A 56,142-nucleotide genomic window follows, 5' to 3' on the forward strand; every position below is an offset into this window, starting at 1 on the left:
TGGGCAGCTCGTTTTCCCCATGGTAGGGCAGGAGGGGTGCGTGGCTCCAGGGGCAGTGGAGGTGGAGGGTGGTGTCCATGTGTGTGTGCAAGGACCCTGGGACAAGGTGACATCTATGGGCATGTAGTGACCTTGGGGACAAGGTGATGTCCATGTGTGCATAGTGACCATGGGGACAAGGTGACATCCGTGTGTATGCAGGGACCCTGGGAGAAGGAGATGTCCATGTGTGTGCAGGGATCATGGGATAAGGTGACATCTGTGTGCATGTAGTGACCTTGGGGACAAGGTGATGTCCATGTGTGTGCAGGGATCATGGGATAAGGTGACACCAGTGGGCATGTAGTGACCTTGGGGACAAAGTGACATCTGTGTGTGCAGGGATCATGGGTCAAGGTGATGTCCATGTGTGTGCAGGGATCATGGGACAAGGTGACACCAGTGGGCACGTAGTGACCTTGGGGACAAAGTGACATCTGTGTGTGCAGGGATCATGGGACAAGGTGATGTCCATGTGTGTGCAGGGATCATGGGACAAGGTGGCATCTGTGGGCATGTAGTGACCTTGGGGACAAGGTGACATCCATGTCTGTGCAGGGATCCTGGGACAAGGTGGTGTCCGTGCGTGTGTGTGGAACGTGGGACAAGGTGACTTCTGTGTGCATAGTGACTTTGGGGACAAGGTGATGTCCACGTGTGCGTAGTGACCATGGGGACAAGGTGACATCTGTGTGTACGCAGGGACACTGGGACAAGGTGACACCGGTGGGCATGTTGTGACCATGGGGACAAAGTGACATCTGTGTGTGCAGGGATCATGGGACAAGGTGATGTCTATGTGCATGTAGTGACCTTGGGGACAGGGTGATGTCCATATGTGTGCAGGGACCTTGGGACAAGGTGATGTCCATGTGTATGATGTGATCACGGGGACAGGGTGATGTCCGTGTGTGTGCAGGGACCCTGGGACAAGGTGACGTGCATGTGCATGCACAGTGATCACGGGGACAGGTTGACATCATTGCACGCATGGTGGCAGTGACACCCATGTGACCATGGGAGGAGACAACGTCCATGTGTGCATGGTAGCCACAGAGACAGGGTCCTGCTGTCCACACACAAGTAGTGACATGGGGACAGGGTGATGTCCACCTGTACGCAGTGACCACGGGGACAGGGTGACATCTACACATACATCATGACTCTGGGGACAGGGTGACATCTACGCATACATTGTGACTCTGGGGACAAGGTGACATCTACACATACATCGTGACTCTGGGGACAGGGTGACACTCATGCATCTGTAGTGCCCGTGGAATAGGGTGATGTCCATGCACTAGTGACACGGGGACAGGGTGACATCTGTGTGTATGCTACGAGCTAGGGGACAAGGTGACAACCATGCGTGTGATGGTGACACCCACACATGGGATGGACGCTGGGATGGCCGATGTCCACACACAGGCAGTGCCACGGGAATGGGGTGACACCCACATGGGTGTAGCAACAGCAGGGATGGCGTGACATCCCTCAGTGGCTGCAGCGACAACAGCCACGTGTCGTGGCGTGACATCCACACGGCCATAGTGCCCACGAGGAGAGGGTGACATTTATGCACATAGCACCATGGGGACGGGGTGACAGCCACGCATCTGTAATGACCACAGGATGGGCGATGCCCATGCACAAGCAGTGCCACGGGGACAGGGTGACATCCACGGATGAGGTGACATCCACAGATGAGGTGACACCCATGTCCATGCAGCGGCCGGTGCTGGAGGGGCCAGTTACCGGGGCTGAAAGGCAGCCCTGTGCACCCCGTCGCGGGACACCCGCGCTGTAATTTTACGGTCCCGCGAAGTCAAGGCTAATATTTACCGAACAAACAGCGGTTCTGTCTCGGGTTTAATAGCCGGGTCCTCCAGACAGGGGCGAAAAGCGCCAGTTCTGATGGAGAAACTAATGAGACCTTCGAAATAGTTTGTACGGGAGTAGCGAAGAGAGCAAAAAAAAAAAAAAAAACACAACCCCAATGCACTCGATGCCAAGGAAAATACACTTACCTAGTAAAGCATGAGTAATAAGTGGCACTTTTTACAGTGTGAAGATATAACTTTTCATGAAAATACCAAATAAGGCTCCGTGCGAATGGTGGACGGCCTTTCTATTGAGGTTTTTTTTTTCTTCTTCGCTTTTTTTCCCCTTTCTTTTCCTTCGCAAAATGCACGTGTGTTTTCCCCAGCGCCCGTTTTGCAGGAGCTTGTTTACGAGGCCAGGCTCCTGCCATCCCCGGCCTGGGTTCCATCGCCGTAAGATGAAATGAGAAGGGAATGGAAAAACAGGAGCTGCTGTTCTACGAGACTTTCTATTTTTAAAAGGTTAAAAATATCTATTTTCAGACACCAGCCCAGGAAGCGCTGGGGTGAAGCGACGTGGCGGGACGTGAGGAGTAAACAAGCGCTGGGACATGCCGGGCGGCGCAGGAGCCGCGGCTCCGAGGATGCTCGTGGGGACGGGGACATCATGGGCCACCACGGGCCATGGATGTGGCTGCTGCCAGTTTAATTTCCAGACTTCTGGATGCTGGATGGGACCCCTCGAGGTCTCCGATCAGAGGCCAGCTTTGATGTGAGGTCCAGCTCCAAAATTAGAGCCAAGGCTCAGGGTCCCCACAGGTGAGTTGCCGGTTTCCAAGCCAGGAGCTTTTGGGGTGCTCCAGGCAGCTTCCAGGCACTGAACCCCCTCCTCCGAGCCCTGCAGAAGATGCAATTTAAGAGGGGAAACCTCTTAAAAAAGAAAAAAAAAAATCAAATCATGAATTAAGACGTGCAATCTGTACACAGTTCCAGGTAGGACATGGGCTGAAAACGTGAAATAATGGCACCAGCAACCCTGGAAGAAGTTCTGCTGAAACTCAGCGTCTCTGAAACTCGGCATCTCTGGTGCCAGGGGACACGAACACAAGCAGAATCACCCAGAAACTTCCTTGAAACAGTCAGAGATGGGGGACGGGTGATGAACTGGACCTCATCAGAGGCCAACACGGCCCATCTTGGTCCAGGGACAGCACTGACAGCTCTTCCCTGCCCTTGTGTGACACTTGGAGCCGAGACAAGGATTGAGAGTGTCCTATGGGGCTGGATTTCCAAAACTCACTTGGACTTCAGCCCCACCGCCCTGCGTTTAACCCCATCCTTCAACCCAGTCCCTGGCCATTGGCCAAGTGGGATCAGCAGAACCATCTCCATCGTCTCAAAAGAAGCCACCGGAATATCTGAGAGAGTGCCTGTACAAGCAAGTTGTAACCCCGAATTTATCTCGGCCACCTGCCTTTACCCTGGCACAGTTGCCGGATTGTGAATTGGCAGCTCCTCAGGTTGGGAAGGATGTTTTAGGTCTTTAAAGCATCATAAGGCCTAAAGAGGCTGGAAATGATGGTTCCTCGAGAGCGCTCTCCGAGCTCCCTGTGTCTCCAGTGCTTTTTTCCAAGGCCCAAAGGAGCTGTCATTGGCCGATTCAGCAGCCATTTCCTCGGGATGGGGATGCTGGCGCAGCAGCCCGTGCCGCCGGCTACGGCCACGAGCGGCTTGGCCGACAGAAGATGGGTGAAATCCTCAGGGTGAGCAGGGAGGGACTGACTTCAGGAGAGCAGAGCAGAAGAGACTTGTCTTTTCTGCGTCTTGTCCACCCAGAGCCACGTGCACAAACCCTTCTCCCCCTTCAGCTTTACATGCGTCAGGAAAAAAACCCAAAGCGAAATAAAGCCAGCAGCGTTGCATGGCTTGGGGCTGGTTTTAACCACTAATTTTAACACTTTTTAACTTTCCCCAGCTGAAGCGGCCACTGCATAGGGCAGCGCTTGGGAGGGATAGATGGGGCGAGATCCGCCGTCGAGCTTCCACGCGGATCTCGGCATCGAGGGCTGCAGACGCCGTGACCCACCGCCACGGGAGCGGACCTCAACGTAACAGGGGGTGCCCCGAATCCAGCCCAGCAGCACCCCACACGCACCCCGGGGTGCTGCAGCCTGCTCCCCCCAGCCGAGGAGAAGCGAGGCGCTGACGCATGGCGTTGGCAAGCACCCGCTCTCCCCTCTGCCGGCGCTCGGCCTCGCCGAGCCGCGTTTTGCTTCCTTATAAGGCCCTGCTGCTCCATGCTCCCCTCTCCGGTATCTGCGGCCGAGCTGGCATCATCTGTTCAGAGAGCAAAACAATTCCCTGCACGCCACCGGGACACCCTCCTGCCCGGCGCGGCCGTGCTGCTCGTCGTTTGTTATCCTACCTTAGCGCAGCCTCGGATCTCTCCTCTGTTATTCTTTAACTAGATAAAGGCCAGGCAGCCCCAGAGCGGGAAACACGGAAGGTTTTTTCCAAGCAGGCTCTGCCCCATGGGAAGGAAGGCTGTAAATCAGCTCAGCTGTCTCCCAAACAAGGGATGGGGATTTTTTTTCTTATCCCTAGGAGCAGCATTTCTATCCCCTTCCCAGGACACACACGGTTGCTGGTTCAGAGGCACCTTGGCCAACAGGAGCCTGTTGAATGAATATTTTTGCCCCAAAGTATCTGATGGTGCAACTTCTTCAGCTTCTCACCCCACCTGGAAAACAAGGATGAAGCTCCCTCCATCTGAAAAAAGGCTTTTGGGAGCCTGAGCAGAGAAACTCTATAGAAAGCGCTATTTAGAAGAGAATATTAAATTGACAAACATCCTCTCCCACTGCCCCTTCTGAGGCATTGCTCTTCCGAGGGTGTAAATGCGGTTGGAAAGGAGATGCAGGGGGAAGAGGAAATCCCCAAAAGATTTCTGTATCTCCAGGACGAGGTTTTGGACCCTGAGCACCATCAATACTGAGTCTTGAGCCAACTGCGAGGCAGGAGACGTGCTCCTTGCTCCGAGAGCCGGTGCCTGGCTCGGAGCCGTACGGAGCTGCCACCGCACCCCAGACATTTCGCCCCCCACCAGCCAGCGGGTGCCAAACGGGTGCCATCTGCCCATGGGAGCGAGAGGGAACCTTCTCTTTAACCAGCAGCTCAGGGACTCAGCCCCATTCCTCGCTCCCATGCAGCGCCTGGGGTTGCTCCAGCCTCGCCAAGGGGGCATCCAGGGACCTGAGGCCCCCCTGGGGCTGGCAGCCCATGAAGCACAGGAGGGGGGGAGTATTAGATCATGATTTTTGGAAGCCTGAAGTTCGCCTATGTCCTGCTTCTTCAGACATTAAGTCATTTTCCTGAGGAAGTCGCATATGACGTTGATCTGGTTATAGAGGGAGTCGGGGTGGAACAGCGAGCTCCAGCTAGACCACGGTAGAGGTGAGGCGCAAGAGCACTGGGACACCGCGTCATGTCAACATTTGCCACAGAAATAAGACTCAAGGGGTCAATTCAATACAGATCCTGATACTTTGAGATGTTCTCACTCACATTTCAGATGCTCTGAAATGCTCAGTTTTATGGTTCCAGCCCTGGTTTTGATGGCAGAACTCTTTACCCACTTCACCAGTGATATTCCTCCACGCAGTCAAATGTCACAGCAACCACTGGAAATCGGGATGTAGCACATTATTAAATGAGTAGCGAGGACAAAAGGAAAAAAAAAAAATCTGTATTTAATGGGTTTTGTTACTTATCATTACTTTTCAAAATACACCCCCAATTCTACCAAGAAAAACAGAAACACTATAGCAGGGTTTTTTTTTTTAAAAAAAAAACCCAGTTAATTTTTCTTCATAAAAGTCAGAACAAGGTTGTCCATTCTTTCCCCATGGACCTCTGCTGCCCGTATCACTCCAACGTACCACGAGGGCATGAAACCTTTCTCAGCTTGTGCAGCAGGCTCTCTGTTTGGCGAGTACCGTGCCAATTCTCCCTTCCCTCACCCATCTTCCCATTGTTTTTCCTATACATCTCCAATTCAGGAAGTTCCAGAGTTTTATAGTTCTTAACACTTACGGGGGAGCTACACGGGGAGGGTGCCGAGCTACGAGGTTAGCCCTGAACAGCCCCAATAGCAGCGATCCATGCAGCGAGCAGCTGAACCCACCCAGCTCGGACACAAGCACGGGCACAAATCCAGAGGCACCGCTGGGTCTAAGCGGATCCTCTCACACCTGCCAAGGGTGCAAGCTGCCTGGAGTGACGTGACTTCAATTGAGTCAACTGTTGGTCACTATTAGGAGTGTGTTCAAATTTCTCGAGTCACCAACCTGATCTCCTGGTCAGAACGACTGCGTAAATACACTCGGTTGGTCCTTTTACTGGCCACAGGTCAGAATACTTTTAGCTGGGTGGCTGAAGACATTTCTTCCTTGGTTCACACTCTTCAGACTTTATCTACCTTTCTGCCAACCACAAACACTTTATAAACGAATACACACATACATATCCATACCCACGTTGGCCTAACGCCACTCAGAAACAACCACTGATGACTGAGTTGCTCATTTGGGAGGCCTTACCAGGCCAAGCTTCAGAAACGCTCAGCACCCATCCTCTGGAAAATCTGGCCTTTTACATGTATCTATCAAATTTAGCATCAGAAAACCAGGAGGCATCCAAACCGATGACTCATTTCTGATTAACAGGACTGCAGCGCTTTATTCATCTCCAATAACTGGTTCCTCGGGACCATATGCTGTGACACACTTCCTTCAGCAGGCAGATGACGAGATGTCCTAGAAAACAGCTCTTCTGTCGTCTGGTTTAGGCTTGTTAAAAAAAAAAAACTTCAGGCAAACCAAAACCGACAAAACCAAGGAGGAGTGCGTAATTCTTCACGGACAACGCCAGCAAGTACCTGACTGGTGTTATCAGAAGTGCCCTCTAATCACCCTTCCCTTTGACTCATTAACTTTCAAGGTTAGAGACAGTTGCTTTCCCAATAATAGGGAAGCCTTCCCCCAATTAGGCTGGAGCCAATTGTGTGGGAAGCCTCAAAGATGTTTTTGCAAAGACAGAGCACCAACAGTGTCCCCAGTCTATAATTAGGCATCTGAGCAATTTACAGAGGATACGGTCAAGGAAGAAAAGAGTAAGAGAATTTTATACGTGCTGCTTTGTCCAAAAAAAGATTATGAAAGGCAGAGCAAAAACTATTTACCAGTCTTAGGGGGAAAATCAAGTTCATTTCATTCAGTTAAAGCTGAAGCAGATGTTCAGTATTTGTGCGTATGCCTGAAGATCTGCTACATTACAACTTCTAACCAACGTGAACGTTTAGCTCGATCTGGAGAGCTGGGGGTGTAAAAAGAGGGGGAAAAAACCTCAACTCCTAATTTAGTTCATCTACCACTTGTGGGACAGGCCTTCAGCACTGAACAGGTGAAAGGCCGTATTAAAAAAATAAAGTTTCATGTGAATAGATTAACAGTCTTTCAAGAGTTCCTCTAGATTTTGCTTCTAGGTGGCGATTCCCATACTGCTTAGTAAAGACAACTGAAATTATTGCAGTAACAAATAAAACTTTTCTCTGATACAAAATCTAGTCCAGAGGGCTTACTTACACAGTAAGCAAGATATCTTACGTAACTGAAGATTGCATGTTGTTCTCCTCCAACGCAGCGGCTTTCAGAAAGCCACACAAAAAGAGCAAAGCTCCCAAGCTGCCAAGTGGACCGGGAGAAAGACCCAGTTCATTTCTTCTGAAAAAACCCCATGATGGAGACCTGTTTGTTGGCTCTGTTGGCAGTAGCTGCCCCTTTCTTCAGGTTCTTCCTTTCTTCCTTTGGTTCCTTCTTCAGAGGCAGCGCAGGCTGTTTGTGTGGGGCTGGTGGCTTGGACTTGGCGAAGTCATCCTCGCTATCTGTACAGGATTCGCTCTCGTAAACCTTCTCAGTCACTGATTAAAAGAAAAGAACAGATGATGATGGTTAAGCCCACGTACCAAAGAGCAGAGACCTCCCCACTGCAGCCTTCCCACTGCATTTCTGGAAATGAGCATTTTGGGTTCAAGGAGTACACGTCAGATACAGGAATTAAGTCCATTGCTCAAGGTTATGCAGTAGATCCAGATGACTGGACTGGCTTTCCGTACACCGAGTCAAACTGCCTCCCCTCTTTCCTAAGTGTAAGATGGCAGGTTAATGACTCGGGAGCTTTAATGTCATCCCGCTCTTTCAAAACAGCTTGGTATCACCACACACCTTCATTCGCAGGCCATAAAAACACCTTAAATAGCAGCAGCCCAAGGCTCCCCAGTGGTAAGGGCCCTCGAGAGGACAGTACCCTTTCCAAACTTATTCAAGCATTGCCCTCTTCTAGAAACAAGGTCCCACTGCACTGAAGACCATCGGTTCATCGTGCAGAGGCTGACAAGGAGCTATCAGAAAGTGCTGAATCTGAACGAGATCGGAATCCGTAGTTTAGCATTAGATGACAGACCATCTATTTTACAGTTAAAAACCACCTTTCTGACTTGGCCTGATTTCCACAGGGACCAAAGCAGATCAGATTGTCCTGAAATCCAGACAAGACAAGGCAGAGAGACACCCAGCCTTCCCTCACCAGCACCACACACACCGGACGGTCAGGGAAGAGTGAAGCAAATGTAGCGCGTCTCAGAGATGAGAGAAGGAGCACAAAACCTTGGGGGCACCTTCTTTCTATACAGGCAGGCAAGCAGGGCAATTGTAAAAAAATCCCTTAAAAAAAAAAACCACCAAACTTGTGACTGAAATCGAGGACTATGACTGAATGGGATTGCCAGCTCATTGCTGTCAGCATCCGGTGATGGAAAGCTAAGGGATATAAAACAACGCTCACGTAAATTAAACTGGAGTCAGCTCCACTGATGAAAGCCATCGTTAGATACTAGTAAATGTCATATCAGCTTTCCCAGCAGTGCTCTGTATTCTTCTAGTAAGCCATTTTTCTTTAGCAACTGTATTCTTTTAAACAGCTGTCCTAACTCCCCTTCTTCTGGGAAATTGGCTTTCACTTGTATTAATACATCAAATTAAATAAGGTTCTCTACGTAACCAGAGACCAGGAAGAGGAATGGTATGAAATCCTGCTCCGCAGCACTAGCGGATGCTCAAACAGGGACTGTAAACCCAAGCTAACCTCCCTTCGGAGGCAACTGGCTTTTCAGTCAGCAGCTTTAAACAGGCCACTGCCCACCTACTGAGCTTTAAAAAGTTATCACGTTGTCACCCCTGTCAGTAATCGTTGGTAACTCCAAAAGGGTGCACTTAATGCCCTCAAATTGCAAGATAGCACCGCTCGTATCAACTTTCTTTTACTGAGATCTCAGCTGAACTTAAAAATTCTGTATTTGTGGCAGCTATGGGCACACAGATGGATAGTTACTAAAGCTCAGCTCACAGCCAGACTTGCTAAATCACTGTACCTGAACTTATGCGAGCTCTAACTTAAACCAGTGCTGGAAGACGAATTTACCTACAACATACACATATATGTTCCAACATACAAGTCCATGTGCATCCTTTCAAGCGTTAGAAAGCGCAAGGTAGAAATGCACTAGCTTAAACCTCAGTAATTCCCCTTTGCTATAGGCTAAGGGCAGGCACTCGACTGAGTCCCAGTTGATGCACGGTAACATGCCTTATGCTTAACTCCACAGATACTTTAATTGCTCAATTTCCCTCAGGGCTAATCCCTAAATTAGTTTTGCTTTTTGACACCAATTCCTTGCTATTGCAGCTATTGTGAAAACGATCACTTAAAATCATGGAGAAATATAAAGTCCAGCCTAATCCTACTGTTAGGATTTAATGTCTCTTCAAACCTAGTCCTTGTTTAAAAAAAAAAAAAAAAAAAAAAAAAAAAGGCAGCAGGGAGAGGGGGGGAAAAAAGCCCCTATATTTCAAAGAATAACAACAATTTACATTAGCCCGGGAGATTTGCAACTTATTTAGCCTTCAAATGATTAGGCCTGTGCATGGAAAGTGTGGGGAAGGGGGGGGGGAGGAGGGAAACTGGACAATAACCAGACAGCAAGTTCTGCACAACAGACTGGTAGGTTATTAGTACAGAAAGCAGCATCTCCTCCCTACCCAGTTCCTCAGTATCCCAGCTCCATTCCTCTCTCCTTCCTAGAGGATCTGTTTCCCAAAGGCACGACAGGGACTCGCATTTCCCTTTTCATAAAATGGTAGTGGATATGAACTGTAAAACCAAAGGTCTGGATTTCACAAGTGACTATTAAACGCCTTGGGGATGAAGAGAAGAGAAAGAAAGGCAATCTTCCCAGTGCTGGCACATTCGGAAAGGGCTGAACAGAAAGAGAAGAGCACTCTTTGCTGGAAGCTGAATCCGGAACAGTCATTACTGCGAGCCCTGGATGCAGACCTTGTTCAACTCAACTCCCCAGCTAATGCTTTTATGTTCCATTTTCCTTCCAAGTGTTTTAATGGTTCTATCTGGGATGAGAGAGCAAAACACCCCGTAACGCAACTAGCCAAAGCAGTCAAGAACTTTGTGCAGGTCCAGTTCTTTGACAAAAATCCAGTACTTGAGCCTTCAGTTATTAGCACAGCCAGTTGCTTTATATTTCTTTAAAGGAGATACACAAAGTTAATAGGAAACATAAGATACAACCATACAGACAGGTGCAAACAGACACAAGCTGACTCACGTCCAGGCAGCTCCAAATCTGGGCCAAGCAAGCCTGTATCTAGCTACGTTTACGCGCAACGACAAACCTGTTCAACGGCAACAGATCTCCTAGAACTGGCTGAGCTCCCTTGACACCTACTCAGATCAGCAAGGCTGGAGAACGTTAAGCACCCCATACAATTGGGGTGACAACAGCGCTACAAAAACCACATTCCACCCTCTTAAATTTTTAAAACCTTTAAAAAAAAAAAAAAAGATTCTGAACTCCTGCAGCTCTACTTCAATGTCAGGACACGGAGGAGGAAACAAGTACAACGGTGTTACACAGCTTTCTCCAGGTCACAAGAGGAAGCAGTGTCCAGCCACGCTGGAATTCAAAGCCTCTGGCTCTCAGTACTTCTGTAGAGACTCTCTTCCCTCCCGAAAGCAGAGCCATCCTTATCAGAAACAGAAACCCTCTCAAGGATTTAAGCCCCAATTTATCCGTTGTTTATCTGGGATACTTAAAGTTTATATTAACATATAATCAAGTTCTGCTGCACAGCTCTGCATTTATCCCCAAAGGAAAAAAAAAAAAAAAGCAAACCAAACTTCTCCCACCCAGAATTTATCCCAAAACCTAGAGCTCTCTCTGCACCATCTTTAAAAGTTTGTATCTTTGGAGAGGAGAGCAAATGAAGGAGGTGCTCATGCTGACAGGAGGGAAGGGAGAAGAACCGAAAGAAAATCTGTGAATAATCAAAAAAGAATAAGGATTCAGCCACAGCTCCATGACTCCCTACCCAGGCGTTCACCAAAAGGGCAGTTACCTCAATCTGGGAGCATGAGGCTGAAGCGGAATAACAAAGTGATTTTTAGAACCTCTTTCTAAGCCTGGCCTGTAAAAATTTTCAAGACATCTTCAGTAAAGTTAGTTCCGCTGAGGTGTAGCGGACAGCTAGTCTTACCCATGCAGCCCTCTTCTTCGTCAATAAACATTTTGGATTTCAGCACACGCTTCCGTTTCCTCTTCCTCCCTCCAGCTGAAACCTGAAGGACATTGCGGTATTGTGAGAAATCAAGAGTGAAGGCCCCGTGCACGTACACAGGTCATAAAAGCATCAGCCCCAGGAGCGACATCTGGTCTCTCTAGTGAAGCTGAGCATGATTTGATAATTAATTCTGTCCCTTCCCAGGATATCCTAATCTCATTTTTGCTAATGCCACAGTTCTCCCCATCCTACCGGGACAAATTTCAGAGAAACAAAATACAATTTAAATGAGACAGCAAGCTTTGCTGTCTGCCAGCACAGGAGGCACATTCCTCTTCTGGGGCACGTGACATTTTGAAATGTGTTTAATTATGTGAGAAGGTGGCACCAGGCTTGTCCCATCATACCTCTGAAGAATGAGGAAATAACAAGGTGTGCAAGACATCAGAACGCCTGCTGCGACAAACAGCTGCACTTTCAGTAAAACAACATGGATTTTCTCAGCTCAGAGGTTGACTTCTTGCCAATCGCAGCCCACCTCCCTTACGCAGCGGCTTTCCTGCGATACAAGGTTGAATACCAAGAGTCTCCGGTTTAATTTCTGGCCCTGCCCTGACTCCTGAGGCCAAGATTCAGAGGGAAGAGCGTTCAAATACGAGCCACAATTCATAGAATCATTAGGAGAGAAAAAAAGAGAAGAAAACAGAAAACTGCGCTGTGTGAGCGGAAAAGCTGGAGTTGAAATAATAATTTAGAAAATGAGTGAACTAGTGAACATGGTGTATTCTTTCAAGCAGGCTGACGGGATGGACTTGACAGGCAAACAGGACCTCCCCCCTAGCATCTGAAAAAGTGGCTGGCCAATCCCCATCAAGTCGGATAAAACCAGAAGTTAATCACCCTGCTATGCTCTTACCTCCGTGGACGCAGGCTCCAGTTCAGTTTTCAGAGCAGGTACGGGAGGTGGAGATGGAGCTTTCTCTTCCTCAGGTGTGGGAGATGGTGCGACATCTGTTAAGAAGATGAACATCTTAATAGCACACAGGTCTAATGCCCCCTCGCAGCTACCCTTTGGTCTCAGATAATTTTATTCAACTCTAAGCAATTGCTTGTAACCTGCATTTAGATCAAGGTTTACACGTTCTCACTCAGATTTGTTTAATTCAAGTCAGGACAAATCGTTCGAAGCGGTCAGCCTCCAGCCAGATGGCTCACCCTGTGCACTGCAGTTCCCAAAGGAAGGAGGGTGGAGGGGTAGGACAGGGTGGGAGAAGTGCATTTGGGATTTTTGGTAAGCCAAAATCAGTTCCACCAAATGAAACTGTAAAAATAGGCACAGAAACTGGCATGTTTTAGCCATATATTTCACTGGCTCATTAAAAAGAGGGACCGTGATTTGTTTAGAAATTGAAAGAGTCAGGGTTTAAGACTACATGTTCCCAAAACACTGGATGACCTTAGTTTCTCTACCTCTTCCCCATTGGTAAAAAGCCATTGCTTCATAGGTGGTGCTACGCATCCCAAACAATCAATGCCATTAGCTTGAAACTACCTTAGTCCAAGAATTAAGTGCAATATACTATTACCCACCCTAAAAGATTGTTAAGGGACACCCCAATCTTTCATCTGGAAAACAAACAAAAAACCAAACCACCCCCAAAAAACCTAAGCCCATTCTCTCATCTGTGCTCATCTACGCTCTCCTCCGGGTGCAAGGACGGAGACAGTGGAATCCTTTCAATGCCAAAACTGACTGAAATGGTCAAGGCCACCTTCACAAATTTGTACAGAGCAAAGCCAGCTCTGGAACCTCTACCAGCAACATCAAACAAGGCCTTAGCGAGACTAGCAGGGCTTATAGACAAATGAGAAAGCCAGGGTGACTCTTCTGTGGGGCTGGCAGAGGGACAGAGGCGTGACAGTGAAGAAAAATCAGTGCAGGGCAAGAGGGGAAGGAACAGCACCTTGCACCACGCAGCAGGCACCGTGACTAATTTAAACGGCTTTAAGGAATCCTCTCCAAGTCCAAGTGAGAAACGCTGCCATGCAAGTCCTCAAATGTGGGGGAGAGCTAGGAACGTGGGGGAAGAAACTCCTCATCTGACCTATTGCCTAATAATAACAATGCCGCTGGACGGGAGGAGAGAGTGCCTGCTTGGCTTCTCCTCCCAGCTCTGCTGGCTGTAGCACTGCATTCATCCTGTCGTCGTAACACAAATTCTGGATCTGTAGCTGTCCCAACAGATTAGGTCAGTGTTAAGAGTTATGGCTGTGCCAGGCAAACGGCCAACTGACCTTCATAGGTTAAGAAGGGCGCAAGTGAAACAGTGGCCGGCTGCCAAGGCTAAATAATAAATTACGTTCTTCAAACAAGGACTCAGCCTCCTAACTACTTCAGTAAGCGAGGCACAGAAATGCAAACAGAGTGGGATAACATGACTCGGTATTTCACCTTGCTCCAAAGAGCTGGGTCTGGCAGCTGTGCAAAGATAAAACCAAACAACGGATCTGCTCTAAGGTGCTAACTGCTGGGGTAGCCGGGACTGCAGCTGAGGAGCTGCGGGGAACTCAAAATTCTCAGTATTTACCATAGTCTCACAGCAACTGCAGGCTGAAGCACCCATATACCGCACAGCACCAAACCTGCTTCACAGACTAGCCGGGCTGGCCACCTCAATTTGAAAATCTTTTGAAGAGAGCATAGGCTAAGAGGGCTGAAAACCAGCCTGGTGAAAAACTGCCACCTCTGCTGTGCTCGAGCAGAGGCTGCTGAAGGTATTTTTAGCATGTCAGCTCCACTGTGTTTGCTTGGGGGAAAATCTGGGCTTTTCTTCAGCCTCCCTCAAATGAGTTCCCCCAGCTTTCGGCAGGCAGAAGGCACCTTCTCCCCACGTCAGAGTGTTTCAGACTACCACCAAGCTGTGTCTCTATTACTTTATTATCCTCTTCTAGCCAACACAGCCCTCTGACATGTGATAACTCCTGACTCAACCTCTAGCTGCTGCCCACAGTTTACTCAACAGCAACAGCTGCATGAAATGGATACAAGTTGGGCAATTGGATGTACCAAAGATGTAAATCCTGGCTTTGTTCGCTTTGCTCTGACCCTGCCTGGAAAAACTGTGAGAAGCTTTAGTGCTTCTGCTGCGGCTCTCCGAAACCGATAGAGTTTGTAGGTTACAGTGCCACTGAAATCACCCTCCAAAGTGGCTGTAAAACACTTGTCAACACTGCGAAACGCTGCCTGTGTTGGTATAGCTGAAGCTGCCAAAACCTCCTGTCCTCTGTGGACGCACTTGTGTAGTTTATTCTGGCACTGGAAGCAAAACAACCTGCAGTGACTAAGGCACCCTCATACCAATATAACTTTTTAATGAAAAATCATTTAAATGGAGAGGATTGTGCCTTATGCCCTCTCTGTATTTTCAACTTGGTACAATGTGCTGACACTCGTGTAAGAAGAGCTTATTTTGGGCTAATTTCAGTGCGTTAAGAGCAGACTAATATAGAACAACGCAAAAGACTCGCCCCGACATAAGAGCGCCCATACAGCGCTTCACATCGGTCGTACGGACCTGGTTTCAAACCCACAAAACGTCGCTAAGTCTGCCTGAAAAAGGGCAGTGGTTTTACTAGCAGTTACACAGGTGGAGCCCTGTCTGAACGCCATTCAGTCGCAGCAATGGCTGCGGACAAGCGTCCCCTTGTATCTGCAGCTGCACCCGCAGGAAAGGTTAGCACCCCTGCCCGAGGCCGTGCCTCCTCGAGCTGCGCGGAGCAGCCTGTGCAAGCACCTCCTCGTTTGCTTCGAGCGGAGGTCAGCCAGGTTAGCGTGGCGCGTTAGCCTAAGCGGCAGCTAAGACTGTTAGCCTTTGATGTCTGTTCTGGTGGTGCAGCTTCCCATATTGCCTTTTTGCATATTTCAAACTGACCCCTCCATCATCTGCCGGGTGAATTACGCAGGTGGCGGATGAACCGTGCCCTGTCTGGCAGCGATTTCCAAACGCTGTGCGGCATATGGTGCCTTCCTCCCTGCTCCCACACGGATGCAGCACGGAACAATGTCAGTCCAGGCCCCATTCTGCTCACTGATGCTGCTGATTAAACTCGCCCCTGCTCTCTGGAGAAACCCGTTTCCAACCTTTCCAAGGATAAATGCTCTCAAAGTCCAGCTGCTGTACTTTTTTTTTTTTTCTTTAAATTATTTGTTTCATGCAACTTACATTCTTACACTTTGAATACTGAATGTAGTATTACCGGTTTGGATTCAGTATGAATATTTCAAAGAATTCAAATCTATCTTTTCATCCGGATTTAGAAGGGCAGGCAGCAGAACCAAATGGCTGAACGCAGACCTCAATCAGGGTGGTTTAGATACCCATCAGTTTAAAAAGGAAGAAGAGAGAAGCTCTCTCAATTCTCATCTTTCCCTTTCGAAAGAGGGCCTAGTACTAAGCTAATCTGAGTAATATACAAATTTGTATACACAAGCTATAATTTGCATAAATTTGCAATTCTAATACACAAAGCCGATTCTCGACATAACGGAAAGAACAAAACGGACTAGGATGCAGGAGGGGCAACAGCAGTGACATGAAAATTCTCCAAAGAGAAATTCAAACTTTCTGCGTACATCTCCAGGAGGTTAAACGGGAGTAAGCTGAACCCCACCCCTCCCTACAGACGAGTGGGTAAGGCAGCCTTACTTGTATTGTTTTTAATGTCTAAAGCTACTGAGAATGAGGTTAATAAGACAGCTGGGCCCCCAACCCACCCAGAGAACCAGAGCCATGGTTTCTAATTGCAAATCCAGTTAACTCACACTTTTAAAAGCACAAATAAAACAAGGGAAAACAACTAAACAGACCTACTGTGTGCGCTGAGGTAGTACACACGCAGTCTCTGGACCACACCTTGGGATAAACGCAAACGCAAGGCACCACATTCAAAGGCGTCAACTATTTAGCACACGCTAACGTAATACAGGTATTCAACAAGAGAGCAGAGAGCTCGAATATTCAAAATCAAAACGGGTATGCAGCAAGCAGGGGTTTGCAGTACTGTCTAGAAAGCGCTGCTCAATTTATGACAGTCTTACGGCACTGCTCTTAGTCTCTGGATGTGAAAAGAGTTCTAACAGAAATAGATAAGGAAAGCAGACCGTGCGGTGGCGTCTCAGCTTGCCGCACGCTCAGAGCGCTGTCATGAACGCAGGCTGGGGGTCCCCAACTCACGGCAACGCAAGGAAGACGGAACCAACAAAGCTTCCGCGCTTCAAAGAGCTGCCTCTCTGCACAGCCCTACCGCGCGCCTGAAACACGGGGCTCATTTCTGCCTGCTCTCGTTAGCAGAGAACGGACGAGCCGAGAGATTCCAGCCCAGCAAGGAGCTGCGCTTTGAGTGGCTGAACGGGCTTATTTCAATCTTCCCTCTTCAGAGCTAAACAACGCAGCTTGTCAGTAGGCTGAGTGATGAGTAAATGGAAAGACCAGATAATAGCTTACAAACATTTAAAGAAATAAATACCAAAGAGTGTGGGCATATATTTTTTTTTTAATGGCCAAACAAGGAACTGCACACAGGAATGTGATGAAATTAAGGCTGATCATGAAGAACAGCTTCCTGAGAGATTTATCATCCTGTGGAATAGTCTGAGTAGAAGTGATGGATGCCTGATGACAGAGATCACTTGAAATTATGCTGGACAGAAAAGACATGAAAATAGGCCTAAGGAGACTGCTCAGATATCCAACAGTATTTGCCTCTCTAACCTGTATTAGAGATTCCCTTCATTTCATGGTTGTTTCTCATGTGTTAGCCACACTAAATAAGCAAACAGCTTCAGTTCTCCTACTGGAGTCCATCTCTTTGCTAATACAACCTATTTGCTGCTTCACCTTTTTTTTACTGGAGCTGTACACCAAACTGGTGGTTTCAATTATTTGTCCATAATGATCCCCAAATTCTTTTCCCGATCAGCTTGTTGGATGACTGTTCCATTTAGCACATAGTCCTTAGCTCGATCCCAACTTATTTTCCAGTTATCTATATTGAACGGCATTTGTCACCTCAATTATCCAAATTCTTTGGAATCTGGCCCTGCTGTTCCTCATTATAAGCCCAAATCTTGCGACGTTCTGGGCACCCTAGTCCTATCAAAGCCACCAGCCACCGAGGAGACGCAGAGTCGCATCGGATATGGCTCAACTGTTTTGCCTCCAGTTTTTCTATTTTTTTTTTTTTTTTTTTTTTTTTTTTTTGGAAGTCTCGCTTCCAATGCTGTCTTCCAAACCATTTCTATAAACAGACAGAATCAAGACACTAAAAATGACCCTGGAAGCAGGGGGAGGTCACTTTGCAAGTGTTTACTCACCAAATAAACTGGTTATGACCAGTCCTACAATTCTGGAAGGCGCGATATCTTCCAGAAAAGATTTGAGAACCTCCTTCCCACACGTCAGTGTGACTGGCGGCACACTCGGTGAGGAGACGGCCAGATCTGAACTAAGCTAAAACAAAGACTGAATGACTGAGGCATCTCAACTGTACGCCCAAGTGCTTGCAGCGCAAGATAAACAGAACACTCCAGCTACAGCCATTTGCACGGTTTTTAGTCTTCTAAACTATTCCCTCAATCGTTGACCAACAGCCCTGGACAGTAATATTGTCGAAATCATGCCCCTGACCTACATGCCTGGTTGTTCACACATCTTTTTACCTTCCTCATCACTGCTGTCAGACTGAAGTTGTTTAATTCGCTTCCTCTTTTTCTTTAGATTTTCGGGATCTCTTTCTTCCTCATTGTCCGACTTGTCCACCCTCTTCATTTTACTGCCACAAAAAGAAAAGAAAAAAGGAATGAACATGGATTAACCCTTCTGCATGCGTGAAAGGGTCAGGCACGTTTAGGCAAGCACGTTCCTGACGGAAGTACTGCTAGCAAGGAAATTAAATATCTCTGTACCTCATAAAAACATGAGCATCACATACGCCGAAGCATACTCACCTACACAATCAGGCATAGGTGCATGCGCATTTTCAAGCCTCTCGTCCTTACCCGTATGCAGTTCTCCAAAACAAGGAGGATTTCTTTAGCCCCTCTGCAGTTCAACAGTTTGCCCAGTACCTCACCTAGCTTGGCCACAGCAACCTGGCAAGAGTGCATTTCTGATCTTGTCTCTATAGCTCAGGCTCCCAAACACTAATGTCCCCAACAGCATCACTCAGAAGCTCTTTTGACAGACTGCTTGCCACTGACTTACTATGAGGTAGTGTCTCAGAATCCTGGAGCCATTTTTAAAGACTACTGGAAAAATAAAATAGCTTCTTTCTTTTTAATGTTGGCGAGACGTGTCAGACTAACAAGCCTGGAGGCTAAAGGCCCACGTATCCTCGTAGAGCTGGTACAGCCCAAGCGGCCTTCCCAACACCACACTGCCAACATGCAGTTTCCAGGCCCTTGGCTTTTTGAATAAGACTATCAATAAGACGACCAGTTAGCACTAACTGCGATGGTGGGCTGGGCGGTGTGCTTAGCTATTTAGTTAGAAACGGATTGAGACCACCAATTAATTACTCATAGGCCACCAGAGAGCCATCAGACTGTAATGATTTTTTGTCTCTGTCAGTTTGGGTTGGATTAAACACAAAGGGCTGAACTTAAAATTTACTTGGAGTCTCAGCCCAAAGTAAACCAGCGGCATTGAAAGCAGCAGTACATTAGCTATGGAAATCAACAAGCAGAACTTTGTGTGCTGGAAGCTGTGTACATATAAGCTTGGGAATATACTACCTTCCCTGCAGTACAGGTGCTCCTGCCAGCCCCCACAGATTGCCTGCGGGGTCTATACTAAGTCTGCTCACAGCGTGAGGTTGTCTCATGGAAAGCCACCCCCTCCCACTAAAGACTACCTGGACTGTGTCCCTCCCCATTCGCAATGGCACAAATGGCCCTGAGGCATCTACAGCAATAAATGGAAAAGAAATATTAGGAAAGAATTCCAAGAGAGATAGTTTTAGCCAGGTTTAATGCAATTTAGTAGCTGGAAACAGGAGGTGAGCCAGCATTGTATGACCAGCCAGCTCCATGCAGGCCATCAGCAAGCGGGTTAACAGATTACAGGCGCCCTGAATGGCGTGGCCCACCTTTTTTTGTCCTTTTGTTGAATTCTAGCAGACTCTGTTTTCTTCCCAGGTTTCTCTACTACAGTGTTAGGGGATGACTCTGGTTCGGCTACAGGAACTGAAGGCTTGACTACTTCTTTCTCCTCCTTTGGCTGCTCAGGCACAGAGTTGACTTTGAGTTTATCTGTGAAGAAACCATTAAAAAAAGAACAAACACCGGGCATTCAGTATGAACGACAACTTACAAAGGAGTCGGCTAAACCAAACACTGTGCACCAAGAATACAGAAAACACTATGGATGATATATCAAGGCATTAAGGGATCTACATTGACCAAGCTGTGTCATACATGAACAAAAGGCATGCTTATTTCTAGCTGATTGACCAGTTTGGTTCTGTTCCTGACAGCACAGCCCAAGCATGCTGCAAGCGGAGCGTGCCGCAGCAGTTAAACTCTGCGGAAGATGGCTAGGAGGTGGCGGCAGGGGCCCTTACAGTCACCAGGACCAAAGGCACTGCAAAAGGGTTGCAAAAAAAAGCCCCTTTCCTAGACAGCCCCCTTGGCATAACACCACATCCATCTTTATAGTCAGTTTATCCCTTCTAAATTAGGGTTTTAGTCAAGCACAAAAGCGTCTAGGAACAGGAGAATGAGGACTGATGAAAAGCAACGAAAAGCGTGTGCAGTCTCCATCCTGCATAACGTTAGAGCCTGTGATTAGCATTTTCAGTAATGTAGTGGCTTCTTGTCCCACCCTAACCCCAATGTGATCAAGAACCAGCCTCTTTTGCCTACACAGCACCACATACAAGGACAATTCTGCTTCAAAAGGCTTCATCCAGTACCAGCGAAGAGATAGCAGGTGGGAGTAGACAGCAAAATAATATATTTATCAACCTGATAGGCAGTGCTGTTAGCACACTAGCACCTAAGTACAGTCTGTGAGCTTCACTCAGCAGCTTTATGCACACACGGTCCCCACCAGAAGAGAGGAGCAGACATGTTAGAAACCTGTATCATCCCAAGCACGAGATGCCCAAGCGAAGAAAAAGTATTCAACAACGAGATCAACTACATTGTCAATAGGAACAGGGGCTGCCGAGAGGGCTAGAAGACTTCATGGCAACACCTTTGTGATGCTGCTTGGAAAACAGGCTGGCTGCTTCATTGAGCAAGGGAAAACATGTCATAGGTAAGAACTTGAATGACAACTCTTGTATTTATGATCAACAGCAGAGAGCCGAAGGACCCGATTATTGTTAACTCAGGACTTTCTGGCAATGGTGAAATCTTTGAAGCCAGGAAGAGATGTACAACACGTAGGGAATAAACCTCACTCCTGGAATCACCCAGTCTCTTCTAGACACGTAATCATTTCCAGTTCAGCTCGGTGTGCTCCTTCCCTGCAGCCACCTCACAAGTTTCCTTGAAGTGCTCCCTGACAGGACTCAGCAGAGAAGCAAACCCCATCGGAAATCGCAGAAATGCATCCACAAAGCTTCCACCATCACTACCGGGTTATCTTTACCATGCAATTTCAACTTCTTGGGTTTTCAGCATATGAACTTTGGTCTCAGGCTCTTTTCAGATCTTAAGAATTTTACTTGAGTTCATTGTAGTACATGTGCGAAGGCTTGCAAAGCTTAGGCTGACTCAGTCTCATCAAAACAGGAACTCAAAGATCCCCAACTGTACTGTGCCTTGCATGTTCAGCGCTGGAACTGTACCCTGCAAACTGACAGATGTCTGCTAGAAAGTGAACTTTGCCGTTTACTTTCTCCCAGCAACTCTTCTTTGAACCCTCTTGTACTTGGTATTATAAGGGCATCTCTGAAGAAAGCCCTACAGTCTTTTTCCAATGTCTATTTAAAAGCTTTAGCACATTTTCTTTAGACTTGGATAATTTAGGTCAGAAGGGACCTCCAGAAGCCACCTACTCCAAACCCCTGCTCAAAGGGGAAGGTCACCCCTCATTTTTACCCTCCAATTATTAGCTCTTCAGTTTTCAGTAAAGAAATTAACCCTGAATCTAACTATAGACTCCTCAGTGATTTGTGATGAAAAGCAAGCATCATTAACACGCCCTGCATAACAGGTTTTGGCAAACACTTTACCAACAGCTAATCTTCCAGCCAGAAGTACTCACTTTAAATCAGATTTCTTCTGCACTAAAAATCCTTCCTGGGTTAGTCTGCACAAATATGTCATTTTAATTGATCTCCATCCAGCAAGCTTTTTGTCTGAAAAATTCCACTTACAACTTTTAATTTTTGCCTTAAGAGCTGCATACAAAAACATTAACCCTTCTAAGTCCAAAAGTGCGGAAGAGGAGCATGGAAAACTATGAGAAAAGAGGGGATACCAAGAAAATCCAACAAGTTTGGCAGGGCAGGAAGGAAGAGTTCTGCTCCTTTCTGTTTATGCATCCCATCACAGCTGTATAACAGGACACCCGATATCACTGAATTTTTTAAATTGCTATTTAGCTTAAAAAAGAGATATTTTTCCAATATCCCTCAGAATTTTTTTTTTTTAAATTACAACAGGCTGGTCCACAATGGTTTCTGAAAAGAGATGCATATTATAAAGCACTTACTCATGGCAGCTTTTCCAAAGAAGTTGTTCATTATGTTGCTCTTTGCAGGTGGTTTGCTGCTTACTGCAGACACCTAGAAACAAACAGAGGAGTAACCAACCACAGGAATTATTCATGCAACACAGCCCTCAATATGCATCGCGCTGCTTCTGGACAAGCAAAATAAATACATCTAATTTGTTGAGTAGTCAGTGTCTTAGATTGTGATATCTGTTTAGGAGAATTTGAAGAGACTAGATATTACATGCATCAAAGGGTCAAGAGCAACTTACTTACGACTCCTTAGCTAGGCCTTCAAACCTAACTTGGGTCACATTCCTATCTGATGGCTGATAGTGTTACTGAAATAAGTGGCTGGGACTTGGGTCGGTTCCCAGTAAAGAACTGTTCTTTTTGCAAACTATCAGTGCCTCAATTCACAGTAACTGACAGAGGAAAGAACACAGATTGGCCAAACCATGAAGAATTTATCCAGCTACTCTGGCACGTACGCTGTTCTGCTGAGCCGTTTGCAAAAAATATCACTGCTCTATTCCATTAGTATAGCCACCACCAAAGTGAAAAATCACACACACACACACACAAAAAACCCACCTAAGGAAGCTTGGCCTCCTAATCCCATTTATTTTCATGCAAAAAAAAAGGCAACCAGTCACTAAAGTTCCCAAAATACATATTTCACCACTTCTAAATTCACTATACAAATCAGAAAAATGAATCAAAATGTACTCAGCTGTTATAAAAAAGCCAAACCATATGCAGGGAACATTACCATTTTAATACCCATTTACCAGCCACATTGCTTTAAAAACAATTATACTAATTAAAATTAAAACGTAATCCTATCCTGGAAAAACCAGCAGTTGAGAAGTTAAACAATTTAGTCTTGCGCAGGTCAAGCTCCAAAACTTCCCTCACAGACCAAGTTTAAACACCTTGATACTTTTAAGACCTGGCCTTCTCACATTTCACTTATTGCTCAAAACAACTCCTTTTAAGCACAATGGAGAGAGCAAGATCCTCAACCGGTGTATATATTGGCATAACTGAAGACAATGGAACAATTGTCTCAATAATGCAGCTATGCTGGTTTATACTTGCTGGAGATCTGGCTCAAGGAGGAATGTCAAAGCGTCAAAGTTATGGCAAATACACTTTTGTGGATAGATCAAGAGTGTGGCACAATATATTTTTGCCCAAGATGACTGACAGAAAGCACGTCTGTACTATATAGTTAAATACTTGCAAAACAGTGACTGAGCATTCCCAGTGGACAGCAAGTTTAGCACTAGAAGCAGTGGACAAGGCTGCACTACGGCTGTTTAAAGTTATTTAGGTTGAGGAAGAGCGAAGCTAGAATCATAGAATTGTTTAGGTTGGAAAAGACCCTTAAGATCATCAAGTCCAACTGTTAATCTAGGACTGCCAGGTCCACCACTAAACCACGTCCCCCCTAAGCGCCACGTCTACACATCTTGTAAATCCCTCCAGGGATGGGGGCTCCACCACCTCTCTGGGCAGCCTGTTCCAATGCTTGACAACCCCTTCCGTGAAGAAATTTCTCCTAATATCCAATCTAAACCTCCCCTGGCACAACTTTAGGTGTTTCAACTCATCCTATCGCTTGTTCCTTGGGAGAAGAGACCAACACCCCCTCCCTGCCCCCTCCTGTCAGGAGCTGCAGAGCGATCAGGTCTCCCCTCAGCCTCCTCTTCTCCAGGCTGAACACCCCCAGCTCCCTCAGCCGCTCCCCACCAGCCCTGTGCTCCAGACCCTTCCCCAGCTCCGTTGCCCTTCTCTGGACACGCTCCAGCACCCCAATGTCCTTCTTGTAGTGAGGGGCCCAAAGCTGGACACAGCATTCCAGGTGCGGCCTCCCCAGTGCCGAGTACAGGGGGACGATCACTTCCCTAGTCCTGCTGGCCACGCTATTTCTGATAGAAGCACGGTTCATTAAAAATGTTGACCCAGAGGAATGCCAAAGCATCTGAGGTAACTTACACCTGGGGCCTCCTTAGCCTCTGCTTTAGTTTCTTTATTTGTGTCCTGGGGTTTGGAAGCTGCTTTTGCTGCAAACATTCCCATGATCCCTTTGGGCTGCTGCGAGGGCTGTTTAGTGCTTGACGGACTGTGGCCATTGACCACAGGTACGCTGACAGCGTTCGTGTCACTTTGCGTCTGGGAACCAGCCTGCAGAGACGTCTGCGCTTGGGAAACTTCAGCTGATGTCCTGGGGACCGCAGCGGCACACTGAATGGCACTAAACCTGTGTGATGGAGTGAAAAATTTAATTAGCCATTTAACTTCTTATTTTTCACCTCGTTTTCCTCCCTGGTAGTGCCTTGCTTCTCTGGTCTTGTGTTCTCCTGTTATGGGGGGAAAAAAAAAAGAGCAATTTAATTTGTGCATGGGACAAGAAAGAAGGGCTGGCACAGAAGGAGAGCAATGGAGACCTCTACTGAAAAGATCAGCTGAACCTGTCAGCAAGAGCCAGAGCATTCAAATGCTAAACAACCCGTTCAGATTTCATGGGGGAGGGAGGGAGGGAAAGCCCGTCTCCACACCCAGGGTGGAGATGGAGCAGACTGCATTTTATTCCTAAATGGGTTACGCTCTCTAAAGTTTGCAGCATAAATTGTATGGCTGTCTGATGATCTAAAATATTTACAACTTTCAGATGCTTTGACAGAGTCCACTACTGCTGCAACAAGCAGCCACAATCGTAGCGGCCAGGTAAGTAAATCACAACTGAAGCTAAACTACTTAAATGGCTCAGAAGATATCCATGACATTCAGCCTTAACTATATAAAGTCATTTCGATGTAATCACTAGTAGACAGAGATACATCTCAGCTTGTAACAGTCTGAAACGTGATTGTTTGGGGATACGGAGATATTAAGAACTAAATGATGTGCTCACAGTTACAATACAATTCCCTGACAGTCAGGAATAGCAGTACCCAAAAATAACTGAACTCCACTCCCCGCTGTGCAAATCACAGGCAAGGCTTTCCAGATTTCCTACAGAAATGCCACAAAAGAGCACAGACTCACGCCTTCCAATCCACTGAATTACACGGCGTATCTTTATTTGCATAAGAAATAAACCAGTCTTCTGCCAATTAATTTCTGTGCCTCAGCATTAGTGGCTCACACGCACAATCCACTTGTACTCAGATCGGGAACTGTAACACATCAACAAAACAACACCATCTCTACAGCATTTCTAGGCTGCAGCAGCAATCTCTTGACATTCAAACCTTTAAAGGAAGGAAAGAAGACAAAGGAAAATATTCCTATTTTCCTTAATACTTTCAGTCCGTTTTCAACATGGTCAACACTGCGCTCTGGACACCTTTCACTCCTACTCCACACACACCCATAAGCAACACCACCAACCCTCCAGATTACAAATAACGTTTTATCGTCGATCGTTATACTGACTGTAGAGCAAGCACATCTAAACCTCGCACATTCCAGGCGCTTGGGAAGTCAGCTTGCCTTAACGCTGCTGTGTGACTATAGCTTATGGGCTTGATCCAAAATTCACTAAATAATCACTGAAAAAATAAGCGATGTTTGGACTATGCTCTGCAAGCAAGGAGCTGCTTCCGCTTGGAAAGCTGACATTAGCAACATGCCTTAAATCCAGTTAGTTATATTAGTACAACATCTAGCCACCTCCGCCGTCTTCGCAGCATAACAGGTCCCATACAAACACAGAGGAGAATAAGGATCCTTGCCTCAGAGCTTATGAGATATATGGACTGACAGGGAAGTATAAGAAGCCAGTAGGTTCTGTTTGCTATAAACACGCACATAGTTAAACCTCTGTCTTTTACAGGTCCTGCAAGAATTTTGCCCCAAGTGTAAGAGACAATTCATGTAGTTGACAAGGGAGAGGGAATATGGTCAGTCTGAATTTAGTTCAGCCAGGTCGCAAACTAAGAAGCTGAGGTGTTTTTTTTTTTTTTTTTTTCAGTTTGCTTGGGAAATTCTGCTCCAAAGCCAGGCAGGAGTTTAAACATAGGCTTCAGAAAGCAATTTCAGAAGCCAAATTGTCTAAACCTTCTGGACGTACAAGTCTGAAAGGCAGACTCCTCTAAGACACGAGTATCGCCATGCAGGGGTGCCTGAGAGTAACCAGACTGGAACAAGGCAACTGCAGCCAAACCTGCGGCATGCGTCTTCATCGAAGCAGGGTTTTCTAGCACTTGCCGTGGTATTGACATTCACAGTTGAAACACACAGCTTCTAGGACATTATTTTCTCAGCCACTCTCTTGTCAACGTTTTGAAGACAGCTATGTTTCTACTTTCAAATTCTATACTCTTTCTATGACACAACATTCAGGCATCCCCCTTCTAAACCAGATTGGTCATGGCACTGTACGTACTGATTACATCAAGCTGAAGCTGTCGTGATGGAATCAACATATAAATGAAGAGCCACAGCTGCCAGGCACTGTTCAGGAGGAGAGACAATGACCCCTGGAGACTGACGTCCCTCTGAATTCTAAGACAAACTTTCTCTAGTTCAAACACGAAGGGCACTTGTGCTGCTTGGTCTGTTTTGTATGCTCCCCCTACGCCTCAGGCTCTCATCTTATATTTGGAGAGTGTGTTCCCATAAGACATCTTCAGAGAGGTGGATGAGTTTGGCAGATGAAAACACAGTCTCACAAAACAGAAGGCAAAGTCACGTTAGCGCTTTGCTGAGCGCATCGCTCGTTTTTGTAAAGTCTCTTTCAATTTGCTCTGCCTGCGTGACTGAGAACTGGATAAAAATGGTCACGATGAAGTGTGGCCTGGAAATGAGAAAAAGGTTTCTAGCCATTAGAGAAGAAAGGTACTGGAACAGTCTGCCTGTTGGAGTAACAGAGCAAGTGAACCAACTTTAAGCTGGAAATAGCTCGGTTTACGAAACAATCATACAATGCGCTGTCTGGGGACTGGTCTGGCATGACACAGAAGATATCTTTTTCTAGCTTTCTAAAAATCCCGGCATATCTGGTAACCATTGACCTCTGCTGAAGTGCACTATGTAGCAACATCTCATCAGTCTCAAATCACATAGCATAAAAAGAAAAACCAAGACGCAACTCACTTGCTGCAGTTGTGCAGGTTTGTTTTGACAATATCATAGTCTGTGTTGTAGAGCGGGCCGCTGTCCTTGAGCAAGGCTTTCTGAATGCTGTAGACATGCACACTCGCAATCGTGGCTAGTTTAGACTTCATTGCTGGGGGGGGGAAAGAAAAGAGTCCTCTGTTAGCACAGCCTTTACAGAATCAGGTGGCAACTTTAAGTATCAGGCTCTACCAAGGATGGAGAAAGACTGACAGACCACTTGACAGCAAGGACCCGAATATAAAAATGTGTAATTGTACCTTCTTCCAATGCTCACTAATTGAGAATTCAAGGTAACAGACTCCCCAGGCCTGGCAAACATGTTTTCCACTATACGCTCTTGGTTCTTATGCAACTGAATTAAGAGCAACCTCTCTGCCTTTACCTTCAAAATATCCGGTGTTTGGGATCCAGAATATCTATATGACTACCTAAAGCTAAGGAAGAAAATAGATGGTCATAACTCTACCCTGCTGGAACCGCTCTCTGCCATTAAGGTAGCATCCACCATATCAACTAGCATCGCAGCGTCTTCTCTAGTAGTCTGCTGGAATCAACGTTTTGGCTCTTCTATGCTCTTTAGACTGTAGCCCCCTTGAGACAAGGGCTGGTTTTTAGGAATTCTTTGTTCATTGCTTATATCGTTCTTTCCACACAGTCCTGGTGCGAGACAGAGCTTCTAGGCACTGTAAAAATACACACAGTAATCGTTTCTTGGGGCCAGTCCTAGACTGTGCAGCCTTACTCCCATCACAAATCTCAGCCTCTTCCAAATGTAAGTCATACCTTTGGCCTGTCTTCTAATACAAAAAACACAAGCAACCCTTTCCTCCACAGCAAAACAGAATTATGCAGCACACATTATTCAACAAACATGACAGATAGTAGTTGCACTGCTTGACAATCTACTACCCTGATGAAGACAACTTGAGCTAGAAATCCACTTCAGATTTCAAAAAGGAAAATAACGCAAGTCTTTCAAACAAAGTTAGATCATTAGCATGGATATTTAAGGTCACAAATGCCACAGTATGTTCTCAAATGCCAAAGATGTTATTTGAAAGCAACAAAAAGCCTGCAGTTGTGTTTCAATTGCTATGGATCGGATCTCATCAGCAGGACCAGACCTAGAAAGATGGCAAGATGACTGACAGTGCATGGAGAACAGTTGCAGGAAGCAGTGTTATAGTGGTGGGTTTTTTCACCTTTTACTGTGAAAGCAAACGCCCCAGACAAGAGTGAGAACGTTCTTGTGGGACATTTAACTAACACCCACGTCACTGAGGGCAAACAAAGACTGCAACTGCATTTAACCAATAACTAGAATTATCTGCTTCAGCATCCTTGGGAGCCTGAAGGCTTGTAATTGTTCTAAAGCACTGGGAGACACTGCTGTACGCCACTCAGATATTGTTGCGTTTCAGGAGGAGCTGTCTGTCAGTGGCAGGGAGGTGGAAAAGAATTGCTGACTAAAATGGTCAAAGTTAAAAAAAAAAAAAAAAAAAATCAGACCCAGATCACAAGTCTGAAGTTACACAGCTATTGGCTCAGATATTCAAAATTCTGAGAAAAAGCTGGTACAAAAAGTACACACCTGAACCCAGCAGCCTGACTAGGCATTTACGTGCAGATGGCAAGTTCTGAGCTTTAGTCACTTTGCTGTTCTTTCGAAGAAAAAAAAGTTAAAACCACATAGTTTTCACGATCTGCTTACCTTCGAGTTTATCCTCTCTCACTACCGCAACCTTGTGGCACTGTAAAAACAAACAAAAAAATTGCAATCTTAAATTTGAAAAGATGTGCTGTACTAAGACTGTCAGTTTCAGTCGTCTCTTGAGTAAGAAAGTCTACCGATTATAGGTGCAGCTTTACAGCTGCAAAGAACACTGCCAATGCCTTTAAACAGTCATCAGCCACTAATTTTTAAAGCTCTGTCTTCCTACTTGTCTAATAGATTGTTTCACAGATCACTACAACCCTAAAGAAATCCTCTGTCCTCCGTTCCTGACACCGGGAGACAAGACACAGATGAGACGAGAACTAAACAACTGCGCAGCACAGTGGAGAAAAGCAAACTAACGCGGCTGATGACCCAACTGCTAGAAATCTGCCGCACTAGGCCCACGTCACCCGGGTATATTTAGACTGCCAGTAAACTCTAACGTAGCAATCTGTAGCACAGACGCAGCACCAGAGACACAAAACACCGTGAGAAATTAAGCATTAATTTAAAAGTCAGAAGTGACCACTTCTGGAAATGTGCTCTACAGCCAGTCTTCAAGGACTATAGCCGCTCTATGACATTTAACGGGCTGCGGTTAATACGGAGAGTATCCAAAGAGACAGACTGGACAAAATCCAACCATTAATTTTGTGTTTAACTGATACCACAGACTCGCCAGCAAGAGTAAGAGGTAAGAAAATGCAGGCAACCTGAAATGGTAAAGAAAGATTGAGAATCTCGAACCCTCGCTGAGGCGAATAAAAAGTTGCAAGTAAAGAGCATGCCATGCTTAAGACACGACGAGAATTATTTGTGACTGATTTCTATCCGTATCTCCCTTCAGAGGAGTCTTGCAGTTGAATCCACAGCCTTCTGGCTACACCTACTGACAGCAGACAGTAGTGCAGGGTTACCAGCAAGCACAAGGTTGCATCTGAAGCGCTCGCATCCCTTTCCTACCCAAAATTGACTTGTGCCAGCTCATACCCACCAGCTACTCCAATGCCTCCACATCTTCTGGAAGTATCTTCTAGATCTGACCTCTCCTCCCACCCACTCAGCCAGCCAGTCTGAGGAACTTCCAACTCCTGTGTGGCATTCCTAACCCCTGCATTGCTCCATCTCTGCCCCCTAACAACTTACCGCACCTGCAGGTCACCTTTCTTAGCAGGTGTTGCTATTGCAGCATTCAAAAATAATTGATTTAAAAGCAAACAAAGTGCCCTTTATATGTTTACCTCAGTAGATCTTTCTTGTTTTACAAATATATAAACTGCTAAGAGTTTAAAAAAAAAATTGTCTATATCCTCTGTCAGAATTCACTTGTTTGTTTTAAATACAGTATGGCAAATTTTAAAATATTACAATATATTGACAAATCTCTCACTAATTCTAGTGAGCCAAGAGATGCTGCCTTATTATTTCCAAAAGAAATTGGGGGAGAACCTATTAAACTCAGGCTATAAATGTGACATTATCTGTACAGCTTTAAATAAATACATTCCACTGTACAGAACTAATGCAGTAAATAATTACCTTCAATTTCAGGCAAATTTAGAGGTGTAAAGAGAATATTCTATGCATGTGAACCACTTTATTATTTAGGAAAATCAAAAAAGGTTTGTTGTTTTCTTTTCCAATCTACAAATAAAAGCCAGGACACCCTGAGATGTACTAATTCTGAAGGAAGACCGTGGATTGCATTGTAAGAGATATTTGGGTATCTAAAGATATGAATAGATACCTCATGGAATGTCAAAGGCATTTAGTGTTTGGCTATTAAATTATTCTGAGAGCAAAGGGAAACAGGCGCTTAATTTGCTCATGTTCTTTCAAAAACCCCCACGGTACCTGTCTGAAATTTTAGATGACATTCTTGAAAATCTGACAAGCAGCAAGGAGATAAAATAAATATATTAACTACAAGTAGCGATTCCTTTGCTCAGTAAAGTCAATGCATTTTAAATACAAAATACTATTATTAAATTTATGTTTCTGTTGTATACCAGGATAACAAAGTCACTTAATTTAACAAGAGAACTTCAACTATTTATTTATTATTCTATTTATTATTATTCTGTTCTAACTGAATTCCCACCTCTATCCAAACACTCCACTCCTCTCCACAGCAGATCCTGGGGAACAGATTAGCTGATCTCACCAGGGCCCCTCCAGACTGTTCTAGCAAATTTGCGGTCCAATATTACTGACAGGATTGAGAGATGACTGGTAAGAGGATTTAAGTTAATTAAATAAAAACCCTGGTGTGTTATTCAGCACTGTATTACCAAATCACAACCAACTGATCTTTCCTCCCCATCGTTTGTATGCTGGGACAGAGATAGTGCTTTATTTTGTACACGTACAGAACACACTGTGCCTGTTACTGGAAAGAGAGAGCAAGTTCAGCTTTTGACCCAAAGATTACAAAACAAGATGGAAGACACAAGAACAAAGAGCCCACAGACACCTCTGAGAAATAAACCACTCACAATGTGTCCATTCTGCATGAGGTTTCCTGCTACTAAGTAGGTGACATGAAGCTGAGCTCCTGAATTCTCCTTTCGTTTCCTCTCTACATAATCATACAGCATCCTGCACAAAAGAAACCAGTGTTAATCACCTAGAAAGGAAAGAGCTCGTCGCCACCCCTTCCACAAAGCTTACATAAAAAGAGCAAAGCCAGCCTGACATGGAAACATTTCACATAAGCACAGTTATTTTAACCAGGATTAAATTAATCTTACTGAGACACCTTTCTCCTCTGCCACTTTGAAGAATCTCTGTCCAACAACTATATAAACCAAAGATGAAATGAATACGAGCTCTCAAAGCTTTAATAGCCAGTTGCAGTTGCAGATGGTCTCACATCCTCTGGGGCAGCTTGTTCCAAAGGCTCCCCTCGAGAAGGCCATTCCCTCATTACAATGCAGCATTCTGAAACATGTGACAGAGGAACTGGTGATTTTTGATACGGGATCACATTGCCAGGTGTATACACACAATCCTAGTTACATCCACTGACACGGTGATCAGAAGCAGGAGGAAAGACCATGACTAGCGATGACAAGATTGAGCCGAGACTCAAGCTTTCAGCTCCCACTTACACCACTGATTTATGACGAGCGTCCCATGTAACTGGGCAGAGACACTACCGCAACACTCCATGAGGATGCTATCTGGTAAAAATACTTGAAAATCCTCATTGCCACAGAGACAGACTGCAATTACCATGCCGCCACGGTCAGCAAAACTCACTAAAATAATTCACTTGTGTTATCAGGCACTTCTCCAGGTTCTAGGAGAGAGTTTTAAGCACAAAGATGCCACAGGAGTTCTCCATCTCCAGGTTGCTTTCAAGGGTATGAGAAGCTGCCTCCGTTTCACCTGGGCCATCTTCTTCACAGCAAAAAAGTTCTCTGGCTCCTTCTAGTTTACTGTATGACCAGAACTGTTCCCAGCAGAGCTCTCCAGTCAGGTCTACACCATCACTGAAGCACGCTCAGATTTACACATCATCTAAATTGTTCACACACACGAAGAGGAAAGAGACCACCCAATCTCTTCATTACATTAGATGCCCGAGTCGATATCCTAGTAGCTTGGACAAGACAGGTGAAGCTGGGCTCAGTACACTGCAGCTGAGTACGCAGCAAATGCCCCTTTAGGTCCAAGCTACAGCCAGAAACAAGGAGAGAAAATATTTATATTATGGAACTGGACACTCTTATGCAAGCTCCAAATCTTATGCTTAACTTTACCTTGCTGTGTAGCAACAGCCCTGGAATCCTTGTGCGCTTGTTCTTTGTTTTATAGGATATTTAAAAGGTTACAGTAATTTTTAATCTTCAAAATACACCAAGACAAGGTTACACATTTATACTAAACTTGGAGAAGCAGAAATACCTGACAGCACAGCTGACTTCCCCATCCTTCAAATATTTACCTGTGCTCATCAAGCCTGGTTAAGTAGATATTAATAACGCATCATGCAGTACACAGCAGGGTGATCAGAGCGGATGAGCATTTGCCATACACATGAGCTGTTTTGCATTTCCCTGACTCTGCTCCCAGCAATATCCATGGACAACGTACGGCATCCTAAGCTGCGATACGCAGCAGCAGATTCTCACAAAGGCATAGCTCTGGTTGCAGGACCGGAGCCAAGTTCAGAAACGACATCCGCATTTCAGGATGAAAGGAGCTACGTACATTTCCGTAGTAATATAACACTAAAACATCTATTCCAACATAAGTATTTATGATGCAAAGCATAAGGTGTCCAGCTGAGCACGGCTCTCTCAAGCACAACTCCCATCAAGTCAAGGCAAGACCTGCCTACAGGAGGGGTAAGGCATGTTGAATAACATAACCGACTGTACCTGAGAAGACAAGCAGGATTTTTAAATATTTCCAAAGAGATAATTTTAATACACTAACCACAGCCATGAAAACAGTAATTAACAAGGCTTTGCCACAAAACAAAAGGTTTGTGGGATACGCTAACACCTACTGTTTAGCCTGGTTGACGTGAACTCCCAGAGTATAGCTTAGCCATTTGTATGTTACCTGTAACAAGAAAAAAAAAAAACAACACTTTAGCATGAAAACCTTGGTCTCTTGACTTGTTAAACCTCCCATCCTTTGCTTGTTTCATGGGTAAATCAAACTTTTTAGACTCCCCCCCTCCAAGAAACCCCCAGCAAAACCTGTTAGAAGTGAGAACACTGGTGCTTTAATGAGTAGATTGAATCCCTGAGACCTGAACAAACTACCTATCCTAAAAGGTGGGGTTTTGCGAATGCCTTCTTGGAATGCCATCACATAAATAAAAGCCATTCAAAACACTTGCCCTACTTAGCTTCACAAATGAGAGAAAAAAAAAAAGAAACAGCACGTTTTTTAATTGTGAGAAGCTCTTATTTCTCTCCCGAATGACTACTGAGGATTTATTGGATTTCTGCTGCCTCACCTGTCACGGGGATCTCCAGCTGCATCACAAGTCCGAACATGCAGTGTGCTAAATCTCAGGAGACTACAGCTCTAAACCCAGCCCTGCCACCGACTTGCTATATTATTTAGGCAAGGCATGTCTTTTATACCTGTTTCTCCTCCCGCTCTGCCCTTTTAAACTAATCCTCAGGCTAGGGCCTCTCCTGTCTCAAATACAACAGTTAAATTAAATTGTTATTAGTCTAGCAGTTTACTGAAATAAACTCTAATGACATTGGCAGTTCATGTTAATACAAGTGCTTTAACAGACAAGATGCACCAGCTTTACTGTATCACCTTCTAGGCAAAAATCTTTATTTTGAAAGAAACACAGACATGCACGCTTACCGTTTTTCTGAATGGTCCTAAAAAAAGCAAGGCTTCAAGGGGCTACAGACAATAAGTAGTAATTTTACTTTTAAGCTGAAATAGTGTTCCAGACTGCCTCAGCCTTTCATAGAAAAAACCCCACTGTTTCATACTGTTGTGGCTTAACCTGGCAGGCAGCTAAACACCACACAGGTGTAGGAGGAGAAGAAATGGCCTCAAGCTGCACCAGGGCAGGTTTAGATTGGATATTAGGAAAAATTTCTTCAGGGAAAGAGTGGTCAAGCACTGGAACAGGCTGCCCAGAGAGGAGGTGGAGTCCCCATCCCTGGAGGGGTTCAAAAAATGGGCAGAGGTGGCACTTGGGGACATGGTTTAGTGGGCATGGGGGTGTTGGGTTGATGGTTGGACTGATGATCTTAGAGGTCCTTTCCAACCTTAGTGATTCCTAGTTTTTACTTTCATTCAAAAATAATCCAGCCACCAGGGCAGGAAACATGAAATTGCTACTCTCCCCTTAACTGCTTTAGTGGTGGCCTTGGTAGTGTTAGGTTAGTGGTTGGACTGGATGATCTTAAAGGTCTTTTCCAACCTAAATGATTCTATCTGTTTGCTTGCTCCCCCACTCCCCAGTAGGATGGGAGAGAGGATTGGGGGGGGGGGGGGGGGAAGTAAAATTCATGGGTTGAGATAAAGACAGTTTAATAGGACAGAAAAGGAAGGGAAAATAATAGTAATACACAAAATAAGTGATGCACAATGCAATTGCTCACCACCTGCTGACTGACACGCAGCCAGTCCCCAAGCAGCGACTGCAATCCCCCCAGCCCACTCTCCCCAGTTTATATACTGGGCATGACATCGTACGGTATGGAATATCCCTTTGGCCAGTTTGGGTCAGCTCTCCTGGCTGTGCCCCCTCCCAGCTTCTTGTGCCCCTGGCAGAGCATGGGAAGCTGAAAAGTCCTTGACTAGCGTAAGCACTACTGAGCAACAACTAAACCATCAGTGTGTTATCAACATTATTCTCATCCTAAATCCAAAACACAGCACTATGGCAGCTACTGGGAAGAAAATTAACTCTATCCCAGCCGAAACCAGGACACATACACTTCTGTTATTTATGCCTTGAGCTAAAACACTGCTGTCACTACAGTGTTTTGGGTGTTTTTGAGGAAAAACAGCTCACCCATTAGGGAGCATAAGGAATGTGGGGAGAGCTGCTTTTCCTGCGATATAAATGATGCCATTACCGAGTCTCTTCAGAGACATTAAATTCATTTAAAGTCAAAGGGGGAAAAAAATCCTGACAAGAAATACATCTCCTGTCCGGCTTGACAGGTCTGCGTTGCGACCTGCGGAAAAGCAAACACTGCAAACCCGGCCAGGCACCGCACACGTGTCCCCAAAGATGAGTAAAACTTGAGCAAAGAGCCCTGAGGGGCAGGGCAGCCTGCGGAGGCCTCTTTTCTTCTGCGGCTTCCGAGAAGAGGCAGGGCACCCACGCGTGTCCCGCAGGTGGGTGCGATGGCAGGGGGAAGCACAGGCTCTGCCTCACCTTCCGCCTGCCACGGAAAGCGGCTGCAGCCTGCGGGTTTGGGCGGAAGGGAAGGGAAAGGGGGGGAAGCCCGAGCACCGGTGTCCCCTCAGGCGCTGACACGGTGCCAGACCGTGGCACTGCAGCCCCCCCCCCCCCCCGCCCCCGCCTCATTTCTAGCACCCCCAAAGCCAGGTTTGGGGCCCAGCCTCAGGGGCTCCCCCAAACATGGAGGCTGAGCCGCCCCCCCAACGGCGGCCACGGTCGGGGGGGGGGGGGGGGGGGGGGTCGCTGCCTCCTGAGGGGGCCGCGCAACAGCGGCGGCCTCCTGCACCCCACCCCCCGGGCGGGACTCACGATGCGGTTCTGGTCGGTGACGAACTCGTCGATGTTCTCGAGGTAGAGCTCGTCCTCCATGGCGGGCAGGGCCGGGTAGGCCGCGGGCGGGAGGAGCCCGGCGCCGTTCCCGCGCAGCTCAGGGCCGCGGCCGCCACCCCGTTGCCATGGCAACCCGCCCGGCGGTGGCGACGGTGGCCGCGCGGGGACAGAAAGGAGCGCGCTGCCCGCCAGGCGGTGCCTCCCCGTCCTTGTGCCCGCCCCGCTCCGGTCAGGCCACGCCCCTCCGCCCACCCCGCCCCGCCCCGCCGCCTCGCGGCGTCGCCTCAGGGACCCGCAGAACCAGGCTGTCCTCTCACGGACCCAGGGTGTCACCTCAGGGACCCACGGAGCCAGGTTATCCCCTCACAGCCCCAGGGTGTCCCCTCAGGGAGCCAGGGTGTCCCCTCAGGGACCCGCAGAACCAGGGTGTCCCCTCACGGAGCCAGGGTGTCCCCTCAGGGACCCGCAGAACCAGGGTGTCCCCTCATGGAACCAGGGTGTCCCCTCACGGAGCCAGGATGTCCCCTCAGGGACCCACGGAACCAGGGTGTCCCCTCACAGAGCCAGTGTGTCCCCTCAGGGACCCACGGAACCAGGCTGTCCCCTCATGGAGCCAGGGTGTCCCCTCAGGGACCCATGTTGTCACGGCCCCATGGCCCCAGGGTGTCCCCTCAGGGACCCACGCTGTCCCCTCAGGGACCCATACGGCCCCAGGGTATCCCCTCAGGGACCCATGGCCCCAGGTTGTCCCCTCAGGGACCCATGCCATCACCTCACAGACCCACGCTGTCCCCTCAGGGACCCATACGGCCCCAGGGTATCCCCTCAGGGACCCATGGCCCCAGGTTGTCCCCTCAGGGACCCATGCCATCACCTCACAGACCCAGGGTGTCCCCTCAGGGACCCACACTGTCTCCTCAGGGACCCATGTTGTCCTTTCACGGCCCCATGGCCCCAGGCTGTCCCCTCAGGGACCCACGGAGCCAGGTTATCCCCTCACAGCCCCAGGGTGTCCCCTCAGGGACCCACGCTGTCCCTTCACGGAGCCAGGTTGTCCCCTCAGTGACACATGGATCCAGGGTCTCCCCTCAGGGACCCACGCTGTCCCCTCATGGACCCACGGCCCCAGGTTGTCCCCTCAGGGACCCACGGCCCCAGGTTGTCCCCTCAGGGACCCACGCTGTCCCCTCAGGGACACACAGAACCAGGCTGTCCCCTCAGGGACCCACGGCCCCACGCTGTCCCCTCAGGGACCCACGGCCCCAGGTTGTCCCCTCAGGGACCCACGGCCCCACGCTGTCCCCTCAGGGACCCACGCTGTCCCCTCAGGGACCCACGGCCCCAGGTTGTCCCCTCAGGGACCCATGCTGCACCTTCAGGGACCCACAGCCCCACGCTCTCCCCTCAGGGACCCACGGCCTTCCCGCCATCCCGCTGCTCCTCGCCTCCGCCATCCTGGCCACGGGCTGACCCAGCTCCTTGTCCCCGACATGCAGGGCAGGATGAGACATGGCGCGGAGCAAGGGAGGGTAACCCACCGGCTTGCTGGGAATCACCAATTTTCCCTTTTTCTGATTTTCCTTTTTCTTCAGCCCTGCCTGATCCTCGCTGGAATGGCGGAGGCAAACCAGGCGTCGGAGTCTTGCCGCTCCCTCCCCCAAATAAATGCTGCCGCTGTTAAAAGGCAGAGGTGAGGTGTTCTTTAAAACCGTTCTTGTTCTCAGTTAAACCGTCCCCATATTTCCACTGGTGACCACTTCCAGCACTTGCCACAACGCCAGCTAAATATTACTCCACGCTTTCTTTTTTAAGATAAATAGCAGATGCTGGAACACAACATTCCCAATCTTTAATTCCCAATCCCATCCTGTTTGCGTCCCGGTTTTAATACAACATCACAGTAAGCTGAGGACTTCATTGGTATATCTATATTGTTTTCTAAATATTTCTCCATGATGAAATTGATTTAAAATCTCATAAAGTCTATGAGGTGGTTCTGAGGTGTTTTTTTTTTCCTTACAAAGTGGATTATACTACATTTTATTTGCCAAGGTTCTTATTTACCTGTCCTGGCCGGTTTATAGCATGGTCCCATGCGGGCGCTGGCTGAGACATTGCTGCTGCTGGGAGAGGGATGCCTGGCATCTCCCACCCTCCCTGGACCTCATCAGCCCGAATCCCTCTGCCTCCTACACATTTATCAGCTTGTTTTAGCTCAATAAATTGATTTTTTCCATATACTGTCTAGTTAGGTTAGCAAAGTGTTGCCTACAAATTGAGCCTGAGATTTAAAGGGTCAGGAATAGTCTGTAACACATGAAATGACCTGGAATCAATCCCATAGACCTCTCCCTTCATGGGGAAAATAAAACTCTTACGGCAGGGACCTGTTGCCTTGACGCTGCACGCAGATGGCTTGCTTCATTTGACTGACAGTTAGGTAAAAGCAACACAAATAAGTTCTTAGTGTCTAACGTTTCTGCGGGAGAGAACTGATGCATGTTTCCTCTGCTCTCTGCGTTTTCAGGTGGGCTGCGGTGCTGAGCTGAAAAATGTGCTTTTCGGGTCAGGAGTGAGTTCCTCTGATGAAGAGATCAGTGAAACATTACCTTTACGAGCACCAGGTCTTTTCCTGATTTATATATTGTCTCTAGGAGTACTGGCTTCGGGAAATTGAGAGGTCCACGTGGAGTTCCACAGCTTATGGGACTGAACCGCTCGTCAGGAGAACGTCAAATGGAATTTGGGTGTGTGAGATGAATGCGTTCCTGTATTGGTACTGAGAGCTGTAATGGAGGAGCAGTAGAGAGACAGACTCTGCTGGTTTGCAAGAAAAGATCACAAAATTAGCCTTAACATCTTGAAGGAGTAATCTTCCTCTAGGTGCCCGAGGTTGTGACACCAGCCTTAATGTATTAATATTGCAAAGTATTAATCAGCAAGTGCTGAGCAAGAACCTTTCACTCTGTGAAGTCAAGAGATTTTTTCTGATTTCAAAAGGAGCAGGAGAAAGGTCAAAATCATTACCCACATACTGCTCTTCATTACGAAAAGGCAATGATTTTTTGCAGATTCTGGGACTTGCTGGTTATTCTTGTCACTAATATGAGACGTCTCCACTTCTGCCCAGAGCTAATGAAGAGTCATTATGCAATTTCATCTTGTGAATCAAGTCCTTGGGCAAAAATATTCCTATCCAATGGTGCTTGAAACACAGCAGCTGACAAAGAAAGAAGTAAAAAGTACAGCCTGTGACCAAAGAATGGAGCAGTTTAATATTAATGCCTTTTTACATTATTCTTACAGTTGAAGTAAAAAGAAATGGTGATGTGACAGACAGAACCACTTAAACTCCCGAAACAGCACCACAGAGAGGGATACAAAGAGGCTTGGGGTGAGTTATGAGATTTTCTTGAGGTTGTACATCAGATCAGGATGGAGAAGAAGAACAAAGGTGCGCTGACCCATTTGTGACTTTATGCTGTGAATGCATTCATCCCATACAAATATTGCAGTCATCAGCTGCAATAAGCTCAAGAAGTGGGCCTGTGTGACCCTCATGAGGTTCAACAAGGCCAAGTGCAAGGTCCTGCACCTGGGATGGGGCAACCCCCAATATCAATGCAGGCTGGGGGATGAAGGGATGGAGAGCAGCCCTGTGGAGAAGGACTTGGGGGTACTGGGGGATGAAAAGCTGGACATGAGCTGGCAATGTGCACTGGCAGCCCAGAAAGCCAACCCCATCCTGGGCTGCATCCCCAGCAGCGTGGCCAGCAGGTCGAGGGAGGGGATTCTGCCCCTCTGCTCCGCTCTGGGCAGACCCCACCTGCAGCCCTGCGTCCAGCTCTGGGGCCCTCAGCACAAGGAGGACACGGAGCTGTTGGAGCGGGTCCAGAGGAGGCCACCAAAATGATCCGAGGGCTGGAGCCCCTCTGCTCCGAGGCCAGGCTGAGGGAGCTGGGGTTGTTCAGCCTGGAGAAGAGAAGGCTGCGGGGAGACCTTGGTGTGGCCTTGCAGTGCTGAAAGGGGGCCTACAGGAAGGGTGGGGACAAGCTTTTTAGTAGGACCTGTTGCAATAGGACAAGGGGTAATGGCTTTAAAGTAAAAGAGGGGAGATTCAGGCTGGATATAAGGAAGAAATCCTTTATGCTGAGGGTGGTGAGGCACTGGCACAGGTTGCCCAGAGAGGTGGCAGATGCCCCATCCCTGGAAACATCCCAGGCCAGGTTGGATGGGGCTCTGAGCAACCTGCTCTAGTGGAACATGTCCCTGCCCATGGCAGGGGGTTGGACTGGATGGCCTTGAAAGGTCCCTTCTCACCCAAACCGTTCTGTGATTCTATGATCAGCGGAGATCAAACAGCTTGGTAACCGAATGCTCGTGGACCTCGTACTCCAGCTAAGCTAACGAAGGATGTGTGTGATAACCTGGCTTGTTTGTGCTCTTATCTCCGCTTGCCCTTCAACCTGGCAAATATTGCCACTTTTCAGGTTGTACATACTAGATCCAAGGTGTAAACCAGGTGCATCTCCCTGCTATCACTGTAGACAGCAGCAATCCAGGGTCCCAGAGAATTCTCCTGAGGAAGGCAGAGCGTGCAGCAATCACCCTGCTAGTACACACAGCCCAGTTTTCAGTGCCAGCATCAACACCTGTCACAGTTCAAAACGGTCTTTAAAATATCTCCTTGCAACCTGGATGACTTTGTCAATTTTTTTTTTATCATAAATCTACCAAATGCTACGCTCATCTTGGAAACAGGACAGCACTAGTTGTCTAGTTATGATGTGCAGTATAGCATAGAATCATAGAATCATAGAATTGTTTAGGTTGGAAAAGACCTTTAAGATCATCCAGTCCAACCAGTAACCTAACACTACCAAGTCCACACTAAACCAATTAAGGGTAGAGTAGCAACCCCATGCGTCCTGGCTTGGTGGCTGGATCATTTATAATGAAAATAAAAACTAGGAATCATTAAGATTGGAAAGGACCTCGACGATCATCATTCCAATCATCAACCCAACACCCCCATGCCCACTAAACCATGTCCCCAAGTGCCACGTCTGCCCGTTTTTTGAACCCTTCCAGGGATGGTGACTCTACCCCCTCTCTGGGCAGCCTGTTCCAATGCTTGACAACCCTTTCCGTGAAGAAATTTCTCCCAATATCCAATCTAAACCTCCCCTGGCGCAGCTTGAGCCCATTTCCTCTTGTCCTATCGCTAACTACATGGGAGAAGAGACCAACACCCACCTCACTGCACCCTCCTGTCAGGTAGTTGTAGGGAGCAATAAGGTCTCCCCTCAGCCTCCTCTTCTCCAGACTAAACAACCCCAGTTCCCTCAACCGCTAATATGTTATTAGTTTGCATATTAAATGAGAGCTGGGTAGCTACAGACTGGCTCGTTAACTTGAACGAGGAGCTGAAGACTAGAACTTATCCTGTCTCCTTTCCCTGGATGGTAACACTTGTAAATGATCTTTCACAGCTAAAATACATAAAGTAATTTCAAAAGAAGGAAAAATGGGAACAAGAGAAATAATCTCGTCGTAATGCAGCAAACTGACAGATGCTGAAGATTGTGTGCCTGGGATTTCTCTTGCACAGCTGGAGATGGTAGGGTGTATGAATCCTAATGCAGGATTTGAAATTACTTTGGGAGTATTCCCTTAAAAGGTCTGCTAATACTCTTTTGTATAGGATTTGCAGTACTCTCGTATGAGGCTCTGAAAAAAGTACATTAAATACATTCCACTCCAAAGAAGTAGAGAAGTGTTATCCTCATTTCAAAGATGATGACGCTGAGACACAGAGAGGTTATTTGATTTGTCCAAGAATCTTTCAATACTCCCAGGTGTAAAGCCCAAGTCTCCTGACTCCCAATCTTTTTTTTCCTCAAAGCACTATAAAGGATTCTTTCAAAGCTGGCTTGTTAGTAACAAAATGTCTTGTACTTAGAGCTGCCCACAGCCAAAACCACCAACACCAGCAGAAACTGAGCCTGAGGACTCATAATAACAGTTGTTTCACAAGGGCTTTCCAAAAAACAGAAAAGAATGGGCAGAGTCTCTGGAAATTTATTATATATAGTAGCTGGCAAGCATCTGCCTGAGGAGGAGTTTGAGTGAAAGGAGTTCTGTTGAAGTTCTAATTAATGCCGTATGAGGGGGAACTTCCTCGAGCAACCGAGCAGTGCTGAAGGGAGAACAGAAATGTAGAGGTCCCAGTGTCAAAGCACAGTTAATTGAATCTGTCCAAAACTCATCTAGATACTGGCACCTGTTTCCTTTTGGAGCTCATCAAATCTATTGGAGGCTTCTGAAGATCCAGTTTTGGGGCAGAAATGCATCCCACCTGAGCAGAAGTGGGGGATTTCAGTTATGAAATGAACGTCGTAAGACAGATGTATAAGGAGATACAGAGCCTGACCCTCCTCCTTTCTGCCACCAAGATGAATTACAAATAACCAGGTAGAATTAGTGTGTTCTTTTCAGAAGGAAACCTGTGTGATGAGTGAGTTATAGTTAAGGAAGGAGGCAAGGTGATGACTCCGTCCTTAACTATACAAAATGGATAATCATAGCTGGAAGACTTAGGATCAAACACCATCAGAAAAACAGTGGGAATTAGCATCATGGAATCATAGAATCATTTAGGTTGGAAAAGACCTTTAAGATCATCGAGTCCAACCCTTAACCTAACACAATTAGTTTGCTTCTAGGCTTGCAAGGGTCAGAATCAGTACAGGTAAGTCCAAAAACTAGAACAAAAATTGGTATCACAGGAGACAGCTACATGTGAGACAGATGCGTATGTTTGCACGGCTTAATCATCTTTTCTATGTTCTTTTCGATGCATGTTCACAACAAAAAAATTCTTGAGATGCTCAAAGAGTGAGGCAGCAATAATGCTGACAAGGGAGAGGCATCTGAGAAACTACTAAGATAAGTTTCAGGTGGAAGAAGAATATATGAGCGGGAATGCATCTCCCCTCTGACAACCAGCAGAGGACAGCAGCGTGGCTGCTGACAGCTGGTCCCTGTCTATCTTGGTTAGCCAAATCACTCCTGGCACCGCTGACAGTACCGACTACTGTCTCCACTAGCGACACGGAGAGTTTTAGACACCCAGCATATGTGGAGACACCTAAATTTAAGTGTCTTAATCTGGAGCTAGTTCCCAGTCCACTCACGTGTTTTGCGGTGCGTCACAGTGCTACGTGCCTTCGTGAAGAGAAATGTTGCATTGTTAACGGTACGAGCAGATAGATTTACTTTTACACCTTGTATGGTCTTTTGTGCTGAGCTTTTTGTACTTTTGTATTAAGAGTGACTTCTCAAAAAATAAAAATGCAAGGTTTAAGCACTACAGTAGAAAAAGGCACATGTAGCCAACTGGGAATATATCAGCCAGAAAAACATAATCTCTGCTATCACCAAGTACATGTTAACACATCTGAACAAAGATGACCGACATGAACGTCTTCAGAAGCATCACGACAGATTTCCCATGTTGAGTCACATTAGTAGCTGGCATTTCTGACTTCAGGTTATTAACTAACACCCACATCTCATTCCGAGCATGTTCTCGGGGCTGTTTGCATGGGAAGATTGATGGAATAGTTCCCCTATGGACTCCTGTTCTTGACGTCTTTTATTTCAAGATAATTAGTGTGCCTCAGCATGGAGTATTTGACATTTATTCAATAGTAGGATGGTCACAGAAGGAGCTGTGGGAGAACAGCTTGTTTTCTAGCAGCTATGCGGATCTGTTTCCACAAGCAGACAGGCTATTAAAGAAGATAAACAAGAGTAATCGCTAGGAAATAATGAAAATCCTCTGAAGAATGACTACTGATAAAGCAGAGATGAGGATGAGCAGGAAAGCATCTCCCCAAATACAGGGCAGCACACAGCTACACCATCCCGGGGACAGCAGGCAAGGTGATATCGGGAGCAAACTCTTAAAGGCGTCAGCTCAGCCGTGTCACATACTGTGGCCAGGGTGAGACTCATGGAATCATCGAATCGTTTAGGTCGAAAAGACCTTTAAGATCATACAGTCCAACCATTAGCCTAACACTACCAAGCCCACCACTAAACCAATTCAGGGCAGAGTCATAATTTCATGTTTCCTGCCTTGGGGGCTGGATTATTTTTAATGAAAGCAAAAACTAGGAATCACTAAGGTTGGAAAGGGTCTCTAAGATCATCAGTCCAACCATCAACCCAACACCCCCATGCCCACTAAACCATGTCCCAAAGTGCCATGTCTACACCTTTTTTGAACCCTTCCAGGGATGGGGACTCCCCCACCTCTCTGGGCAGCCTGTTCCAATGCTTGACCACTCTTTCAATAAAGAAAACAGGGCCACTCCTTCCCTCCTCCCTATCTTATACCCTAGTCAAAGAAAGTAATGAGAAAATTTAAGCTACCCCTTGCTTAAGCTACCTCAAGATCTGAGCTCTGAGAATAGGCTGAGGACGGGTTCTTCGATGTCTCCGTACATCTTTACTGCTAGTGAGATTCAAAAAAAGGCTGGTTAGTAGATTTGGGGGAAAATAACCCATAACAGAGTTGATAAGTGGCCACAAGAAACAGCAATTCTGAAAAAGACCCACTACAGTCGTGAGAGGGGTCATCTACTTAACAGAGCTTGCAAATGGCCAAGCAGCAACGACAGCTGATGCAGTCTGCGAATGCATTGACCTCATACCGAGGCGTGGGCACTGCATTTCCAAAATCATCTCTTCTCATGCAATTCCCTTTCTCAGTCAGCAGATGACAGTTGGACACCACGCTTGCTTGGCAGCCCTGGAGCTGCACGCCGCCAGCCTGGGCGATGAAGCTCTGCTGCTATTGCTGGGAATAGCGAAAGAACTACGTTACTCTTCAGCTTACGCAAACCAGAGCTTCTGCTGCTCTTCCCTGCCTGCTTCCCACCACCCGCTGTCTCCTCCTCACTGCCAGCACAAGCGTTTGTGCAGCCCTGCTGCGAACTGGGTCAGGAAAAGCAACTTAGGTTAAAAGAAACTTTTTCCTGCACTAAATTTAATCTGGATCAATCCCCCCCAAACCACCTCAACACTGTCACATAAACACTGCTGCTGGGGAGCAGCAGGATGGTGGCACTGCTGTGTCTGACCATGTTGCAGGCTTACACCAGTTTGAAGTGTCGATGGAGTGGTGGCATGAATCATTGAATTACAGAATCACAGAATCGTTTAGGTTGGAAAAGACCCTTAAGATCATTGAATCCAACCGTTAACCTAACACTGCCAAGTCCACCACTAACCCATGTCCCTAAGCACCACATCTACCCGTTTTTTAAACACCTCCAGGAATGGGGACTCCACCACCTCTCTGGGCAGCCTGTTCCAATGCTTGACCGCTCTTTCCATGAAGAAATTTCTCCTAATATCTGATCTAAACCTCCCCTGGTGCAGCTTGAGGCCATTTCCTCTCATCCTATCGCTTGTTACTTGGGAGAAGAGACAACACCCCCCTCCCTGCCCCCTCCTGTCAGGCAGCTGCAGAGAGCGATAAGGTCTCCCCTCAGCCTCCTCTTCTCCAGGCTGAACACCCCCAGCTCCCTCAGCCGCTCCCCACCAGCCCTGTGCTCCAGACCCTTCCCCAGCTCCGCTGCCCTTCTCTGGACACGCTCCAGCACCCCAATGTCCTTCCTGTAGTGAGGGGCCCAAAACTGGACACAGTATTCCAGGTGCGGCCTCCCCAGTGCCGAGTATAGGGGGACGATCCCTGCCCTGCTCCTGCTGGCCACACTGTTCCTGACACAAGCCAGGATGCTGTTGGCCTTCTTGGCCACCTGGGCACACTGCTGGCTCACGTTCAGCCACTGTCGACCAACACCCCCAGGTCCTTTTCCGCCGGGCAGCTTCCCAGCCACTCTTCCCCAAGCCTGCAGCGTTGCGTGGGGTTGTTGTGACCCAAGTGCAGGACCTGGCACTTGGCCTTGTTGAACCTCATCCAATTGCTGCTTCACAGCAGCTTCAGCTCATGCAAATTTTGGCTGAAACGAGCCCGCTCCCCCTGATCCCCACTGCATGGTGTACACTGGCCCTTCTGAAATGACCTGCTGTGATGCCTTGAAGAGCTGAGCAAGCTGAAGAATAACCCATTATAAACAAATAGCTGGGTTTTGGGTGAACAGCGTTGCGTGATCCCAGGAGCAACTGTGCTCTTGCACAGCTCCACAGGCATAGATCCCCAAAGAACCGCTGGCCGGGGAGGGCACACAGCAATGCCACGCGATGGTAGCCACATTTAGCAGGAGCGCACCTTGCTCTGGGCAAAGTCACTCGCCCCATGAGAACTCCAGGTGGATACAGATCCTCACTTGAATGCAATGTATTTTACCTGGCAAAGGTTGGGGAAGGAAACTGCACACATTTAATATGAGTTAAAATAAACTCACTCGATGCACATGGCCCCGACGTGTGCTGGAGTGTTTCTCTCGTGGTCGCAACAATCGCATTACTCAGCTGGCATCGTGTTTGTTTTGCTGGTAACAGAATTATATACATCCTCTTCCTCCTGCGGTCCCGTGCACTTTCTCTCACACTCTTGTTCTCTCTTTTTCTTTGTTTCACTGTGGCTATTCTTGTACTGCAACATTTTGCTCCTGGATTGACATTTGCGTTTGGTTTACGGAAGGAGTGTGCAGGCCTTAATACATCACTCAGCATTTTTTAATAAAAAAAGTCTCTTTTCATCTTTTGTTTTTTCCTCCTTTAAGTTTCCTGGTTTGAGCTTTCTGGATGATTTCCTGACCTGGGTCAATGTGCCTGGTAACTGTAAAATTACACTTTTCACCTTCTGGGCACAGTGTGTGTGTCTCTTGGTATTGCAGATTGGCTTGAGGGTAAGAAGGAGTTCACTGAAATTCTTAGCTGAGGATGTATTTTCTGTTTAGGAAAATGCCATGGGATCTGGTTCTGATTTCGCTCATACCTGCTTTGTACTCTGAGCTAACCAGATGGGCATGAGTTGAATCAAGAGAGATTCAGGCTGGACGTAAGGAGCAGCTTTTTCTCCGTGCGGACGGTCAAGCAGTGGGACAGGAGCCCAGGGAGGTTGTGCTTCGCTGTTCTTGGAGGTTTTCAAGACCTGACTGGATAAAGCCCTGAGCAACCCGGCCTGATCTCAGAGCTGACCCTGCTTTGAGCAGGAGGCTGGACCCGAGACCTCCCGAGGTCCCTTCCAACCTGAATTATGATGCTACGAACCTCTGTGATACCTGTTTTGCAGCACGGAAATGAGAGAAGCAGCAGGTCTCTAGTATGGGAGAAAAGAGAAGAAAGGGTAGGAACTTCATTAATGCCTGAAGACTTATGCTTTTGAATTTAAAAAGGCCTTGAAGATACCGCAGCATTTTTAAAATTTTAAAACTTTTTCCATTCAGAATCTAAAAGCATTTAACAAATAAAGGCAAACACAGTTGTTTCCACATCACACGTGAGTACTCGCATCTTCTGACTCCTAACTAGTCTCCTGCCTAGCCTGGGTCCCAAGTTCCCACAGCTCACATCTCTCCCAGCTCATTTTCCAACAGAAGGTCACGGAACAAGGATCATATGAAGTACGGTCATCCTGAAGGGATTCATCCCAGCGCTTCCCGCAGGAGCTGACTCCCTGCTGCACAGCGGGTGCCTGTGGCTGGCTGCGTGAGAGGGGTGATGTGAGAGCGACCTGCCCATTCTGCGGTAAATCAGATGGTGTTTGGGGCTCTTGTGCACCCTGGTGCTGCAAGGACTCCTTCAGCGGAGGCAGAGCAAGCAGTGGTTTGCTGGGATGGGGGGGGATGTCTGTGAAAGGATTGCCCAGACCACCCCAAACTGCCAGCGAGGGAGGATGGGGAGCAGGGAGGGTGGGAGGAAGTGACTGTAATTCAGAGGAGCTGGCCCTGACCTGCCGAAGTCCTGGTGGGGTGAGAAGAGACAGGAGAAATCAACATCTCAAGCTAGTAAGAGGGAGGCAGCCATTGCGTTGCTCTGTGGAAGGATGCTGTGGTGGGTTCATGGACTCTAAGCCCTGCTTTAGCTCAGATTTGGGGAAAAAGGCAGGGCCTTCTGACCCATACCTGCCCCTCATGATGCCAGCCGCACTCTCCTGTGACACTCGAATACAAAGTACACAGACAGTATAAACTGCAAACCTGCACCTGAAAGTAGCAGAACGCAGCCACTCTTTTATACTTTTAAAGAATCTTATGGGTTTAAGCATGACTAGGACAGCAACTGCTGCAAATCTGTGTGAGCCAGTAAAAATGGAGTGGGTCTCTGAGATGCCTTCTGAATTCCCTTATTTGGGAATAATAAATTTCCTATTTGGATGGGAGTGTCGATCTGCCGGAGGGTAGGATGGCCCTGCAGAGGGACCTGGACAGGCTGGACCGATGGGCCGAGGCCAACTGTATGAGGTTCAACAAGGCCAAGTGCCGGGTCCTGCACTTGGGTCACAACAACCCCACGCAACGCTGCAGGCTTGGGGAAGAGTGGCTGGGAAGCTGCCTGGCCGAAAAGGACCTGGGGGTGTTGGTCGACAGCGGCTGAACATGAGCCAGCAGTGTGCCCAGGTGGCCAAGAAGGCCAACAGCATCCTGGCTTGTGTCAGGAACAGTGTGGCCAGCAGGAGCAGGGCAGGGATCATCCCCCTGTACTCGGCGCTGGGGAGGCCGCACCTGGAATGCTGAGTCCAGTTTTGGGCCCCTCACTCCAGGAAGGACATTGGGGTGCTGGAGCGTGTCCAGAGAAGGGCAGCGGAGCTGGGGAAGGGTCTGGAGCACAGGGCTGGTGGGGAGCAGCTGAGGGAGCTGGGGGTGTTCAGCCTGGAGAAGAGGAGGCTGAGGGGAGACCTGATCGCTCTGCAGCTCCTGGCAGGAGGGGGCAGTGAGGTGGGTGTTGGGCTCTTCTCCCAAGTAACAAGCGATAGGATGAAAGGAAATGGGCTCAAGCTGCACCAGGGGAGGTTTAGATAGGATATTAGGAGAAAGCTCAATGTCCAAATGGAGACCGGTGACAAGTGGAGTCCCTCAGGGGTCTGTACTGGGACTGGTGCTATTTAACATCTTCATCAATGACCTAGACAGTGGGATCGAGTGCACCCTCAGCAAGTTCGCAGACGACGCCAAGCTGAGTGATGCAGTTGACACGCCAGAAGGACGAGATGTCGTCCAGAGGGACCTGGACAAGCTGGAGAGGTGGGGCTGTGTGAACATCATGAGGTTCAACAAGGCCAAGTGCAGGGTCCTGCACCTGGGATGGGGCAACCCCCGATATCAATGCAGGCTGGGGGATGAAGGGATGGAGAGCAGCCCTGTGGAGAAGGACTTGGGGGTACTGGGGGATGAAAAGCTGGACATGAGTCGGCAATGTGCGCTCACAGCCCAGAAAGCCAACCCCATCCTGGGCTGCATCCCCAGCAGCGTGGCCAGCGGGTCGGGACAGGATTCTGCCCCTCTGCTCCGCTCTGGGCAGACCCCACCTGCAGCCCTGCGTCCAGCTCTGGGGCCCTCAGCACAAGGAGGACACGGAGCTGTTGGAGCGGGTCCAGAGGAGGCCACCAAAATGATCCGAGGGCTGGAGCCCCTCTGCTCCGAGGCCAGGCTGAGGGAGCTGGGGTTGTTCAGCCTGGAGAAGAGAAGGCTGCGGGGAGACCTTGGTGTGGCCTTTCAGTACTGAAAGGGGGCCCATAGGAAGGATGGGGACAGACTTTTTAGAGGGAACTGTTGCAATAGGACAAGGGGTAATGGCTTTAAAGTAAAAGAGGGGAGATTCAGGCTGGATATAAGGAAGAAATCCTTTATGCTGAGGGTGGTGAGGCACTGGCACAGGTTGCCCAGAGAGGCAGTGGAGGCCCCATCCCTGGAAACATCCCAGGCCAGGTTGGACGGGGCTCTGAGCACCCTGGTCTGGTTAAAGCTGTCCCTGCTCACTGCAGGGGGTTGGGCTGGGTGAGCTCTAAACGCCCCTTCCAACCTAAAGCATTCTATGATTCTACAAAAGAGTCATCAAGCATTGGACCAGGCTGCCCAGAGAGGGGATGGAGTCCCCATCCCTGGAGGGGTTCAAAAAATGTGCAGACGTGGCACTTTGGGACATGGTTTAGTGGGCATGGTGGTGTTGGGTTGATGGTTGGACTGATGATCTTAGCGGTCCTTTCCAACCTTAATGATTCCCAGTTTTTACTTTCTTTCAAATATAATCCGGCCACCAAGGCAGGAAACATGAACTTAATTATTCCTCTCCCCTTAACTGGTTTAGTGGTGGCCTTGGTAGTGTTAGGTTACTGTTTGGACTGGATCAGCTTAAAGGTCTTTTCCAACCTAAACAATTCCATGATTCTATGATTCTATTGCCGCTGCAGCTCGCAGTCCTGGACGGATACTTACAGGTTCATCTGCTCCTTGTTACAGAAAGCAAAAGCACCAGGTCTGGTCCCTGCCAGTTGGAATAAATGATCTTTTTTCCACTCTGGTGTCTGGAATAAGACCTTTTAAAAGAGACAACTGCTTCAAAGCAGAAATAACTTCTCTCGGGAGATTAATCTCTGAAAAACATTCTAAACTGGCAGGTTTTTGGCAGCAGAAAGAGAGGACATAAGGAATAGCAATTTTTACCATCCCGACTGTCACTTTTCACATTTCTTTGCATAGAGCATGAAGAGAACAGTATCAAAGGCACTTCGAAATTCATGTGGGGTAGAGATAAAAATGCAGAAGCTGAGACTGGGGTGTGAAGAAGTTCGCTTACCAGGATGTCAGCACCGAGCCTTGCTAGGCTAGCCATGAGCGCACACTTCTGTTTTGGTAACATTAACTCCTGTCCAGTTTGTGCTCATTTTATTAATCCCCTGCCCACATCGGCCCCTGCCTGCATCAGTCCCTGCCTGTACTGTGATTGCTGGAGCGGTGTAGTCTGGCACAGCATCTGCAGTGGTCCGCAGAGCTGCAGGCAGCAGGTTCAGGACTGGGCTCTCCCTCTGGCCCTGGGTTGCGGGACAATCATGACTGCAGTATGATTTCTGCCTGCTTGTTTTCCCACTGGTAAAATGGATCCTGATCTCCTTGGTAAAATATTTCAAGATCTATCGATATGCACTTGCTCCACCTTTTTCTTCCTCTGTTGTGCTAACTCCGAAGTTTAAGCGTCAGCTCCCCCAAGGCGTGAAAAGCAAAGAGTCAACAAAACAAGGTTACTTCAAAAGAGCCGAGTTTCTAAAGGACACACCGACAAGCGGGTCTGACTCCCAGATGTTGGAGATGAGTAACAACCCGTCTAAACAACCTCTGCTCTCGCCTCTCGCCTCAGAGGCCGTGTGAAAGTGCACTGGAGAGCTGTAATTCTAGGACAAGTTGAGGCTTGGCTCTACTTATCATTTGTACCAAAGTTATTCGGGTCAGGTAGCCAAGACACAAGTTACTTGACGTGACAGATGAAGTTTGTAGTGATTTCAAATCAGTGCGACCAGGAGGTAAAACGCCCTCAGTGCACTAAAATGGCCGTCCCGTGCAGCCAGCCTTGCTCTAATCTCTACACTCCTGGGCTGTGGCTCTGGAGACATGTCGTGGAATTACAGGAGGGTTTGGGTGGGAAGGGACCTTTCAAGGCCATCCAGTCCAACCCCCTGCCATGGGCAGGGACATCTTCCACTAGAGTAGGCTGCTCAGAGCCCCGTCCAACCTGGCCTTGAATGTCTCCAGGGATGGAGCATCTACCACCTCTCTGGGCAACCTGTACCAGTGTCTCACCACCCTCAGAGTGAAAAATTTCTTCCTTTTATCCAGTCTGAATCTCCCCTCCTTTAGTTTAAATCCATTACTCCTTGTCCTGTCACAACAAGCCTTGCTAAAAAGCTTGCCCCCATCCTTCCTATGGGCCCCCTTTCAGCACTGCAAGGCCGCACTAAGGTCTCCCCGCAGCCTTCTCTTCTCCAGGCTGAACAACCCCAACTCCCTCAGCCTGGCCTCGGAGCAGAGGGGCTCCAGCCCTCGGATCATTTTGGTGGCCTCCTCTGGACCCACTCCAACAGCTCCGTGTCTGTCCCATCCTGGGGACCCCAGAGCTGGATGCGGTGCCCCAGGGGGCTCTCACCTGGACGTGTCCCCAAGTGTCCCTTCTGGGGCTGCTGTCCCCAAAGACCTGCCAACATCACTGCATGCCAGCCCTCTCTCTAACTGAGCTGTTCCAGAGGATCCTTCTTAAAAACGATGCTGTGACGAGTATTTAACCTAACCGGGATGGTTTCGGCAGGTCTGTGAAGTCGTGCTGGTTGACCAGAGGGGAAGGTGACCTCTGGCAGGGTTGCTGGCCAGCAGCTGGGGACAAACCGGAGACGAGAGCATCTTCAGCGGGGTTGATGAAGGCCAAGCGGTGCATCCAAGCCTTGTGGGTGGAAACACCAGCTCCCGGCAGCAGGGGAAGCTCAGAGGAGCGGAGCTGCCTGCCACGTTGGCTCCACGATGGGTCAAAAGATGACGACCGCCGAGAGAAGCACAATCAACACAGAAACTCACACCAGCTCTGACCCGTCTCTCCGGGCGCAGAAAGGAGCTTCCTTAACTACTTCCTTAATGCACCCCACGGCACACACAGCCCATGGCAGGGCCTTACATGTGCGCTTCCTTGTTTTTCTTCCCCGTTGTCGCAGCCTCGGGAACGTGCTTCTTTGAGTGAATTAATAGATCAGGGGGGCAGGAGCGGTTCTGGCTGTGGGACACATCCACTGAGATCCTGCCTGAATGAACTGGAGATCTCAGCCTGAGCGATTCCCTCCCAGTACCGTCAGGGAAAGGTATATAAGAGGTAGTGAAAGTGTTTGTCCTTCCAAATAACTGCAGGACTGGTAGCTGGTGCTTGCAGGACTTAATTGACGCTGGTGTCCTGCGGAGGGAATTTGCCTGACCCTTCCAAGGTATTGCACAGGAACCTGCAGGCATACAACTGGTGTAAAAGATATCAAGTTAAAATAAATCCGTCACTTAGGGCTTCCCAGCACCACCTCCTTAACGCACCAAGCTGGGAGGCCTCTCCATCACTGGAGACCCAACTGGATGTCAGCGGCGATGGCCAGCCAGGATCGGTCCCCACCGGGGCGAGAGTGATGGAGGAGGTGACCTCTGAGCTCCTTCCAGGGACGTGATCGTCCCCCCGTACTTGGCGCTGGTGAGGCCACACCTGGAATACCGTGTCCAGTTTTGGGCCCCTCACTACAAGAAGGACATTGGGGTGCTGGAGCGTGTCCAGAGAAGGGCAACAGAGCTGGGGAAGGGTCTGGAGCACAGGGCTGGTGGGGAGCGGCTGGGGGAGCTGGGGGTGTTCAGCCTGGAGAAGAGGAGGCTGAGGGGAGACCTGATCGCTCTGCAGCTCCTGACAGGAGGGGGCAGGGAGGGGGTGTTGGTCTCTTCTCCAAAGGAACAAGTGATAGGATGAGAGGAAATGGCCTCAAGCTGCGTCAGGGGAGGTTTAGATTGGATATTGGGAGAAATTTCTTCACAGAAAGAGTGGTCAAGTATTGGACCAGGCTGCCCAGAGAGGTGGTGGAGTCACCATCCCTGGAGGGGTTCAAAAAATGGGCAGACGTGGCACTTGGGGACATGGTTTAGTGGGCACGGTGGTGTTGGGCTGATGATGGACTGATGATCTTAGAGGTCCTTTCCAACCTTAGTGATTCCTAGTTTTTACTTTCATTATAAATGATCCAGCCACCAAGCCAGGAGGTGTGGGGTTGCTACTCTACCCTTAATTGGTTCAGTGGTGGCCTGGGTAATGTTAGGTTACTGGTTGGACTGGATGATCTTAAAGGTCTTTTCCAACCTAAATGATTCTATGATTCTATGATTTCAGTCCTACGGGAGAAGCGAGGCACGCGGCGACGGTTCCAGAAACAGCCAGGGATGCTCCGATGCTTTTGGGATAGGTTTTTGTTTCTTCTGAGCTTGCGTAGCCCATAGCACAGCTGGGCTCTAGCCCACGTGCTGAACTCCTGCAGGCTTCAAATAATTCACGTAATTAGCATGTGCTAACGGAGCAGCCGTTAGCCCCGCTGCTAGTGCGGCCCTTGAGTACAATTTGCTTGGGAAAAAAAAAAAAAAATTAAAAAAGGGATTTTGCTGAAAGGCTTTGGGCTGCGTGGGGAGGGAGTTGCCGTACCCGGAGGTGCAAGAGACAGGCCAGGCTGGGCACTCTGCTCCCGGCTCTGCCTGAGATGCCGGGACAGCTCCATCACCTCTCTGTGACATCTCGGCCTTGCCAAAGTCAACAGGAATTTTGTCCCGGACTTCACCGGAGCCAAGGTTTTGCCCTTTGCATCCGTCTGTAGCTCTCTGTGAGCTGTGACAGTCCCTCTTGCCAGGCACCTGTTTCACAGCCACCACTTTTGTCCTCGCCTCCCCTTCCTGCTATTAAGTCCTGACTTGCATTAGCTCTAAAGCTCCCCGAGGGAGGGTCTTGTGCCAGAAAAACGGGCTCTGCAATCAAAGGAATTGGTGAGGATTCAAGAGACGTGGCTAACGTTTAAGGCACCCAAAGGAAAAGGTACGATAGTACAGCAAATTACCCGATCACGAAGGAAAAAAAAACACTTAAAAAATACTCAAACCCTGATGGAAGGATAAAACGTGAGCCATCCATGGCTTCCGTCCACACAAATTTCCTCCCTGCTTCAAAAGCAGGATATTGACAGTAAATACCCCAGCGACGCAACCGCACTCATCTCTGTCGTCTTATTTACGAGGATCCCAGACCTATTACACACAACTCCCCTCATCTTACGCATGCAGCGCCGTGGCCAGCCAAAAAGGAAGAGCATTTGGCTTTGATCTCCAGCAAGAAGTTGATGTTTAATCATAAAAAAAAGGAAATAACTCGATACACGCACAATGTTGGTGCAAAATACGAGTCTCTCCTGCCAAGGGCAGAGACCTGGAGCAGCCCTCCTGAAGCCGATGGTCGAAACGATGATCCCACCCCAAGCGAGCCGGGTGCTGCTCCGTCTGCTCGAATACGAGCCGATACAACAGCCCGGTGGGGTTTAGGGTGTTTTTTTCCCCCTTTTTTTCCCCCTAGGCCATATTAATTTTATAATCCACTGACGCGCTCGCTCCTTTTCACTGAGAAAGTTGAGTAAACAAAAGGGAAGCGCCTTCCCTGTCTTGCAAATACCTGCACAGAAGTTAACGCTGCCGTCGGACGAGAGCTGAATTACCTGTGGCGACAAAGGGTAGATTATCAGCGAGGCGTCTTTTTGAGAAAAACAAAGAGTTTATTCACACAGTCGATTGCTCTATAAAATCAAAACACACTTTCACACGCTTAATCCGGTCGATAACTTGAAAGGACTGAGGGCTGGGAAGAGTTTGCTCAGGTTTTAATGGTTGACTCATTAGCGGCACGACCAGAATTGCGTTATTTTCTACATTTGTAATAAACAGTCGAGGTGGGAACGTTTCATTGCTTCCAAAGTCGCAGGGTGACTAATCGCAGCGTACATCAGCGCTTCAGCAGTATAATAACTTTATTTACTGTCCATGACCTTGAGGTGTTGCCCCAGAATCCCAATTTTATCCCATTTTGAGTAGATCACCCAGCCCCAGCCCCGCCAGGACGCCCCGTCCCCGTGCCCTGCCCTCACCCCCTGCCCGTGCCCCCCTCGCACCGTCCCCCACTCGGGTGCCTTGTGCCCCACACGCAATGGCGGGGGCCCGATCCCTGCTCCCCACGCCCTCCGGCAGCCCCTGTCCTCGTCCCCATGCCTTATCCCCCGTCCCCC

General features: G+C 47.9%; 1 protein-coding gene across 2 annotated transcripts; it reads right to left on the reverse strand.

The window, feature by feature from the left end:
• Positions 1-7,630: 7,630 nt before the first annotated feature.
• Positions 7,631-36,389, reverse strand: POLD3 (DNA polymerase delta 3, accessory subunit). Of its 2 annotated transcripts, XM_075725860.1 has the most exons (13): positions 36,330-36,389; positions 33,630-33,685; positions 31,609-31,711; positions 29,108-29,147; positions 27,373-27,505; positions 24,268-24,532; positions 22,267-22,339; positions 19,691-19,853; positions 18,264-18,376; positions 14,189-14,191; positions 12,462-12,556; positions 11,522-11,603; positions 7,631-7,836 (listed from the first exon to the last, which is right to left on the reverse strand). In XM_075725860.1, the coding sequence occupies exons 1-13, from the start codon at positions 36,387-36,389 to the stop codon at positions 7,631-7,633; spliced, it is 1,392 nt and encodes a 463-aa protein (XP_075581975.1). The 2 variants fall into 2 exon arrangements, with proteins under 2 accessions (XP_075581975.1, XP_075581966.1); XM_075725851.1 differs by lacking the exon at positions 14,189-14,191.
• Between the last annotated feature and the right edge of the window lie 19,753 nt (positions 36,390-56,142).

Source organism: Pelecanus crispus, chromosome 1, assembly GCF_030463565.1.
Source record: "Pelecanus crispus isolate bPelCri1 chromosome 1, bPelCri1.pri, whole genome shotgun sequence".
Lineage (NCBI taxonomy): Eukaryota > Metazoa > Chordata > Aves > Pelecaniformes > Pelecanidae > Pelecanus > Pelecanus crispus.

Bases quoted from the DNA above. Each gene is read 5' to 3' on its own strand.
- POLD3 (XM_075725860.1), bottom strand. From the start codon at position 36,389: ATGGAGGACGAGCTCTACCTCGAGAACATCGACGAGTTCGTCACCGAC. The intron at 19,854-22,266 runs GTAAGTGCTTTA...GTTTCTTCACAG, and splicing joins CTTTGGAAAAGCTGCCATGA to ATAAACTCAAAGTCAACTCT. The intron at 18,377-19,690 runs GTGGGCCACGCC...TTTTTGTGGCAG, and splicing joins CAACAAAAGGACAAAAAAAG to TAAAATGAAGAGGGTGGACA.